A 72089-nucleotide genomic window follows, 5' to 3' on the forward strand; every position below is an offset into this window, starting at 1 on the left:
TTCTTGTCTTTGCTAGAGTTTTCACTTTGACCATCTGGCTCACATTAAGAAAGTATCAGACACATCTGGTGCGTTGACTCCATGTCATTTATTTTTACTCCTTCCTCTGAAGACCGTTCATTTGTTAAAAATATTTGCATGCCACATTTTCTCTGTGACTTTCGAGTGCAGAAACTGTACAACACGGTTGAGAGGACTCGCTTTCATTTTTTTTATTGTTCAGTCTTCTCTAAATAAATAGAAAATGCGTCATATGTAATGAAAAGGTCATACGTATATCTACTTACATCGCATTAGAAGATGGCAGAGAATCCTGACCTAGACAATGCAATATAGTAGCTCAATGGTGCCCACTGGTTCTGCAGCCCTGGGGTCCTGGTTTAAAGGGCTTTTTTTTTTACACAGCGCAGTCAAATCACAGTTAATTGCCGTGATTACCACAAAATCGCACCAAAATTCAGCTGTTTTGTCATGATTTTGGCAAAAAAAACAAACCGCGGTTTGCCTTGATTTTGCGGTAATCACGGCAATAGAGAGCTCCGTGTGAATAGACACTAAACTTGACGGGGCCAAAATCTACATGTATCTGTATGTTCTCATTGAACTCACATGGGCTTCCCTCCACAAGCCAAAGACCTACTAATAGGTTAACCACTTCATAACTGTGGTATTATACTCCTTAAAGACCAGATTTTCCAATGTTTAATAAAACACATTTATTTTATGGTTATTTTATTTTTTATTTTTTTTAAGAAACATACAAAACCTATATAAATGTAAACCAATTAATGAGCCCCTAAATTTAGGGAAATACAAACCTAAACTCAATATATCTTATGCAAAAACAGGGTTTCCAATCATTGGAAGTGATGGAATATGACTGGGACGAACCGGGCATGCATGTATACAGGTGAGTCGGGAGGAATAGCGGTCAGCAGAAAGCGGTCTACAGAATATGGGCATCTTAAGGCCTTGTTCACACTGCGCTATAAAACCCCCAGAGTAAACGTTTCAAAAACGCTAGCGTTTTTGTAAAGCACTTTTTAAAATACAGGCGTTGTGGACATGTTTGTCATCTTTTTTTACGCATTTTGTGCACACTTTCTGCGCTTTTTTTGGCACGTAATTAGGACTTCCATTGAATATGGAAATAGGCATTTTATGCCCCAAAAAATTGCCCTTATGCTTTTTTTTTTACTTGCGTAAAAAAACGCATTGTAAGCACTAACAACGCGTTTTCCTATTGAAGTCATTCGGAAGCGTAAATCGTGGGTTTCTCTGCGCATAAAATGTGCCAAAAAAAAAAATCACGTCAAATACACCCCGTGTGAACAGGGCCGAAGAAAGAATGGACAGAACTACCCAACAGCTGCGGCTCCTACAGGGTGTCTCCCTGCATAGCGACACTGTCGGCCACACGTTGGTCAGAAAACAGCAGTGCAGACACATTTACCCAAAAGTTGGACCCACAATGTAATGGCATATCTTCAATATATGCCATAACATTACAAGATGAGAATACCCCTTTAAAAGTAATATAGACTGGTAATGGTTCTGCAGGATAGGAGCTGGGAATTTGAGATTAACTGAATATTAATAAAACATAACACCTCACTTAGGGGGCAATTTATTAAGACTGGCGTTTTATACGCCAGTCTTAATAGCAAGAAAAGTTGGAGTAAACGGACACCTTAAGAGGCGAAAGCCCCTTAATGTGTCACTTGCCATCAATTCCCCATACAAAACTTTCCTCAGCACTCCTTCTCTCCTCCGGCTCACTCATCATTCCAGCACTGTTCATACAAGGTTCTGACACTGAGCAGCGTCGGGGCCTTATAGGAGATGCAGCCCTGTGCTGCGTCGCATACGTCTTGACGCTGCAGTGTCAGTAAGTTGCATGAGGCGCGTTGGAGTGATAGGAACAATGAGGGAGTATCTTTTGTTTTTTATTATTTCAATGGTAATACTTCCGTTGCAAATGGTTTCCGTTCTGTAAGGTTTCAGGGTTTGTTTTTTTTTGACGGAATCAATAGCGTAGTCAATGGCGCTATTGTTTCCAACATAAAAACCGAAACCCTACGGAACGGAGACAAACAAACCATTAGCAACGGAAGCATTACCATTGAAATCAATGGTAATGCAAATGGAAGCTATTGTTTACCTTTGGCTTTACGTTCATGGATTCCCCTGACGGAAAGGTCTAACGGAACCCATGAACGGAAGCCCAACGCAGATGTGAACGAAGCCTAAGCGATAATGTATTTGTACATTACACGTCTCATACAGCTACATCACGCAAATAATTCCTAAGACCATGTGCCTCACATCAGAAAATAGGACTTTTTATTGTTGGCAAAGTATTGTTTTGTTATCAAAAACTGCAAGTATCGGTATCGAAGTCCAAATTCTGGTTTTGTGACAACCCTAGTAGAAAGGTTAATAAATTAGTCCCTACATGTTTTCGCATTTTACCAGGTCCATATATAAGGAACCAATGAAAAAGAAGGATGAGGGGAGTAGCTGCAACATTTATGTATTTCATTGCAACCAACCACATGTGATTTTGAAGTCTTCAATCACTACACAGTAAAGTGGTTACTTAAGAAAAAAAATGAACGCAGCAACCTAAAGCTTTTTGTTTATATTTTTATATACAATGAAGCCGGTATTTCTGAACAAACGTTTCAAATGAAAAATACTTGAAAAGATCAGATTTAACGTTTTAGGAAAAAGTTTAAAGAAAACATGTAATCTTTAGAAGAGCAATATTAAATTTCCCCTATTGTTAGAAACTTTACAAAACATATATACTAATATAAAGCTTGACTTTTACCATGATAATCCTATAAAACCAAAAGTTACAATCACGTAAAGACAAAGCTGCTCAGGATATCTGAAGTGCAATTGGTGCTTCTGGAGGTCACGGTTCCTGTTTAGCTGTTCTTGAAGAGATCGATGCAGCTTTGTAATAAGGAGATGTTATTCTGTTAAAAGGAAAGGATAAATACATTAACATTTCTAACCGTATGTTTTTGGACTGAAAAGCAACCTTAATGCCTATGCTCTGGGGCACATCGATATATGCTGTGGAATAGGATAGTATTTTATAAGCATAAAGTACAGAAAAAGCCTCCTTTTAAAATCGTGATAAAACCTTGCTACAATTATATAAATGCCCAATAGATGCGGGTCCCACCTCCTGACACTCCCCCCCCCCCCCCCCCGTCCTATACTCTGCCGCTGGGCTCTGGCCACTGACCGACGAAGTGGCTGGATTTTCCAGAAAAAGAAAAGCGCGTTTTGCTATGCTGTTCCCGGAACTCCCATTCTATGGGAGTTTTGGAAAACCCGGCCATGATGCAGAAACTTAAAGAGGCTCTGTCACCAGATTATAAGTGCCCTATCTCCTACATAATGTGATCGGCGCTGTAATGTAGATAAATGTTTTTTATTTTGAAAAACTATCAATTTTGAGCAAGTTATGCACAATGTTAGATTTATGCTAATTAGTTTCTTAGTAGACAACTGGGCGTTTTTACTTTTTTACCAACTGGGCGTTGTAAAGAGGAGTGTAGGACGCTGACCAATCAGCATCATACACTTCTCTCCATTCATTTTTAGCAGTACTCACAACACAGCGTGATCTCGCGAGATCACGTGTGCGGTCATTCACAGAATCTTTACCGAAGTGACGGGAGTGATGAATAGACATCACGTCCCGGCCGGAGGCAATGTCTATTCACTCCCAAGACACTTCGGTAAAGTTAATATGGGAGTATGTGACTGCAAAGCGTGATCTCGCGAGATCACGCTGTGTTGCGAGTACTGCTAAAAATGAATGGAGAGAAGTGCATGACGCCGATTGGTCAGCGTCATAAACTTCTCTTTACAACGCCCAGTTGGTCAAAAATTTAAAAAAACTCGCCCAGTTATCTATTAAGAAACTAATTAGCATAAATCGAAAATTGTGCATAACTTGCTTAAAATTGATTGTTTTTCAAAATAAAAAGCACTTGTTATCTACATTACAGCGCCGATCACATTATCTAGGACATAGGGCACTTATGTGGTTACAGAGCCTCTTTAAAGAGGCTCTGTCACCAGATTTTGCAACCCCTATCTGCTATTGCAGCAGATAGGCGCTGCAATGTAGATTACAGTAACGTTTTTATTTTTAAAAAACGAGCATTTTTGGCCAAGTTATGACCATTTTTGTAATTATGCAAATGAGGCTTGCAAAAGTCCAAGTGGGTGTGTTTAAAAGTACAAGTCCAAGTGGGTGTGTATTATGTGCGTACATCGGGGCGTTTTTAATACTTTTACTAGCTGGGCGCTGTGAAGAGAAGTAACATCCTCTTCTCTTCAGAACGCCCAGCTTGTGACAGTGCAGATCTGTGACGTCACTCACAGGTCCTGCATCGTGACGGCCACATCGGCACCAGAGGCTACAGTTGATTCTGCAGCAGCATCAGCGTTTGCAGGTAAGTCGATCTTACCTGCAAACGCTGATGCTGCTGCAGAATCAACTGTAGCCTCTGGTGCCGATGTGGCCGTCACGATGCAGGACCTGTGAGTGACGTCACAGATCTGCACTGTCACAAGCTGGGCGTTTTGAAGAGAAGAGGATGTTACTTCTCTTCACAGCGCCCAGCTAGTAAAAGTATTAAAAACGCCCCGATGTACGCACATAATACACGCCCACTTGGACTTGTACTTTTAAACACACCCACTTGGACTTTTGCAAGCCTCATTTGCATAATTACAAAAATGGTCATAACTTGGCCAAAAATGCTCGTTTTTTAAAAATAAAAACGTTACTGTAATCTACATTGCAGCGCCTATCTGCTGCAATAGCAGATAGGGGTTGCAAAATCTGGTGACAGAGCCTCTTTAAATATCACAATCCGTGTGGCTGTGTCTGGTATTGCAGCTCAAGCCTATTTAAAGAGGCTCTGTCACCACATTATGTGCCCCATCTCCTACATAAGGAGATGGGCGCTGTAATGTAGGTGACAGCAGTGCTTTTTATTAAAAAAAAACGATCTATTTTTACGTTAGGAGCGATTTTAGCTTTATGCTAATTAGTTTCTTAATGCCCAAGTGGGCGTGTTTTTACTTTAGACCATGTGGGCGTTGTACAGAGGAGTGTATGACGCTGACCAATCAGTGTCATGCACTTCTCTCCATTCATTTAGTCAGCGCATAGTGACACTGCGTTGTTCGCTATGTGCTGCCTTATATTGACATATTTACGTTACTGAAGTGTTTAGACCGTGACTAGACATTCCTTCCAGCCAGGACGGGATGTCTATTCACAATCTCAGCACTTCGTTAAAGTTTCTGTTAAGTACCACAGAAACGTTAAAGAAGTGCTGAGATTGTGAATAGACATCCCGTCCTGGCTGGAAGGAATGTCTAGTCACGGTCTAAACACTTCAGTAACGTAAAATATGTCAGTATAAGGCAGCACATAGCGAACAACGCATTGTCGCTATGCGCTGACTAAATGAATGGAGAGAAGCGTATGACGCTGATTGGTCAGCGTCATACACTCCTCTGTAAAACGCCCACATGGTCTAAAGTAAAAAACACGCCCACTTGGACATTAAGAAACTAATTAGCATAAAGCTAAAATCGCTCCTAACATGGTAAATATAGATCGTTTTTCTAAATAAAAAGCACTGCTGTCACCTACATTACAGCGCCCATCTCCTTATGTAGGAGATAGGGCCCTTATAATGTGGTGACAGAGTCTCTTTAAAGAACCACTCTGGTGATTATTTTATCAATAGACCGCTATTGTGATAAAATGTGTAATGCAGCGTATTACATTTTAAAAGTTCCCATGGTCTGCATCAACGCCGCATGCCCTCTCTGCCGGATAACACCTCCCCCTGATGTTACTGTGCTCCATTTTACAGCACAAGTAGAGCCTTGCAATATACAGAAGTGCTATGAGACCACCCCCTTGGTTTCCCAGCATAAAGCATGGATATTATGGGGCATGCAGTAGCAGTCTCACAGCATGAGGCTGCATTGCCACGCCGGCTAGACTGCATCCCCTGTGCAGAAGCATGATCCAAGACGACAGACTGACCCCGAAGGAGGCTGTTGAAAAATAACTTTGGTACAGAGTTTAGAAACTTGTATTAGTGCTTTGCAAGAACGCTCAGGTGGTCAGTAGAATAGGACAAAAAACATATAGGACAAAGTGCTCCTTTAAATGAGTGGGGCTGAGCTGCAATTCCAGACACATCCGCATAGCACTGAGTAGGGTACTGTAGTGAAGTTGACAAGGATCCTTCTTTTTGATAACCATGAGGCTCAGGACCCCACAAAACATTGATGTCCTATCAAGGTTGATCGTGGCAAACCCATTAAAAATCTATAGTGGTGTGAAGGCCTAAAATTAATTTGCACATAACTTTGAACATAAAAAAATAAAGTATGTTCATAGTTGGTTGTACATTAGATTTGTTTCTAGAAGCAAATCAGGATAACCGTATTTTGAGAAATACATAAAAATATTACGTGACATGAACAGTACAATACTACAGTACAGTTACAAATATATATCATGATAAGTGTGTGATTTACATGTATAGATACAAAATTAAAACTAAATATGACAGTACGAATTAAGGACTCCTAGAACGAGAACTACATGTCGCGCATATCAAGAGCACCTTATTGTTAAAGTCAATGGGCAGAATAAATTTGAGCGATAACACCACAAACCTTGGCATGCTTAATTTCTAACTCGGTCATCTCCACCAGGTTTTTTCGAAAAGCGGATACTCGTCTTCGTTTAAAGCTAGTCAATTCTAAAAAATAAGTCATAGTATTGGTAAGACTTCCAATAAAGCAAATAATAAAATAAAAAAAAGTAATTAATTAAAAGGTGTTAGCTAGCTTTCTTTTTAGTTAGTGTCACGGAGCATTCTTTGACTCCTGAATGGCTACTTATTTATGTTGTGGATTTTTTTAGCCTTAGGATATATTGCTGCATAACTGTGTAGACTTGGGAAGACTACAACATCAGAATGCCATCATAAAAAGAGACGGCATATTGCTAGTATATGCCACCGCTTTGTGATCGTGGGGGTGCGACTGCCGGGACCCCCTCCCATCGATGTGTAGTACAGCCCCATTCTGTAGTGATATGCCATCACTTTCTTTGATGGTAAACCCCTTTAAGCATTCTGGTGAAACTTGGTGACATCCATTATGGGATTTGTACTGGCAGCCTAAAAGTGACAACAGTAAGCGAAGAAAAAGGCTAAACAGAATTGAGAAGGACTCAAGGACTAACTGGTGATTTACTTTTACGTGGGAATGCTGATACAAATTAAAAGGGTGAAAGAGCGCACATGAAGAATAATTCGCTTTGCGAAAGTATTTGGAGTTTGTCCTATTTTCTTGCATAACAACCTTGAATTAAAACTGATTTTTAGGGGTTTTGTACCACTTTATTTACACAACATGCCTACCACTTTGAAGGTGCTAAATATTTTTTAAACTGAACCTTAGTGTGCATAAGTATTCGCCCCCCTGAAAGTCAATACTTTGTGGAGCCACCTTCAGCTGAAATTACGGATGCAATTCTCCGGATATATGTCTGTATTAGCTTAGCACATCTAGACACTGGGATTTTCGCCCATTCTTCCAGGCAAAACTGCTCCAACTCCTTTAAGTTAGATGGGTTGTGTTGGTGTACAGCAGTCTTCACGTCATGCCACAGATTCGCAGTTGAATTAAGTAAATGTTTCCCCTTAAACCCCTCCAGTGTAGCTTTAGCAGTTTGTTTAGGGTCATTTTCCTGCTGGAAAGTGAACCTCTGTCCCAGTCTCAAATCCACTATGCTTCACTGTGGGAATCCTGTTCTTGGGGAGATGTAGGTAGTGTTGGGTTTCTGCCATGATGGCCAAAAAGTTCAATGATATAGTCTCATCTGACCAGAGAACGTTCTTCCATGTGTTTTGGGAGTCTGCCACCTGCTGTTTGGCGAACTCAAAATGTGTTCTCTCTTTATGTAATGGCTTTTTTTTGGTCACTCCATAAAGCTCTGCGGAAAGGTCAAAAGTATGGGATATTATTTTTATAACTAATTATGTGACTTCTGTTAGACCTTATTTAGGGGTTTCATAGCAAAGGGGGTGAGAATACATATGCACTCACAACTTGTGAGGTTTTTTTTCATTCCCCTGTAACAATTACATAAAATGAAATTTAAAATCCATTTAAATTCCAGGTTGTAATGCAACCAAACAGGAAAAACCACCAAGGGGAGGGGATGAATACTTTTGCAAGGCACTCTATATCTCAAGTGACCTCAATGCTCAAGGTTTCTGTACAGCGACCATGCCGTCAGTTGAGTATAGCTGACCAGTCACATTCTGTGCATAACATTTGACTCGGCTGCTAACATTTAGAGACTCTTCCGAGACTTCAAATATTCCAGAATGTAGAAGTTTTTGGCTACTCTCTTGATCATCTACCCTTCATTTAGGTTTTAGGCCTATACTATATACCAGTGTGCTGCAGTGCAGCTTGATAGCCCATGGTTGTTACACAAAGGATCAAGAAATAAAGCAGATTTTTATTGTTGTGGCTTCCCCTTACAACTATTCATAAATCTTTTTTTCCATTGTACTTGTTGGAAAGAAAAAAAAAGCGCAATAAGCCGTAATAACAGAATGGTTAGCTAGTGAAGTATGCAGTCTGAAGAAGGAAGTGGTGACGGAAAAGTGAAGTACCACTCTTCCCTACCTTGTTTCCCAGACTCTGAGAGCTTCTCAAATTTCTGGCAGCACTCTTGTTGATGCAACTCGGCCTGTTTCACCTCTTTGCTTTTCAACCTGGCCTTATCAAGAGCTTTGTTTGAATTCTCATATTCGACCAGGCTCTTTGTCCTTCTTAACAAAAGGTCCTGAATAAGAGTGATTATAATGTATATATTTTTTTTTAAACCAAAAAGAAATAGCCAATATCTACCGGTCGGTTACCTTCCGGAACAACGAAAAAATACCTTGGCTGCTTCAATATTAAGCATGTAGTATCTTAAAAGTTCTGATAGCTTTAAATCTTCATCTGATGCAACTCTGGCTTCTACTTTCTGAAACAAAAATATGGAAAAATATATTTCTGCTAGATCGTACCTCTTTAAAAAGCATCATAAATGTGAAACAATAAATGTACAAAAACTTAGCTTACCCTGAGTTTTTCGAACAATTCTGCTAACTTTAGTAAATATCTGGGGGACAAAAAAAATTATTAAATTAAACGTGTGTGTAGAAATACTAGAATTCAGTTAAATATGCACCTTTGCAGCTTTTTATAGTTTATTTTGCTGCTCTGCATAGCTTTTCACCTCATGTGTCTAGTTGATTTGATTAATAGCTGAACGAGCTTAATTAGGCCTAGATCTGAGCATCTACTCCCCTATAAATTTAAATGTAGCATATGGGGAAGGCACTCGTGCAGGGGGGCACGACGGCAGAAGTCATCGCTGTCTAAGTGTCCTGGCAGTTATACATGGCAGTTGCACAGGGTCAGTGACAGGTAAGCTGCATTACCAAACCAGACAAACTAGCCCACGCTCTCAATATTAGATTTCTAACTTTCTGTAAACAAACATGTTTGCCACCGCTCTCATCATTATAGCTGCTCTTGGTTTGCAATCCTATCGCCCATTTAAGAATTGCCCAAAAACAGTCCGCATCAGTCCTTCTCTCCTGGCCTCACCCATGTACAGCTCCCATTCACTATTCACTTTCCTCAGTCAACTTAACCCATCTCATCCCACTGCCCAACATAAAAAACGCTCTCATAAATCACAGAACCATCTGCTGTCTCTCTCCATTCTCCTGCTATTAGCTGCAGGGGACATCTCTCCCAACCCTGGGCCTCCCTTTTCTTCTGCCAAGCTCAAACACTTACCTGCCACACATAGAAACCCTGCAAATCTTCTTGCCATTCCTTGTGTGTCTTCTCCTGTCTCTTAACTGTGCTCTCTGGAACCCTCGGTCCGTGTGCAACAAACTCACCTTTATTCATGACTTATTCCTTTCTAACTCTCTCAACCTTCTGGCTCTTACAGAAACATGGCTAGACCTGTCTGACACTGCTTCCCCTGCTGCTCTATCTTATGGTGGTCTCCAGTTCTCTCATGCCCCCAGACCTGAGAACAGGCAGGGTGGAGGAGTAGATATACTTCTTTCCCCACACTGCACTTTTCAGGTCATTCCCCCGGTCCCCTCACTCACATTTCCCTCTTTTGAAGTCCACACCCTCAGACTCTTTCACCCTTTTGCCCTCCGAGTGGCAGTTGTCTACCGCCCACCGGGCTCACCCCGCCAATTCCTGGATTATTTTGCTGCCTGGCTTCCACAATTTCTATCCTCTGAAACACACACTCTCATCATGGGTGACTTCAACATCCCCATTGATAACCCAATCTCCTCATCTGCCTCCCAGTTTTTATCTTTAACCTCGTCCCTCGGTCTGTCACAACTTACTAACTCTCCTACACATGAAGACGGGCATTCACTTGACCTGGTCTTCTTCCGGCTCTGCTCAGTTTCTGACTTTATTAACTCTCCTCTCCCGCTTTCTGACCACAATCTTCTCTGCTTTACTATCAAATATTCTCTGCCTCCTCAGGTCATCCCTACATATCAGACATACAGAAATCTACATGCCATTAACACTGTGAAACTCATAGACAGTCTACAGTCCTCATTGTCCCCTATCTCTTCCCTCTCCTGTCCCAATCTGGCTGCCAAACTTTATAATAACACTGTCAAAAATGCATTGGATGAAGCAGCCCCCACTACACTCCGAACCACCCGACAAAGACGACAACAACCCTGGCTCACGCCTCAATCCCGCTTTCTTCAGCGGTGCTTGAGATGTGCCGAACGACTGTGGAGAAAATCGCATTTGGATGCAGATTTCCTCCATTACAAATTTATGCTCAAAACTTACAACTCTGCCCTTCACCGCGCCAAACAAGTCTACTTCACTTCTCTCATCTCCACACTATCTAATAATCCAAAACGCCTCTTTGATACTTTTCACTCCCTCCTTAGTCCTAAAGTGCAGACACCAATCACAGATCTCAGTGCTGAAGACCTGGCCAATTATTTTAAAGTTAAAATTGACAACATCCGACATGATATTATCTCCCAGTCCCCTAGTAACATCGATCCCCTTCCCCCCCGCACTCCCTCTTCTTCACTCTCAGCATTTGACCCAATAACTGAAGAAGAAGTCTCAAGGCTCCTCTCTTCTTCTCGTCCTACTACCTGCCCTAGTGATCCTGTCCCCTCACACCTCCTCCAGTCCCTCTCCCCAGCTGTCACTAGTCACCTCACTAAAATATTTAACCTCTCTCTTTCCTCTGGTATCTTTCCCTCCGCTTTTAAACATGCCATTATAAACCCATTATTGAAAAAACCAACTCTTGACCCATCCAGCACTGCCAACTACCGACCAGTCTCTAATCTGCCCTTCATCTCCAAACTCCTGGAACGCTTGGTCTACTCTCGCCTTATCTGCTATCTCTCTGCTAACTCCATTCTTGACCCCTTACAATCTGGTTTCCGCACTCTACACTCCACAGAAACTGCCCTTACTAAAGTCTCAAATGATCTCTTGGCGGCTAAATCGGACGGTAAATCCTCTCTCCTGATTCTTTTGGATCTCTCTGCAGCCTTTGACACTGTAGACCACAAACTCCTACTTAACATGCTCCACTCTATTGGCCTCAAGGACGCGGCTCTCTCTTGGTTTTCCTCCTATCTCTCTGACCGCTCATTCAGTGTGTCATTTGCTGGTTCCACCTCTTCTCCTCTTCCCCTTGATATCGGGGTTCCTCAGGGATCAGTCCTAGGTCCGCTCCTCTTTTCTCTCTACACAGCTCCTATTGGACAAACCATCAGCAGATTTGGCTTCCAGTACCATCTCTACGCTGATGACACCCAATTATATACCTCTTCCCGTGATATCACCCCTGCTCTAATACAGAACACCAGTGATTGTCTGTCCGCTGTCTCTAACATCATGTCCTCTCTCTATCTGAAACTGAATCTTTCTAAAACTGAGCTCCTTGTGTTCCCACCATCTACTAACCTCCCTAAACCTGATGTCTCCATCTCTGTGTGTGGCACTATCATAACTCCTAAGCAGCACGCCCGCTGTCTCGGGGTTATTTTTGACTCAGATCTTTCCTTTACTCCTCACATACAATCACTTTCACGCTCCTGTCATTTTCACCTCAAAAACATCTCCAGAATCCGCTCTTTTCTTACGGAGGAAACTGCCAAAACTCTCATTGTTGCTCTGATTCACTCTCGTCTTGACTACTGTAACTCATTACTAGTCGGTCTTCCCCTCACTAAACTCTCCCCTCTCCAATCTATCCTCAATGCAGCAGCCAGGCTCATCTTTATGACCAACCGCTACACCAACGCCTCTAATCTGTGCCATTCACTGCACTGGTTGCCCATCCCCTTCCGAATAAAATTCAAACTTATTATTCTCACCCACAAAGCTCTCCACAGTGCTGCACCTCCTTACATCTCCTCCCTCATCTCTGTCTACCACCCTACTCGGGCTCTACGTTCTGCCAACGACCTTAGATTAAAATCCTCCATAATCCGAACCTCCCACTACCGTCTCCAGGATTTCTCTCGTGCTGCACCAGTCCTCTGGAATGTGCTACCCCAGACAATCAGATTAATTACCAATATCCACAGTTTTAAACGTGCCCTGAAAACACATCTATTTAGACAGGCCTATAACATTCCCTAATCTGACTCCTTTCCATGGCCCTCCATTTAGATTAGTCATCAGAATAAGATTCCCTCACACTCCTTCACTTCATGTCCGTCATACACGGATACTGGCTGGTGACTGGCTCATGCAGCTTTATGTTACCACCGCATGTGTATAAAAATGGCCGGACCATTGTACAGAACAAACACTGTTACACTTTGTGTCTCCCTTATGTCCTCATAGATTGTAAGCTCTTGCGAGCAGGGTCCTCACTCCCCAGGTTTGAATTGTAAATGAACTTTGTCACTATGTAATGTCTGATATTGTTTGTTTCATGTTCCCTCTAAATTGTAAAGTGCTGCATAATATGTTGGCGCTATATAAATAAAGATTATTATTATTATTATTATTATTATAGGTACCACTTTACCACCTGTATGAGTTGTGTGGCATGGTTTACAAGGGCATCGCTACAACCGTTATTTGCTGCTTTTACAGAATGATTTGTTGCCTCTCATATGAATACAAGGGGAATACCATAGAATATGCACAAATACAAGTATCATGCAAGGCATTCAGCTTTCAATCCACAAATTTTAGTTAATGACTAGTGATAAAAGCATTTATCCAGACGTAGAAATAGTTCAATCAGTATATCAAATAAACTGAAGGTATAATGGACCTAATTTTCCAAATTCATTATTCTAAGATTGAATTATAGTATACAAGAAGTTCCATATATCCCCCATTCACGAACATGCTAAGTAAGCAATAACAGTGCATGGACATGTCATGACCATGTGATCAAGTGAAATAAATAAGAGCACCGTAATATTTCATCCATTACCACATTGCCCATTGACCAGGGCCAATAGAACATTGTGGTCACGGACATGATGGTGTGAGGAGTACAAGTCATGGCAAAAATATGGTTTACATTGGACGAGGCCTTCACAAAAGCAGTGAGCAAGCACAAAATCGCAATGTGCAAGACACAACTGTAACAGAGTATTTGGATTCCTGTAAAAATACAGCCACTGCCCAGTAACAAAGGATTATTGCAGGTGAAGTGGCCGAATCTTCTGCGCGGTCACTAACCTTGAAATGAAATGTTGGGGGCAAACGTTCTGCACTGCAATGGAGAGGAAGATGAAAGTGGAGACGCAGTAATGCATCATGGATTACTTCATACGTTTTTGTTTTTTTAAACGAAGAGGTCAAAAATGCGAACCAGTAGGGGATATTGGATTCCAGGATGTCTATGTAATGCCCAGATGTTTAGGGACCTTCATGGCAGCCAATCTCTGCTCTGGCTGGAGATCCTGGGTATTTGAAAATGGGCTTTTTAATTCAGATAGCCCCATTATAGTGTAATTCCGGGGAGGAAATGCTTTTTAATAACTTTAGCCAGGCATTTGGTTATACAAAGTCTTCCTATCATTACCCTAAAAGCCATATACCAACATTAGGTCCAGAATTATTTGGACAGTGACAAGTTTTGGCATTTTAGCTGTTTACCAAAACATATTGAATATACAGTTATATAATCAATATGGGCTTAAAGTGCAGACTCTCAGCTTTAATTTGAGGGTATTCACATCCTTATTTGAGGAAGGGTTCAGGAATTCCAGGTGTAGCATTTGCATTTGGAAGCTGTTGCCGTGAACCCACAACATGAGGTCAAAGGAGCTCTCAATGCAAGTGAAACAGACAATCGTTAGGCTGAAAGAAAATTAAGAAATCCATCTGAGAGATAGCACAAATGTTAGTAGCGGCCAAATCAACAGTTTGGTACATTCTTGAAAAAAAAAAGGAGCACACTGGTGATCTCGTGAACTCCAAAAGGCCTGGACGTCCACAGAAGAAGACCGTGGTGGATGATTGCAGAATCCTTTCCATGGTGAAGAAAAACCCCTTCACAACATCTACCCAAGTGAAGAACACTCTCCTGGAAGTAGGTGTATCAGTATCTAAGTCTACCATAAAGAGAAGACTTCATGAGAGCAAATACAGAGGGTTCACCACAAGGTGCAAACCATTAATCAGCCTCAAGAATAGAAAGGCCAGATTAGACTTTGCCAAACAACATGTAAAGAAGCCAGTCCAGTTCTGGAACAGTATTCTTTGGGCAGATGAAACGAAGATCAACCTGTACCAGAATGATGGGAGGAAGAAAGTATTGAGAAGGCTTGGAACGGCTCATGATGCACAGCACACCACATCCTCTGTAAAACATGGTGGGGGCAGTGTGATGGCATGGGCATGCATGGCTGCCAAAGGCACTGGGTCACTAGTGTTTACTGCTGATGTGACTAAAGACAGAAGCAGCCGGATGAATTCTGAAGTGTTCAGGGATATACTTTCTGCTCAGATTCAACCAAATGCAGCAGGGTTGATTGAATATCGCTTCACTGTACAGATGGACAATGACCCAAAACATACTGCGAAAGCAACCCAGGAGTTTTTTTTAAGGCAAAGAATGGAATATCCTGAAATGGCCAAGTAAATCCCCAGATCTCAACCCGATCGAGCTGCATTTCATTGCTTAAAGAGGCTCTGTCACCACATTATAAGTGTCCTATCTCCTACATAAGGAGATCGGCGCTATAATGTAGGTGACAGCAGTGCTTTTTATTTTTTTTAAAAAACAGATTTATTTTCACCACATTATTAGCGATTTTAGCTTTATGCTAACGAGTTTCTCAATGGACAACTGGGCATGTTTTACTATTGACCAAGTGGGCGTTGTACAGAGGAGTGTATGACGCTGACCAATCAGCGTCATGCACTTCTCTCCACTCATTTAGTCAGCGCATAGGGATCCTTTTAGATCAGTATGTGCGGTTTTATACGAACACATTAACGATACTGAAGTGTTTAGACAGTGAATATACATTCCACGGGATGTCTATTCACAATCTCTGCACTTCGTTAATGTTTCAGTGGTAGTTGCAGCAGAGCAAGCGTAATCCCTCGAGATTACGCTATAAATGACAGGTTACAACGAGATTACGCTTGCTCTGCTGCAAAAGGATTCTCTACAAAGTATTTTTAAAAAAACAACAACATTTTAATTATGGTATTGTTAATTTGTCCCATTACTTTTGAGCCCCTGAAAATGAGGAGGCCGTGTAGAAAAATGGTTGCAATTCCTAAACATTTCACAAAATATTTTTGTTCAACCCCTTGAATTAAACCTGAAAGTCTACACTTCAATTGCATCAGTTGTTTCATTTCAAATCCAATGTGGTGGCAGCAGAGCCCAAACCATGAAGATTGGGTCACTGTCCAAATTATTCTGGACCTAACTGCATATTAAAAAAATAAAATAAAAAATGCAGATCTTTGGTGAATATGCAATATATATTGTATATGAATAACTATACAGATACACACGTTGGGTTTTAAACATAGTATAAAAATAGTTTTAGGTTCACTAAAATGTTTGTTACACTGGGTAAAACCTTTGAGCTGCCCGGAAAATTAAAGTGGTTCTCCGATACCCCTTCGTTGTAGTCACAGTAAGAAGCTTAAACAAATATTAAAACTAGATTTTCTTCAGTGACCATGCCCCCATTCTCCACCGTGGGAACTTCCATGTTTTGCTGCCGGTCCAATGTTTACGTCACAAGAGTGACATCACATGGCATTTCGTCTTGAGCATCTATTAGATGCCTTTATTTAAAGGGATCTGTCTGGTGACATTCTCTTTACGTATCCAGGTAAAATAAAGAGAATCTGAAACAGTGGAAACCAAACGATTACATGAATATGCTAATGATGTTGTGTCTCCAGCACAGATGCACTTCTATAATAACTGTATAGTTAGAGAAATTAAATTTAGAAGATTAGAAAATTCTGTGCAATGTTCTATAAAATTTATACTGTGCAGTATTCAGCGCTAGAATACACATGAAGTGATATTTCATTTTATAATACACTTCGTTAATTTTTGACAGGAACTGTGTGGACATGGACAAAGTTTCTACACTATTGTGTTTGCTTTACACTGGACTTTGTATGGTCATGTTTATGATCAAACAGTAAGTCGTAACTTTATTTTAGAGATATAAAAATGTATTCTATCAGTTTCTAATATACTCGTCTTTAAAAATTTGGCCTTAGACTTCTACCTCCAAAGTCTACATCTCGGACATGGTCATGTTACATCCAAAGTGACACGTCCAAAGGGCGCACCCTAAGTTTACTGTTACGTAAACAGGGACGGCCACAGACCCACAATAACAGCGACAGCCATAGGACACCCAGTAAAACGACCTGCCAGGAACGGAACAATGCGAGCTGGACGTCACTGAATTGTGCCTGTTTAACAGATCTTCACCGACCTCTTAAACAACCCAGGATGCAGTGCATTATTTCAATGCTGGGTAGTGAATTGTTTGAAGCATTTAACTAAAAAGCAGTCCAGCCCTAGATCTACCTGTCTTCAATCTGCTGATAGATCCTGATCAACATTTGCTGACTCAGTATTTTTCCTTTTGATGTTCAGGTTTAGAGCCTGACATTTCTACTCTGCTCAGTGCTTGAAAGAATGTAAGCTTTTTTGGATAGGGTCCTCTCCTCCGGTCTGTCTCTATAGCCATTTTTATTCCCCATTATTATATAATGTACAGCACTGCATAATATTTTTGTGCTTTAAATATTTTCATGTTACAATCATTATTATCACACATTTATAATCTTGTGTGGAAGGTAAATAACTATAATGCACAACTAAACCAACAAAAGGCATTGCCGTAAAATAGGATGCAAGACGTAGCATGCATGGATGTTCTATTCACTGCTTACTTCCAGTCTTATTTATAAAACCACGGCCGGGAACACACATGGCTGGCTACCACTTAACGCTGGGGAAAGTTGCGGCCAGATATACATTTCCCCTGCAATGGCTGCAGCACGAGAAATTAAGTATTACATGAGGCCATTAAAATAAATGGGCATCCATGTAATACATGGATGGGTCGAGTCTGCCAAAGAGGTAGTGGCTGTTACCGAGCGGCTCTTAAAGGGGGATGCCAAGCAGAGAACCTATATGACGTCCAAACACCCTAATAGGGCATATACGTAGAAAGGGATTGTCTCACTAACTCTAATGTTACTGGAAGCACCCTACAGATATACCCAAAATTATCTAGTCATTCAACACGTCCATGTGATACTTTTGTCAGCAATAGGAGAAAAAAAATGTAATAGTAATGGCAGGTATTTACACCCCATCAGTTAACTACATTTTTACTTATAAAAAAAATTTGGTTTCATATGCTCAAATACATTGACTATGCCCTGGCTACACATTTACATCCAGGAGGAAATCTAGAATGTGGTCAGTGAACATTGAATATAGTGCAGAATATGTAGGAGTTACTGCACCGCAACACAAGGTTTGTATCAATCGTAGGGTCCTATGAGAACTTCATCTTTGTGTTTCTGATCATTTTGCTTGAGCCATAGGTGTACGGTACAAGAGAACAGAGAAAACTATAAATGGTTAGGAAGAGAGTGTCCTATAGCTAAACTAGCGTAACCTCCCCAGTTACATGGGGCAAATGACACGTAGGACATGAAGTGTACAGATTACTAAAATCAACAGATACAAATGAATCAGCACAGGGAATATCTGCGCTCTGTATCATGTGTGAGCTGGACAATGAATCATGAAATAATATCAAATATTTTCTTTAAAATATAGCTGACATATGGGTAGGTATGAATATAAAGAAATTAAAAAAGTGTTTGCCCTACAGATTAGCTCAGCTCCTATAATACACTGGGGACTGTTTTACAATTTACCGAGATGAGCCCAGGAGCGACACTGCGCACATGAAGCCGAGGATAGTACACTGTCCATGCCTAACCTAGTAAATCGAGGTGTAAGGTCATCGGCTTCATGTGCACAGTGTGAATCCGGTGCCGCCGGACTCCTCTCGGTTGGTTTGAACTATTCCCAAAAAGTTTTTTTTTGACGACCTTAAAAGATTTTTTTAGCTCAGAAGCGTCCATAAATCTATGTGGCAACACTCGCAGGTGCAGGACTCTACCAGCACATGAAAACTGGAGTGTTCAGGGTCAGTCCTGCTAGGTGTACATATATATCGCAGCAGTGGTTGGTATGAGAGGACAAGTAAAGAAAGAACTGAGCAAGTTTTACTTTGAAAGTTTTGCAAGACCTATGGTTAGTCTCCTCGAGATCCGATCTGCTTATCCATACAGCTTAGGACCTATTCACATCTAGTTTTTTGCCTACGTTTAACGTATACGCCAGGAAATGTTCCCACCCTGTGTGTTAAACATGGGCTGTGATGGATTCCTGACAGTGGAATCCGTCACTCACAGGATATAATGTTATTTGTGTAACGGATAAGTCATGAAAAGATACTAAAAAGCCTTCGACAGATGCCTGTGACTTATGCTATACAGTGGCACCCATCACTCATAGGCTCCAAGGTTTAAAAAAAAAATTAAAAATAACAAAAAAATCATATACTGCATGGTTTACTTCTTTGCGGGAAAGAGGAAGTACATCAGACTTACAGAGGCCAATATTACACATCTGTTGAGCGATTAGAGCCATAGAGACACATTTAGCACGTATGCTGGCAGCTTTCCCGGCGTGCATGTTAAACGTACATGACAAACATGTGAACAGGGCCTTATTCTGTAGACAGTGTGCACATTTATCTGTAGGTACTGTGCTCAGTTCATTGATAAGCAGCATCTGCCCTGCATGCAGTGAGATCAATGTACGCAGCTGGTTTACACAGAGATGAGGAAATGTGTGTATATAGGAAAATCATTCTTGGCCTAAGGACTGAATTTTAAAATAGTGTACATATGGTCATGGGTCGAAAAGGGATGGTTTGCATGTCTCCACCCAGTACCCTAAAAAGTTTGTGTGATTTGTGATGTGAATAAGGCCACGCTAGGCAATTCTTCAGAAACTCATACCTGAAGCAACGTCGCCCTCTAGTGGTGTGCATCGGCTTAAAGAAAATGTCTCTCCGCTAACGCTACACACGTTTCAGAATTTATAGGCCTCTGCTAAATGGAATGTGTTTACTCAACAAAAGGGAAGTCATCAAAATGACTTCCTACTCCAAATTCTTTTTCCACCCACAATTGACCGCGACACTTACTTTCTAACAGGAGTGTTCTCCTCATCAGCTACAGAGACCAGTGCGGCGGAAATATGAATGTAATCATCAGCCACATCTGCAAAGGAAAATCGAATTGTATATTATGTAGCAACACAAAGGTCTTCAAGTTCAGAAGTTCTCCTAGTCCATGTCAAGGACAAGTCATTGTAACATTTGGATAAAGTTTTATTTTGCTTTAATGATATTATATAAAAAACACAAGCACTGTTGCCTGCAAAGTACATGGCAACAATTATAAACAGACGAGGAATCAGCATCTAAGGCCTCATGCACACGAACGTTTTTTTCCCTCCCGTAAATACGGGTCCTTGGTCACACGTATTCGACCCGTATTGCACCAGTATTTACGGACCCGTGCCCGTAAATACAGGTCCGGTGTCACCAGTATTCCACCCATATTTACGGGCACGTTTTCGCTGCAAAATTGCACTGCACTAATCGGCAGCCCCTTCTCTCTATTAGTGCAGGATAGAGAAGGGGCAGCCCTTTCCGAGGTTAAAAGAAATTCATACTTACCCGGCCGTTGTCTTGGTGACGCGTCCCTCTCTTGACATCCAGCCCGACCTCCCTGGATGACGCGGCAGTCCTTGTGACCACTGTAGCCTGTGATTGGCTGCAGCGGTCACATGGGCTGAAACGTCATTCCGGGAGGCCGGACTGGAGGAAGAGTTCTGGGTAAGTATGAACGTCTTTTTTTTTTTACACGTTGATCTATATTGTGATAGGTAGTTTCTGTCCAGGGTGCTGAAACAGTTACTGCCGATAGTTTAACTCTTTCAGCACCCTGGACAGTGACTATTTACTGACGTCGCCTAGCAACGCTCCCGTAATTACGGGTGCACACACGTAGTCTCCCGTAATTACGGAAGCCAATAGACTTCTATGGGCCCTTCCTGTAAGCATACGGGGAGGTACCCGTGGCCAATAGAAGTCCATGGGTCCATAAAAATGTGCCGTAATTACGGCCGTTTTTGCGTTCGTGTGCATGGGGCCTAATACCTCTTGCACACGACAGAGTTCAGGCCATTACAACGTTCTGTGTGTTGGACGGGTTTTCCCAACACGACCGCGGTACAGGTGAACGGGACTCCTGCCATCAGACATTTATGATGCTAGGAGACTCTGCCTCCTCACGGAACTGCTGTTTCGTATTGAACAAAATGAACCAGTACGGAACAGCAGTTCCGTGGGAAGTCAGACTCCTAGCATCATAAATGTCTGATGGCAGGAGTCCCATTCACCTGTACCGAAGGTGGCGCAGGGAAATCCGGCAGACACACGGACCGTTTTTCACAGCCCGAACTCGGTCATGTGCAAGAGGTGTAAACTCAACAGAACTTTAAAAAAATAAAAAGTCTCTCTTGCACAAAACTTCAAGCGTCCAGTCTGCATCTCTGTTAAATATGAAGGTAGCGACAATACTAGACGGACCATTGATTTGATAGAGGTTCTTAACAAAACAGACTCCCCTGGCCTCCTCCTCAGCCTAGACGCTGAAAAAGCCTTTGACCGATTGGACTGGTCCTTCCTTTTTACTACACTAAAAACGATAGGCATTTCAGGTCCCTTCCTTACTGCTGTATATTCATTGTATACCTCGCCAAATGCTGTAGTTAAACTACCACATGCGATTTCTAAATGATTTGATATTTTTAATGGGACTCGACAGGGTTGCCCCCTCTCCCCCCTGCTTTATGTGCTATGCATAGAACCTCTAGCTGCCCGTATTAGGAGTAATCCAGATATCCAAGGCTTTTTGGTGAGGGAACGGGAATTTAAGATCTCTCTATTTGCAGATGATGTTCTACTGACCTTACGCAACCCACAAGTTACCCTGCCAAACTTACATACAGTACTGAAAGAATATAGTTTATACTCAGGTTATAAGCTCAATAAATCTAAGACGGAAGCCCTGCCACTTAATATTTCCCCGCAGCTCATTTCAACACTACAAGCAGCATTTAAATATACATGGAAGGAGGAAGGGATTAAATATTTAGGTGTCCAAGTCACCCGCACCTATGCCTCCCTCTATAAAAATAACTTCTCCTCATTCTTCCAAGAAATGAATACGTTACTGTCTAAATGGTCTTCCCTCCCGCTATCCTTCTTTGGTAGAATTTCTGCAGTGAAAATGACTATCCTGCCAAAGTATTTATATCTTTTGGAGACCCTCCCGGTGCCTATACCGCGTAGCGAAATTCGTAGGTTCCAAACAGCTTTATTGAAATACATCTGGGCAGGGAAGTGCCATAGAATACCAAAAACAGCCCTACTTTCTACCATGACAGTAGGAGGCCTAGCTGTCCCTGATGTGTATCGATACTATTTAGCGGTGCATCTCCGTAGAATTCCTGGCTGGACTTCAAGGTGGGCATATACTAAATGGGCAGAGATTGAGAAGTTGTGGGTTGCTCCCATTCACCCGAATTCGCTACTGTGGTCTGGAGCGGGGGGGGAGGCTTGGCCAAAATCCCTATTAGGTCCCATGTTGTTCACTAAAAACATATGGAGGTTAGCCAACACCTTATATCCCTTGTCTTCTCCCAAATCCCCAATGACCTCTTTCTTATTTAACCCGGCTCTACCGGACGGGCTCACTGCGAGGATGACTAAACCATGGGCAGATGCTGGATTGTTCTACTTTGCGGACATAATAGATCCCTGTTTGAGAACGGTTTTGCCATTCTCGACGCTGCAGTCTAAATATAAGTTACCGCTCAACGCACATTTTAGCTACCTACAAATCACCCACTTTGCAAATTCTCTTTCTGGGGATGGCAGTTTTACTAAACCTACGTCCTTTGAAATTCTTTGCAAGACTGCTACCTCCACTAGGGGACTAATCTCGGATATATACAGTATCCTCTCATCTCCAGGAGGAGATGGGACTCCAAAGCATAGCTATATGGCCAAATGGGAGACTTACCTGGAGAGTGAGATACCCCTGTCGCTGTGGCAAATTATATGGTCGCAAGCTGCGAAATCCTCTCTCTGTGCTGCATATAGAGAGAACCAGTATAAAATTTTGATGTATTGGTATCACACCCCGGACTTTCTCCACCACATATATCCTCTTGTTTCGGATAGATGCTGGGAGGTGCCGCAGCGAGAGGGGGACACTTCCTCATATTTTCTGGGACTGCCAGCTGATTCGTCCCTTTTGGCGGGAAGTAGCGAGTCTACTTCAGACATTGCTGGGGGTCAGGGTTCCATTGTCGGTGCTAACTTTTCTACTTAATGTGCCGCCGAAAGGGCTTCGTAAGGTTTCCTCTAGATTATTATTACATGTGCTCACGGCAGCTAAGTGTCTCATGGCGGCGAGATGGAAGAGAACTGATCCCCCTGTAGTTGCTGACTTATATTTAAGAATAAGGGAGGTCAGAAGAATGGAGTCTTTGACAGCCTCCATGAATAATAGCTTAACACGATTCAAAGAAGTCTGGTCACCATGGGATGTATTTGATTCATCTAGACCGCCCTGAACACATAACACTAGTTCCAAACTGTGCAGAAGAATTCAGATCAAGCCAGGATAATTTTTTACCTTTTTTCCCTTCCCCCCCTCCAGTGTCTTGTCATATGTATTGTAGATGTTTGTTGATTTTTTTCTTGTTATTTCTATGAAAGGAGAGTCAAATTGACTGATAGAAAAAGAAGGGGAGTATATCATACCAAAGTACTTGTTATTTGCAGGACTGCTCGTCCTGAAGATCAATGTAAAATGTACGATATTTTTGACATTTTTAACTTCACAGTACCCTTGTCTTGACTCATACTCTGTATTATGTTGAACTGATAGCATGTATGTCTTTGTTCATATGGAAAAAATAAAAATATATAATTAAAAAAAAAATATATGAAGGTAGCATGAAGAAACCAACACTTGGGCCTCTCCTTCAAACACTATTTTTTCAAAATATTTTAAACCCTTGAGAAAAAGGCCATGCATTTCAAGCTTTTTTCATAGCGTTTGATCCATGTATTTTTCCATGGCGTCCTATAGAGAAGCATTTGGGAAAAACAATCGAAATAGCGCCATACCCAGAGCAAAAACGCAGATCAACCCAAAAACACCACTGATAAAAAAGTTGTGAATGTAGACTTCTCAGTATTTCAGCAATGCAATTTATAAAATAATACCAAAGAATACAAAAAAAGGAAAATTCAGAAAAATACGCACTTTTGTGAGATCGTGTCATTTTGTCAGATTTGGCACAGGAGTCCTTGATCCTAATGTGATAATTGACAAGAAATATTTTTTCTTGCTCAAAGAATTCATCTACTTCCTGCATGTAGAAGGAGATAGTAAACATACCATTCAGATGTCATACATTTACGAACACAGTAACTGAATGCATGTTTCCTCCAATTTTTATATATGTACAATACCAGTCAAAATTTTGGACAACCCTTTTCATTCCATGGTTTTTCTTTTTGTCGACATTGTAGAATCATACTGAAGACATGAAAACCTTGAAGGAACACATCTGTAATTAAAGGGATTTTCCCAAGTTATTTAAAAAAATTGGCCACTAGAGGAGATCCAGAAAAAAAAAAAAAAATTTGAAAAAGGGCCATTGCTCAACTCATGGATACCCATCATTCCAGCATCGTCGCTTCCATTCCTCCCCGCCGCTGTATATTGATATAGATGCAGCGATGATGTGCTTGTATACCCACATGATTGCTGCAGCCAATCACTGGTCTCAGTGGGTCTACAGCAATGTCAAACAGCGGAGGAGAGGAACAGAGCGGCGCCACAGGAACTATAGGAATCGGTGAGGTGAGTAATGGCTTTTCTTTTTTTATCCCTCCTACATTGGCAAACTTTTTAAATAACTTGGAAAACCCCTTTAAGTGGTAAACAAGAAAGTGTTAAACAAACCAGAATTTGTTTGATATTACATATTCTTCAAAGTAGCCCCCTTTTGCTTTGATGACAGCTTAGCACACTCTTGGCATTCTCTCTGCTTCATGAGGTAGTCACCTGGAATGGTTTTCAATTAACAGGTATGCCTTATCAAGTGTGAATTGGTGGAATTTCTTGCATAATGTCTTTGGGACGGTCGTGTTGTGCAGAGGTAGGATTGGTGGTGTAGTATAGTACTGTTGGTATCTTGTTGTTAATACTGTGCCACGTGTAGTGTCAGTATACTCAATACATATTAACTTGTTGTGTGTATTGGGGTATACGGATACTATACAGTGATTATTTACGGTGTTCTGTGTTTGGTGTTTAATATCGAAGTGTGATTTGTATTAATAAATATTGCTTTTATTTACTATACACTTGTGTCGTGAATTACCGCATACACACTCACTTAGTAGCAAAGCAGATAGATTAGCGTTAATACAAGAAAAAGGTAGGGGAGCTAGGCATAATCCTAGTGACCCTAATAAAAGGATGTAGTAATAGTAGGTGACACTAGCCAGTGAAAGCCACTATTATACCAGCCCTTTAACAGTACCCACTTCCATACAGTGTTCAGCCTTATTCAACTACTGTTCTAATCGACTGTGTCAGATGACATGGCCTCCACAATCACCCGACCTAACCCCAATTGTAATGGTTTGAGATGAGTTGGACCGCAGAGTGAAGGAAAGCAGCCAACAAGTGCACAGCAGCTCTAGAAACTACTTCAAACCATTCCAGGTGACTACCTCATGAAGAGGATGAGAGAATGACAAGAGTGTGCAAATCTGTCAAAGCAAAAAGGGGGCTACTTTGAAGAATCTAAAATATAAAACATTCTGGTTTAACACTTTTTTGTTTACTACTTCATTCCATATGTGTTCCTTCATAGTTATCTCTTCAATAGCATTCTGCAATGTAGAAAAGAAAAAAAAAAACATGGAATAAAAAGGTGCGTCCAAACTTTTGACTGGTACTGTATGTAAAATACCTTCACTAGCTTAGACAATCAAGGGAGCTGGCATTAACCTCTCCATTACTCTAGATACCAATTCTTATAGCTCTTACATGCTTGCTATAATTAAATACAGTCCAGGCTTTCCGCATGAGCTAAAAAGCTTGGACTCGAGGCAGATTTTTTTTACCTACTGATACACTGTAGCAAACTAACAGGACAGGAGATGCTGATGCTGCTCACAGAGAAATGCCTAGACTAGATACAAAAACTCACTGCTATACGAAATATTCAGCTACATGTTTTTAACTACTGGATGTAAACAAGAATATTCTCATTCACGGAGAGCAAGCACTTGAAAAAAATTTAAAAAAGTGAGGAATCGAAACACAAAATATATTACAAAGCTGCAATGCTCTTTATTATAAAACAATAGTTTTTGTGACTGTATACTGCAGCTTCTCTCACCTTAACTCCAGAAAGAAGAACTTCATCTGCACTTTTCACCATGCTCCGGAAAAACCCACCAAACATTTCTTTTGTATTTTTTCTTCTTACACTTAACTAAATGAGCACAAACACAATAAATTGAAGTATAGCATTACATTTGTAAATATTGAACTCTCACACGGTGCTACATTATGCTTAGTTACGCGGTTATAGCAGCAAAGAGGGACCAACACCATATTAATGCCTATGGATTTAGAATGGGATGTCATAAAAGCACCTGTAGATATAATGTGTTGGTGTCCCAATACTTCTGTCCATATAGATATAATTTTATATACACACAAAAACGTATATGCAAATACCTTGTTGTTGTATAGAGTGGCTAAAATATGTCACTCCAAATACGTGTGTGTGTGTGTGTGTGTGTGTGTGTGTGTGTGTGTGTGTAATTGGTAACACATTGGGAACTATGCAGTCAAAAGTTCATATAACATGACACTCATCCTCTGCAAGTTGTGTTTTGTAAATTGATATTATAAAATGTGCAACTACAACGAAAGTGTCAGCAACAAAAGCGCTGTCTCAGCATCCAAGGTTTACTTTCTACACAGGAAGGAAGGGTGCTTACATCTTGGTCGTATTCCAGGAATATATGGAAGTTGTGGTCTTTGCTCAAGACGGGGTGAGAAGCGATTCTCTGGAGGAAGACTTCATGCACCGATACAGTCTTCTTAAATACTGCCAGATATTCACTGTCAAGAAAAGGAGCGCAGAGTTAAGGAATGCAGAGGAACTCCAGGGAAAGGAGACATCTTTTACACATTCACAACTTCCAGTTTGTGCGGGTTGTTTATTTAGCAATTATGTTTTCCTACCAACTTCCAAACTGGCAGTGCTGCGATGTGATGTGATGCCGTACATGTTTGGCACAACAAAATCTCCACAATGTCTGCCTTATAAATGCCAGAAGACTAAGTTTATGGAACGTAACTCCTTATTGGCACAGAGAAAGCATTCTCTCTCTGTGCCAATAACTACAGCTGCTGGTTATTACTAGACACATGAGTTATAACAAAAGCTATAATAGGGTCTAAAAAAGACAAAAATTTAATGGGTACAATTTGTAAAAATAAAAAAATAAAAAAAGTAATAGGCTACATAACCCAATTTGGACTTTAGACTTGGTTTAGAACGGACAAAGCTGGCCTGTTTGAAGGTTAATGCTTTACACAACATAATATATTGTCCGCACAGAAAGCTGCCAAGGTTCACGTAAATAAAAAAATAAAATAAAAATATGCAAGAGGCAATGTCTGCCCACTGATTAACTGCTAATTTTAGGTCACTTGCGAAACTCAATAGACGGGGGATGTCTCACTAGGAAAGCTTTAAAGTGTGGAGATCTTGAGAAATCTGCCAGTCCAGCTGTTAAACGAGTCATACAGAAGAACAAAAACCGGCAGATCCTTATATGAACCCATTTCACTGTGTGTGGACAGGAATAGGACAGACACTATATCTAGCAGTAACATTAACGGCAAACAGCTGGCTGAAGAAAGGTCCCTTGTGCTCATTGACCAAAACCATCATCAAAAAAATAAACAGAGAACTGTAGAGAACTGAAAAAGCAGGCCTTAAAGGGGTTGTCCCTACGACAATAATTTATCACCTATACACAGGGTACCATGCTCAGCAATCTCAAATCGATCCCATAGAGAATGAATAGTTCGGTAGTGCGCACACATGTCTATAGGTCCATTAAAATGGGGGGTACGGGACCTTCATTGTCGAGATCGCTGGGGGTTCCATTGAAAGGACCCACAGCGATCACACTGTACCTTATTCTGTGGATAGGTGATAAATTATTTTTGTGGAAAAACCTCTTTAAACTAGAAAAGTATTTAACTTTCACGGGATTATGCTTTATGTGGCTGCCTTCTGCAATGGTTGGTCTTCAAAACTCCGGGTGGTGGCCGTACGGGATATGCCACCTCTCTTAGCCGGACTTGTCTGCTCATGGCCAATCAGGCTACAAGAGACCTCTACATTGAAGATTGCAAGCAGCCGCTAAGAGATATCAGTGGATGCAGAAACAACCACTTGCATGTTCTTCGAAGAGAAAGATGTGGAATCACCTTTAGGCCTCATGCACACGACCGTATTTTTTCCCACCCGTAAATAGTGGCGTAAATACGGGTCCGGTGTCACACGTATTCCACCCGTTTTGCACCAGTATTTACGGACCCGTGCCCGTAAATACGGTTCCGGAATCACCAGTATTCCACCCGTATTTACGGGCACGTTTTCGATGCAAAATTGCACTGCACTAATCGGCAGCCCCTTCTCTCTATCAGTGCAGGATAGAGAGAAGGGGCAGCCCTTTCTGAGGTAAAAGTAAAAAAAATTCATACTTACCCGGCCGTTGCCTTGGTGACGCGTCCCTCTCTTGACATCCAGCCTGACATCCCTGGATTACGCGGCAGTCCATGTGACCGCTGCAGCATGTGATTCGCCTGTGATTGGCTGCAGCGGTCACATGGGCTGAAACGTCATCCAGGGATGTCGGGCCGGATGTCGAGAAGGACGCGTCACCAAGGCAACGGCCGGGAGACCGGACTGGAGGAAGCAGGAAGTTCTCGGTAAGTATGAACGTCTTTTTTTTACAGGTTGCTCTATATTCTGATCGGAATTCACTGTCCAGGGTGCTGAAAGAGTTACTGCCGATCAGTTAACTCTTTCAGCACCCTGGACAGAGACTATTTACTGACGTCGCCTAGCAACGCTGCCGTAACGACGGGTGCACACACGTAGCCAGCCGTCATTACGGGAGCTCCATAGACTTCTATGGGCTGCCCGTGCTGTTATTACGGCCTGAAATAGGACATGTTCTATCTTTTTCAACGGCACGGGCACCTTCGCGTAAGAAAACGTGAAGGTACCCGTGGCCAATAGAAGTCTATGAGCCCGTTATTACGGGTCGTAATTACGACCCGTAATAACGGGAGTTTTTACGGTCGTGTGCATGAGGCCTAAGGCCTCATGCACACGACCGTAAAAACTCCCGTTATTACGGGTCGTAATCACGACCCGTAATAACGGGCTCATAGACTTCTATTGGCGACGGGTGCCTTCCCGTTTTCTCACGGGAAGGTGCCCGTGCCGTTGAAAAAGATAGAACATGTCCTATTTCAGGCCGTAATAGCGGCACGGACAGTCCATAGAAGTCTATGGAGCTCTCGTAATAACGGGTGGCTACATGTGTGCACCCGTCATTACGGCAGCGTTGCTAAGCGACGTCAGTAAATAGTCACTGTCCAGGGAGCTGAAAGAGTTAACTGATCGGCAGTAACCCTTTCAGCACCCTGGACAGTGACTACCGATCAGTATAAACCTGTAAAAAATAAAAAACGTTCATACTTACCGACAACTTCCTGCTTCCTCCAGTCCGGTCTCCCGCCCGTTGCCTTGGTGACGCGTCCCTCTCGACATCCGGCCCGACGTCCTGGATGACGTTTCAGGCCATGTGACCGCTGCAGCCAATCACAGGTCAATCACAGGCTGCAGCGGTCACATGGACTGCCGCGTCATCCAGGGATGTCGGGCTGGATGTGAAGAGAGGGACGCGTCACCAAGACAACGGCCGGGTAAGTATGAATTTCTTTAACTTTTATTACAGAAAAGGCTGTCCCTTCTCTCTATCCTGCACTGATAGAGAGAAGGGGCTGCCGATTAGTGCAGTGCTATTTTGCCGCCAAAACCGTGCTCGTAAATACGGGTGGAATACGTGTGACACCGGAGCCATATTTACGCCAGTATTTACGGGTGGGAAAAAATACGGTCGTGTGCATGAGGCCTTACCCATTTTCAAAATTCTATTCTCGTCTATAAGGCCTCATGCACACGACCGTATTTTTGCCCACCCGTAAATACGGGTCCTTGGTCACATGTATTCCACCCGTATTTACGGGAACGTTTTTGGCTGCAAAATTACACTGCACTAATCGGCAGCCCTTCTCTCTATCAGTGCAGGATAGAGAGAAGGGACAGCCCTTTCCATAATAAAAGTTAAAGAAATTCCTACTTACCCGGCCGTTGCCTTAGTGACGCGTCCCTCTCTTCACATCCAGCCCGACCTCCCTGGATGACGCGGCAGTCCATGTGACCGCTGCAGCGGTCACATGGGCTGTAACGTCATCCCAGGAGGCCGGACTGGAGGAAGAAGCAGGGAGTTCTGGGTAAGTATGAACGTGTTTTTTTTTTTTTTTTTTACAGCTTTATCTATATTGTGACGGCAGCCACTGAAACAGGGTGCTGAAACAGTTACTGCCGATCGTTTAACTCTTTCAGCACCCTGGACAGTGACTATTTACTGACGTCGCCTAGCAACGCTCCCGTAATTATGGGTGTACACACGTAGTCACCCGTAATTACGGGAGCCCCATAGACTTCTATGGGCTGCCCGTGCCGTAATTACGGCCTGAAATAGGACATGTTCTATCTTTTTCAACGGCACGGGCACCTTCCCGTAAGCATACGGGGAGGTACCCGTGGCCAATAGAAGTCTATGGGCCCGTAATTACGGGCCGTAATTACGGGAGTTTTTACGGTCGTGTGCATGGGGCCGAACACAGTAAAAAAAATAAAATAAATGAAAAATACACACACACAAACAAACACAAACGTTCAACTCCGATACGCACGCTTCTAATTCTTGCTTCATTTTGGCAAATTCATCCTTTGTCATGGAGCCCTCGCCTTCTCCGAGCTTCTGCATTTTGTCTCTGGGTCCATCAAAATCAGGTTTTGCAGGAGACGGTGGAATCTACAAATTAAAAAAAAGACAGAAAAAACATGCAAGGGAGGAGTTATATATATATATGCACACTATGCATTTTACTTTTTCCTAGTCACAGGTCATAGTCAATAGACAAAGGCAAAGCAAAGTATTACCTGTTTTCTTTAAACGCCAACTACAAGGCATTTTGTCCATGATGGTATGTAAAGCCTGTAGCAGGAAAAGCTTCCTTCCTAACTTTTACATACATAAAACAAATATAAAAAAAGCTCTATACCCATTTAATTATATCAGTAACTACACTGAATGTGCATTTAATATGTGATCAAACATCATAATAAAAGGTATTCTGCACAATACAAAACCAGATTATAAACTACATGTTAGACTTCATTCTTACAGATTATTTCCCTTCTAAATCAAGAATTATAAACCCTTCATTAGTTTCCTTCTAAGACATTACACTACTTGTGTAGGATCCAACTTTCCAAAACCTCTGAAAGGCAATCTTATCCACGTTATGCAGCTAAAGAGGTTCTCCGGGCATTTTATATCGATGGCCTAACCTTAAGATACATCCAAAACACAAAATTTCCACTATTCTGTCTATCCTTAAGATACGTCATCAATATCAGATCGGTGGTAGTCCGACTCCCACCAATCAGCTGATTGATGGGGCCACGGCGTCCGTGGCCTTTTCACAGTTAACAGACACAGCACCGTACACATCCGTAGTGTCAAGTGAATGGGACTGAGCTGCAATCCCAGGCAGAGCCACTACGTATGCATACGGCGCTGTGCATGGTAAACACTGAAGAGGACGCGGCCTCTCCTGTCTGCTGATCGGTGAGGTGCCGGGAGTCAGACCCCTAGCGATCTGATATTGAGGACCTATTCTAAGGATAAACAAACTACATGGAACATAAAACGAAAATATTTTTATATATGTACTTGAAACAAGTCTTTTGTTAATAGATGTAATGGACAGAAACCTGCTATACTTAGAGGGTAACAGAGTAACTATTGTGCAATTATTAATTCTCAAAGATGCCGACTCCAGCATTTCACCCAACAGTATATGAGAATTCAGACAACACTAAATTACAATTACTACATCCTTTACACCTTCAACAATTTCGTCAATAGGTCTACTTGGGGTAGATTATACCAGTTCTCAATGTTTTTTAGGGTGTGTTCACATCAGCGTTGTGCTTGCGTTCAACCTTTCCACTGGAGGAACCGATGAACGAAAAGCCAAACGGAAACCATAGCTTCCGTTTCCATTACCATTCATTTCAATTGTAATTCTTCCGTTGCAGTTGGTTCCCGCTTCGCAAATTTTCAGACTACGCTTTGGTTACGCGGAAAAAACCCAGAAACTTTACGGAAAGGAAACAACCGTAAACCAACTGAAATGGAAGCATTACCATAGAAATCAATGGCAATGCAAACGGTAGCTATGGTTTCCATCTGGCTTTCTGTTCATCAGTTCCTCTGACGGAAAGGTCTAACGGAACCCATGAACTGAAGCCCCACGCTGATGTGAACAGGCCCCAAGTCAAGTACCCCTTACTTAAATATTTGACATCAAAGAACAGTACTCCTAACACAATGATCATACACTGTGATGCACATTAATGAGGACAGTGTGAGTACCCTCCCCCCACACATGGAGTGTACCCCTTAGGACTCACAATAATGCCGGCATACTCCTCTGTCTCAATAAGAGAGTCATGTAGCCAGATGAAGTCTTCATGTTGACGTGTCACAGAGAACTCTGGGCTCTGAAAGGTGGTCAGTGTGGTCTGAAAAGCAATAGAAACCAAGCCTCATAAAAAGGTGGACAGTCTAGAAAAGAAAACGCTCCAAAGAAACAGGAACACCTAACACTATACACAATTATCTCACCTTCGTATGGACAGTGAACTTGACTTTGTCACGCTCACTTAGCGCATCTGGAATATCAATCTGCAGAGATGGGTCAGTGTTGAGATCCACAGATACGGACCTCACCTGAAAGAAGAGAAGCATATATTGAATTTCAATGTACAAAATATACATCATTTTACGAACATCTAGAAGCAAAGTAAACAACAAAAAAACAGCATTAGATACACTAAAGCCTCGTTCACATCTGCATTGGTGGCTCCGTTAGAGGTCTCCATCTCAGATCCAAAAATGCCAGACAAAATAGCGCAGCATGCGGCGCTATTTTGTCCTGTAAAACTACGGCCGCCATGGTGAAAACCCGATGGAACCAATTAAAGTAAACCGGATCTGAAAGAACCTAAGCTTCTAGTAGTATCGTTGCTCTGCTCCTATGACGGAGCAAAGCAACAAATATACCAAACGCTAAAGTGAACGAGGCCTGAATCTTATGGTTCCACTTAACTCCAAAAAGGATGCAGCCAGGACTGTTTCAGTCAGTCACAGTCCAGAAAGTTCAGACCAATAAGATTGTTAGCATGGTGCTATACCAAATAACGGATTTAAAAAGAGTTATTCCCATCACTCTAAGTGATGGGATTTCGCTAGGACATGCCATTTCTTTCTGATCAGTGGGGGGTCCAACTGACGGGACCCCCACCAATATTGAGAATGAAGGGCCCGCAGCATTAGTTTAGTGCTGCAGCCCCTTCACAGTTTTTCCTTACACAGGGGCATTCCCAGTCACCGGCTGTGCAGGGAACGGTCACTTGACTGGTGCGGTGCTGTAGTTCCTTGCTGTTTCTGTGATGGGAATAAATCCTTAAAAGAGACTGCCACCTCCAAAATCTTCCCATAACAAACGTAATCAGTAAATAATGTAAAAAAAACGCTGAATTTGTACGTTTTATTTTTCTATTCCCTTGCATTCTGCCGCTGTAAGGCTGCAAACTGGGCCGTGCGCTGCATGTTGATCCATAGAGAGGACTCCTAAGCTCAGCAATATAATAGAGAGGACTACAAGGACTAGTCATGAGTGCACGGCCCATTTGCGGGCTTGTAGCAAGGGAGTGCACAGACACCGCAGCCTTTTCAGTGTTTACCAGGCACAGCTCCATACACTTTTGTAGTGGCCGTGCCTGGGATTGCAGCCGTGTCCCATTCACTTGAATGGGACCGGAACTGCAATCCCTGGCACAGTCGCTAGTGATGTGTACAGCACTGCGCCTGGTAAGCTATGAAGAGCTCCCTCCCTCGGTCAAACCACTTAAATGCTGCAGTCGCTATTGAACGTGGCATTTAAGGGTTTACATGTCTGGGATTGGAGGTTTCCGGAATCCTAGCCATTGCAGCGTGTCCAGCTGTCATTTACAGTCCGGCTGCCGCTGTGATTGTGAGGGCACAGCTTCGATCACGATCACAATCACGTACATGGACGGCGGAATGTGTGAATGGTTGCATTTCCATGCCATGCATGTACGTACGTGGTTATGCGCTAAGGTGTTAAAGTTAAATATCACTTTAAGCAAAAAGCACTGTAAAGTTTTCGCCAACCTTACTGGCTTTACCATGAAAACAGTTATATTTTCCTTCACATTTAGTGTGGACAATGCTCCCACTTGTGTGTACAATATTAGCCAGCTGCTAGTGACCTATGTACTGGTAATGGCCCCTGGTGCAATGATCCTTAACTAAACCTCTGTCAGAAAGCTGGGACGTGTTAAAGATTACGAAAGACTATTTCATGTAGGATTTTTTTTTTAACTACATTCAAATTGAGTCTCATCAGTTCAAATTACTACAGACAATTAAAAAAGGTTCCCAAGTAGTTTAGGGAACTGTACATCCGACTCATAACCCTGTACTGGTCGCCGCTCTATTTTCCACATGGTTTACAATGCTGAGCAGCTCAATGTGGGCGGGACAGCAGTGTGAATGATTAATCCCTTAATGACCGCCGATACGCCTTTTCATGGCGGTCATTAGTGGGCTTTATTCCGATGCAATAGACTTTTTACGGCACTGCATCGGAATAAACAGAGCAGGGAGCCGTTAAATATCCATGCTCTCAGCTTTCAGAGGTAGCGGAGGGCTGTAGGCATCCCTGCTCGAACGGGTGAGATCGATATTAGTATCGATCTCACCAGTTTAACCCCTCAGATGCGGCGCTCAATAGCATGCACCGGAGTTGTTTTGGAGAGAGGGAGAGAGCTCCCTCTCTTTCCCACCGACACCCGGCGATAAGATCGCCGAGTGTCTGCGTCTCTGATGGCAGCCGGGGGCTTAATAAAGGCCCCCAGGTCTGCCTGTAGTGAATGCCTGCTAGGTCATGCCAGAGGATTGGCCTAGCAGATGCCTGTCCGTTTTAAATGGACAGGCAGTAATACACTGCAATACAGAAGTATTGCAGTGTAATATGCGATCATCCAATCACTTTTATAATAAAGTCCTCTAGTAGTACTAGTAAAAAAGTAAGAAAAAAAGTTTAATAAAAAAAATACAAAACTTTTTCCCCTTACAAAATGCTTTACTATTTAGAAACAAAAAAGCTATTACATTATTTAGTCTGCAGCGTGAACGGCGGAAAAAATAAAATAAAAACAATGGAAAAATTGCTATTTTCTGTGAATCCTGACTTTAAAAAAAAAAATATGTGATAAAAAGTGATCAAAAAGTCGCATCTACTCCAAAATGGTACCAATAAAAACTACAAGTCATCCCGCAAAAAAAAGCCCTCATACAACTGCATGGGCGAAAAAAAAAAAAAAAAGTTATGGCTCTTCAAATAAGGAAAATTTTGACAAAAAAAAAAAAAAGTAGTAAAACATACAAAATCTATACAAATTTGGTATCGTTGCAATCATAACAATCCGTTGAATAAAGTTGTGTTATTTATACCACACGGTGTAGATTTAGGACGCAAAAAAGACTGGCGTAATTTCAGGTTTTTTTCTATCCCCCCCCCCCCCAAAAAAAGTTAATCAATCAATAATATGTACCACAAAACGGTGCTATTAAAAAATACAACTTGTCCCGCAAAAATAAAAGTTATAGCTCTTCGAATGTGACGATGGAAAAATGTAAAAAATGGCTTGGTCATTAGGGCCCAGAATGCAAGCAGGGGGAAGGGGTTAAACCACCATCCTGTGTTGAGAGATCACTGTACACAGCAAATCCTATTGTAAAACATAGATTTCATCACATGCTGTGATCAGCAGTTTCACGAAGACGACCCCTGTCCATATGGACAGCAGATTTACAGAAATCATTAAAATTGGAATATTTTTCTACAAAATTTGTATGTGTACGCTTAATGAATCTATAGCTTGATTTTCCGTCGATGAATATACAAATCAGACCTAGAGTTTTAGGAGAGAAGGTTGAATCATGGTAGCAGACATTTTCTCAACTTCTCGTCAGTAATCCTATTGATTTAGTTCCCGATTACCAAATTCCATTTATTGCATGCATTAAAAAAATAATAAATAAATAAAAATGGTCCACATTGATATGACATCCATAGGCCCTAATAGGGCCTATGGATTAGGGGCAGGATCTATCCTATAGAGACGATAGTGATGTTATTCATTCTAAGCTACAGCCGTGCATATAGAACAGACATTACTGGGAGAATGTGATCGCCTTCAGCGGGGAAATTCAAGGATAAAATACTTCCTGTTTTATAACACTGGATACAGTGAAAGTTCTGGAACGGATACGGTAAGTTCAGTAGATGTTCATTTCCTTTTCCACTGAAGATTAAAACAACTAGAAATTGCTGAATGGAGGAAAAAAATAGATAAGCTAAAAGAATCAACATCCTAGAAGATAAATGTCGGGAAACCAATCAATTTACTTAAAGGCACAGTCTACTGTGACATAACATCTCTTTGCTGAAGGCATGGTAATGCACAGAAGATGCAGAGACCCTTCATCTGTTCTATTGTATGGCATAGAGTAGATTTTACCATCTGAAAAATGTATATTAAAAAAAAAAAAAAAGAAAGAAGAAAGAGTTGTCTTGCAAGTTAACAGCCAATGGGACCTTGTGCTGTACTGCGCTGCTCGCCACCTGTACTACACGCGCTGCTCGCCACCTGTACTACACGCACTGCGCTGCTCGCCACCTGTACTACACGCACTGCGCTCCTCGCCACCTGTACTACACGCACTGCGCTCCTCGCCACCTGTACTACACGCACTGCGCTGCTCGCCACCTGTACTACACGCACGGTGCTCCTCGCCACCTGTACTACACGCACTGCGCTGCTCGCCACCTGTACTACACGCACTGCGCTGCTCGCCACATGTACTACACGCACTGCGCTGCTCGCCACCTGTACTACACGCACTGCGCTGCTCGCCACCTGTACTACACGCACTGCGCTGCTCGCCACCTGTACTACACGCACTGCGCTGCTCGCCACCTGTACTACACGCACTGCGCTGCTCGCCACCTGTACTACACGCACTGCGCTGCTCGCCACCTGTGCCAGAACAAGCCTATCTTTTGGACACCAGCTGTAGGTGACTCCATTTTATTTTTACTGTGTACTGTACAGGACCCAGAAGAAGTTTCTGTCTCCCAAAGAAAGTTATTAACCAGCATCTTGCAGTTCTTTGGCTTTTATATGGAAGGACTTGCTTTATCTCTATTAGTAATTTTTTTATTAAACTTTTTTTTTTTTTTTTTTTTTATTTGGAGTTGATATTTAGGGTCTTCGGAAACATTTACTAGTTTACCATAGGAGTTACATAGTTAGTACGGCTGAAAAAAGACACATGTCCATCAAGTTCAACCAAGGGACGGGAAAAAGGAAGGAAAATTTTCTACACATAGGAGTTAATATTTTTTTGTTCGAGGAAATTATCTAACCCTTTTTTAAAGCCATCTACAGTCCCTGCTGTGACCAGCTCCTGCGGTAGACTATTCCATAGATTCACAGTTCTCACAGTAAAGAAGGCTTGTCGCCTCTGCAGGTTGAACCTTTTTTTCTCCAGACGGAGGGAGTGCCCCCTTGTTTTTTGAGGGGGTTTTACAAGGAACAGGATTTCACCATATTTTTTGTATGTGCCATTAATATATTTATATAAGTTAATCATGTCCCCCCTTAGTCGTCTTTTTTCAAGGCTAAATAGGTTTAATTCTTTCAATCTTTCCTCATAACTTAAATTCTCCATGCCCCTAATTAGCTTCGTTGCTCTTCTTTGTATTTTTTCCAACTCCAGGGCATCCTTTCTATGAACTGGAGCCCAGAACTGAACTGCATATTCTAGATGAGGCCTCACTAATGCTTTGTAAAGTGGCAATATTACATCCCTGTCCCGTGAGTCCATGCCTCTTTTAATACACGACAATATCCTGCTGGCCTTTGAAGCAGCTGATTGACACTGCATGCGGTTATTGAGTTTATGATTTACAAGTACACCCAGATCCTTCTCAACAAGTGAATCCGCCAGTGTAGCTCACCTAGGACATATGATGCATGCAGGTTGTTGGTACCCAGATGCATAACTTTACATTTAACTACATTAAACTTCATCTGCCAAGTGGACGCCCAAACACTTAGTTTGTTTAAATCTGCCTGTAATTCATGAACATCTTCCATAGTCTGAACTATATTACATAGCTTGGTGTCATCTGCAAAAATAGAAATAGTGCTATTAATCCCATCCTCTATATCATTAATAAATAAGTTGAATAATAGTGGTCCCAGCACTGAACCCTGGGGTACACCACTTATAACCGGTGACCATTCAGAGTAGGAATCATTGACCACAACTCTCTGGATACGGTCCTTGAGCCAATTCTCAATCCAATTACAAACTATATTTATGTTATGGTCATAGGTTGCAATGGTCATTCCAGAAGTAGTTTATATTGTAACTTGATGTAACACTGTACTCTGCATCATTCACAAGAGTTATTTACCAAAATTGGACACTTAAGAGTTAATTTAAAGAGGCTCTGTCACCAGATTGTGCAACCCCTATCTGCTATTGCAGCAGATCGGCGCTGCAATGTAGATTACAGTAACGTTTTTATTTTTAAAAAACGAGCATTTTTGGCCAAGTTATGACCATTTTCGTATTTATGCAAATGAGGCTTGCAAAAGTACAACTGGGCGTGTTGAAAAGTAAAAGTACAACTGGGCGTGTATTATGTGCGTACATCGGGGCGTGTTTACTACTTTTACTAGCTGGGCTTTCTGATGAGAAGTATCATCCACTTCTCTTCAGAACGCCCAGCTTCTGGCAGTGCAGATCTGTGACGTCACTCACAGGTCCTGCATCGTGTCGGCACCAGAGGCTACAGTTGATTCTGCAGCAGCATCAGCATTTGCAGGTAAGTAGCTACATCGACTTACCTGCAAACGCCGATGCTGCTGCAGAATCATCTGTAGCCTCTGGTGCCGACATGATACAGGACCTGTGAGTGACGTCACAGCGTGATCTCTGGAGAACACGGCTGTGTCTGCACTGCCAGAAGCTGGGCGTTCTGAAGAGAAGTGGATGACACTTCTATACACAACGCCCAGCTAGTTAAAGTAGTAAACACGCCCCGATGTACGCACATAATACACGCCCAGTTGTACTTTTACTTTTCAACACGCCCAGTTGTACTTTTGCAAGCCTCATTTGCATAAATACGAAAATGGTCATAACTTGGCCAAAAATGCTCGTTTTTTAAAAATAAAAACGTTACTGTAATCTACATTGCAGCGCCTATCTGCTGCAATAGCAGATAGGGGTTGCAAAATCTGGTGACAGAGCCTCTTTAAGAACATTTCAAGAAATCTCAGAAGTTATGTAACATCTCAATGACAGGAAATGACAAGATAAATCTCTAAAATAACTAAAACAGGATTTCACAGCTACTTCCAAGCGGATAACAGAAATATAGCTTCTTCCCCGCTTCCCTGGAGGAAGAAACATTGAACCTTTCATTTACAAAACTCACTATTAACATTTCTCACATACATCAGCTGAATATAAAACGCTGTAGTAAACAACAAGCCAACTGGAAAAAGATTATGAATAATTCTGACACCGATACATGTAAAGTATCCCTAATTCAAGGTTTGGATACATTTTAAGCAGTGGAGAGTAGATACAAAGAGCTGTTCCGTATTACAGAGATAACCCACCGATGTGAATGAGGATTGTGTAGCGCTTATTTCCTGCGTAGCGATTACGTTGCAGGGAAATTTAAAGCTTAGTGTCAGGTCTCCCCACAGAATACATCTGATCACTGGAGGACCCAGCAGGGGAAACTTTATCATCAGCTTATTGTCAAGGGACCAAGTAAGAATTGTTCAAAGCAGAGAAACCGTTAAAGTTAGATTGATATGGAACAGATTGTACATGTGACATTACAATAGGACAATAACAAAACATTAAAAGTGCTAATCACATGTGTACTACTTGGTATATACCTAGATCGGTCTTATTTCGTGTAACATTGATGTCACTATGTAACTTGAACTCCACGTGAAGTTGTTTTGTCTTTAATTTGAAAACAAATAAAAATAGATTTAAAAAGGGGGGGGGGGAATTATCCAGGTTTCAAACATTTTTTCAATCTTATCCGCAAATGGCCTCATTTAGCAAAGAAAAGCTAATACTTTATAATTCTCTGCCGCTCCAGCACCGCTGGTCGACAGTCCCCTTGCCGGTCTCGGTTTACATTGGCTGGAGCTATGAAATTCCGTACAGTCACCCAACTGCTCCAGCGGTCATGTGCCGCACTTTCTTAGATCACCGCTATGGCTAGTGATTGGCTGGAGCAGTCAATTGCCTATATGGAATATAAGAGCTCTAGCCAACGTATAAAGAAACCGGAGGGGGACCGTGGACCTACAGAGCAGAAGCGGCAGGGGACACGAAGGGGAGTATGAGCTTTTGCTTGCTAAATGATGGAATTTCCAGGTGAAATTACTATTTTAAAAAGCCCGAATATCGCGGCCCAGCTTATATTATATTAGTTGGGGTCCAACTCTCAGCAACCCCAATTAGCAGTTTGAAGGGGCCGCGGCACTCGTACAAATGCTGCAGCCTCTTCATTGCTTACCTCGGGTTTCATTACTTTCGTAAAAAAATCCCAAAACACCTCAAAACAGAAACGTCAACAAAAGAAAATGTAATTGTTACGACTCTCAATATGTAGGCAAGAATGGAAATAAATGCTGCACTAAAATAATAAAATAAAATAAAAAAAGGAATAAAAAAGGCCCCTCCTGGCTCTGCCATAGCAGTATGTCCCTGCTCCCCTGGCCAGAAGAGCTGGAAGAGCAGAGATGCTTTGCTATGGGATCCACCAGGTAAGGTTAGTAAACCTTGAAAATCACTATTAAAAAATAAAAATTTAACCTGTGGAAATTGCTGTAAATTATGCAGTGTAATCGTAGTAAGTTTCGCAATATTTGGAATGAGTTGTTGAATTTGACTTTCCTACTGAACTCAATAGGGAAATTGTGCGACAAATGCGCAGCCATTCCGTAAAATAAATTGACATGCTGCAGATTTAGGTTATCGCACCAGATGTCAATTTATGTACGTATTCCGTGCTGAATAATCCAGCACAGTGGCTCAGTGGTTAGCACTGCTGCCTTGCAGGATTCTACGTTCAAATCCAACCATGGACAACAACCGCTTATGTCTCCAAGGGTTTGCGTGGGTTTCCCACGGGTACTCCGGTTTCCACCCCAAAAACATACCGATACGGAATTTAGATAGTGAGCCCCAAAAGGGACAGTAAGTGTGGACCTCTGTACAGCGCTGTAGAACATAATGGCTCTATATAAGTAACAGAAGTAAATAAATATCCTTAAAATCGGTCATCAATAACAGATCGGCAGGGGTCTGAATTCTGGCACTTGCACAGCTGTGCCTGTGCTTTGCCTGGTAAACATTGAAAATGCTGCGGCGCCAGTGCATTCCCTTGCTATGAGCCCACAAATGGGCCATGCACTGTATGCTGATGACGAGTCCTCTCCAGTACATCGCCGAGCTTAGGAGACCTCGGAGTAGAAAGGTAAAACTTCAAAATCAGCGTTATTTACGGATTACTGTAGTTTGGGGGGGGGTTCGGAGGTGCAATCCCAGGCGCAGCCGCTATGGAAGTGTACGGTGCTGTGCCTGGTAAACATTGAAAAGGCTGAAGCGGCAAATTCTGCGGCCCCTTTAATCAGCTGATCATAATGGGTGCTGGGAATTGGACTCCCACCGATCTGATATTGATGACCTATCTTAAGGATAGGCCATCAATATAAAATGCCCAACTTTAAAGAGCAGCCATAGAAAACTAAACATATTTTTTTATTTTAGAAGAACAGATAATTTGGGAAACGTGACGCTAGATCTTAGAAAAAAAAACCACATCAAAACAGTGAGGTCAACGTAGCCCAAACCATTGCTCATAAAATAAGGCCTCAAAAGAGTTAAAAGCAAAAAGTGATTTAACATGCAAACACTACTTCGATTCCATCCCTCATCCATTTTCCATCCGGGGTCCCGGCTTCACCGTCAGGGAAATCTTCCAAGTCATTTATGCTATTTGATGATCACCAGAATGAGATTGGGTTACCATGAACAGTTTAGCCTGTGGTCTGCTCATCAGCAAATGTACAGTTCCCTCCACAATGAAGACGTCTTTTTTCCCTTCAGAGAATTCCATATACTTCTACCATAACCTTCTAAATCTATTGATACGTCTTACTGCAAGAAGCAAGTTAATATTTCAAGGACAACTCTCTACCTAGCCACAACACGACTCCGTCTGAGACAAATACTCGGAGCTAGAAGAAAACACCTCCAACGGATATAACCTCCGGCCAAATCCCTTTTGTCCTAGACATTTCAAATTGAATGGGAAGGAACACTACTTAAAACCTCTTATGTATACCGAGAACGGTTCTGGGTTACATAACCAGATAACAATTGAACTCAAGATCTCTCAGATCTACTTGATTCACAAGCCATTAGTTTATTTTATATTCCAAGCAAAGTATTCCGGTCATATCTGATAATACAGCATTCAGAAAACCAACCGGATTCAGGATCAGTCGACTGCGCTATCGATTCCGTCAAAAAGACGGAACCCTTGCACAACTGAGACAAACGGAAACCATTGGCACTGGATCCGTCACCATTTAAGTCACTGGCGATGCAAACGGAAACCTATGGCTTCCGTTTGTTTCAGTCAGGCTCCCGTTCTGACGTGAAGCTCCGACGGAACGTCAGAACGGGACCCTGACGCAGGTGTGAACGAAGCCCGAGTCAAAATTATGCACAAAGACAATATTTAAACTAATAACACACAGTTGTACTGTTGATGTTTTTTTTTAATCACATTGAGCAAACATCCACAGTGCAGGGAGCAAAAAGTAAGTGAACCTTTGTGTTACAGGGTAACTAAACATTTGACAAACTTCTAACATGTCATAGTGACATGTCAGAAGTTTATTGGTGGTGGTTCGAGCACTGAGACCCACACCAATCGCTAAAACGAAGCGGCAGAAGCGTTGTGTGAGCGCTCAGCTTCACGTCTGTTCAGCTTTTTCCGGAAATCCATGTATCAATAGAAAGTCTATGAGCCCATACTTTGATAGATCAGCTTTCTGGAAAAAGTCGAACAGAAACTAAGCGTCTGAGCGCTCAAACTAGCGCTTCTGCAGCTTCGTTTTAGCGATTGGTGGGTTATTTCAGTGCTCGGACCCCACCAATCAAAACTTTTGACATGTCACTAGGAAATGTCAGAAGTTAGTCAAACTTTTAGTTACCCTTTAATGACTTCTACAAGAGCTAGTTGGAAAAAGGTGTTTTAATTTAGAAGAGAAGATTGGAAGTGTGGGTTTCACAAGTGCTTTGCCCATTAAAGAGGCTCTGTCACCAGATTATAAATTCCCTATCTCCTACATAATCTGATTGGCGCTGTAATGTAGGTGACAGCAGTGGTTTTTATTTTGAAAAACTATCATTTTTGAACAAGTTATGAGCAATTTTAGATTTATGCTAATGAGTTTCTTAATGACCAACTGGGCGTGTTTTTACTTTTGACCAAGTGGGCGTTGTACAGAGGAGGGTATGACGCTGACCAATCAGTATCATACACTTCTCATTGTTCCAGCCCAGCTTCTTTCACTGCACAATCACGCTGGAACAATGAGAAGTGTATTGCGCCGATTGGTCAGCATCATACACTCCTCTATACAATGCCCAGTTGGTAAAAAGTAAAAACACGTAGGAGATAGGGCACTTCTAATCTGGTGACAGAGCCTCTTTAAATAAAAAGGCACACAAAGCCTGGTTACTGACAAATTTGTTCTTCTCCAGAAAGATTGGTTAGCATGAACCATGGATTGAGGGAAAAAAAACATGATCTGAAGCTGAACAGAAGTTGGGTGATGCAACAGGACAATGAACCAAAGCACAAAAGTAAATCATCTAAAGAAGGGTTGAAAACGAAGATTTGTGTTTTGGAATGGCCAAGTCAGAGTCCTGACCTTAACCCTATCAAGATGCTGTGGCATGATCTGAAGAGGGCTGTGGATGCAAGGCATCCCAGAAATATTAATGAACTGAAACACATTTGCAGGGAAGATTGGTCCAAACTTCCTCCTCAACGTTGTACAAATCTTATTTGCAGCTACAGGAAACATTTGGTGGTGGTGTTTGCTGCTAAAGGGGATCTACTTACTTTTTCTCACTGCATTGTGGATGTTTAATCAATGTGCTCAATACGGCTTCACGTATAATGGACTACGCTTGAGGGATTTCCATGGACTAAATATTTAACACAAATGACTAAAACACATAGTAAATTTTTATGTAATGTAAGTCTTAAATGATTACCTAGAATCCTAGACCAACAAATATCCTACCCAGTACTTCTGTGGCACCTGCAACATGGTGCAATTGTCATTTTTGTACGAGAGGAAACAGAAACAGCAAGGCCTTAAATCACACAAACGTGTGTCAACTCTGTTGTGAAAAAGGACGTTTTACATCCGCACAGAGCACGTTATCACGAATCCCTCAAAGACTTAAGTCTATTGAGGGATCCGTAAAAACGGGCAAAAACCATGTTCTACTTTTTCACAGGCCGTGTGAATAGCCCCATGTAAATACATCGATTTTTATGCAGCAGTGTGACGGACATTATAAAAAAACATCCGTCACACGGCCAATTTCAACTTTCATGTGAATAAGGCCTTACACTTCATAGAAGAAATCAAGATTTGCTACATGACGACTGCTAACTTCTGTGACAGAAAAAAGTTAATACATGCGACGTGAATCATACAAAAATGGCCTTACTCCACGTGAGTCACACTGCACACGGACATGGGTAGTCCTGACATTATCTATTCACCTGAACATGTCGGATAATATTGATGCCCACTATTTACAACATGTGAGGTGACTTTCAGGAACCCCATTCTTCATGCAGCTGGTACTATGTGATAACGTTTATAAGGTTCAGCCCAACTGCCAGCAGTGATAATGTATCTACATCCTCACAGAAAATAGAACATGGCACAACCTACAACTATAAAAAGCCATTATGGATGCAGCACCTTCTAATATAACCAAATCCTCTCTCTTTGACTTTCTATTCCGCAATGAAATTTGCTGCATCTGAAGAATGTTGAGAATGTTGTTTGGGTGATTTCCCTGTAGATTTTCGGAGAGGGGATAAACAGTTCTTAGAAGAGTAAACCCCTTGATGTGAATGCAACCAAATCTACAAAGCATCTGTTCCAGAGCATCAGTTTTATGGAATTATAGGAGAACTCAATGTAGTTTAAAATACCACAGCAAATGAGCAGTAAGTGTGGCTGCCTCTGCTCCATCCTATTCGTATAGTTAAGGGCTGGGCAACCGTTAGCCCGGAGATGAACACAGATGTCCGACTTCTACGGGCCTCAGATACTCGGAGTATATCAGACGCCATGCTCCTGACAGGGTACCGTCTCCGGGTTGTAGAACTGCATGCTGTGATATAGAGTTGGATAAGGAGTACACACACACCAGACATCTGCTTCTCATAGAGTTCAATGACCACCTCACTGGGCGCATTTCCTGGCAGATGGCGGTCCGCTCCTGCTATGAAATCATAAGGACGAAAAGCAACCACCCTCACTGCACAACTAACACAAGTGTGTGTACTTTGTTTCAATTCAGACGTGCAGACACTAGTGAATTACAATGAAGAGTTTGTGCTATTTTCAAGAATACCTGAAGATATAGTCGGATAATAAATGTTAAAACCCATTCCTAGGACGCAAATCATTTATTTTTTTCGGGCCATAATTGTGTGCACATACCCTTATACCGACAGCCCGCCTATTAGGCCCTGTCCTACAGCTATGTTAGGCACCCTGAGATTGTGTCACAGGGGCACCAAGGGCTATTGACCGCGGTATCTAATGGATTAAACACTTTTCATATCCTGGCTGTTGGAAGGATGTCAGCTGTATAGCACAACAGATGCCTACTGATAGCATGGGCACAGCAGAAATGGCTGTATCACGCTCGTGTGAATCTAAGACTTCCAAGCTGTTATTTCACACTCTGTGGCACAGTTATCAACAGCGTCCCCACAAAGGAAATGCGATGTATTTGGCACAAATTTCCCCAAATGTATGAAAGTTGCAGACACTACATAACCCAATTAGCATAAATGACAATGTACTAGACTCCAGCCACCCATTATTACCATACACGTACGCCAGTATTTTATGACAAAAAATCCTCCAAAATTAAACCAATTTGTCACAACCATTATCAGTTTAGTCAGACATTCATTATTTTTTTTAATCTGTCATTTATGTCACAGACAAGATTAAAAAAGTGCACAATATGGCACGCAAAACTTGCACCGTTTTTAGAGCGCACACTAGGACAAATTTCAGGGACTTTTCATTCCATAAATATGTTCCACTCTGCTGAGACTAAACAGGAGAAACAAGCGACACTTAGGGTATGTGCACACACACTAATTACGTCCGTAATTGACGGACGTATTTCGGCCGCAAGTCCCGGACCGAACACAGTGCAGGGAGCCGGGCTCCTAGCATCATACTTATGTACGACGCTAGGAGTCCCTGCCTTGCTGCAGGACAACTGTCCCGTAGTATAATCATGTTTACAGTACGGGACAGTTGTCCTGCAGCGAGGCAGAGACTTCTAGCATCGTACATAAGTATGATGCTAGGAGCCCGGCTCCTTGCACTGTGTTCGGTCCGGGACTTGCGGCCGAAATACGTCCGTCAATTACGGACGTAATTAGTGTGTGTGCACATACCCTATATAGAATGAAGGTGGCAAAAATGGTTATTGCTGAGGTAGCAAGAGGCTTGTTTATAGGGTGAGAGCATTAGTACGCAGGAGTAGAAAATATGTGAAATAATAGAGCAACTACAAACATACAGGCTTTACATCAGGGGGTCGAAAAATTATTAAACATATGGAGCCAGTTAGACCACTCCAAGAGCCCGTTACCAAAAAAATAAATAAAAAAGGGCAGCATTATTCTCACAGATCCCCCGGCATACCAACGATGACGTGCTCGTATACCCACGTCATCGCTGCAGCCAATCACTGGTCTTAGTGGCTATAAGGCACAGGGACGCAGAGGCCAGTGATGGACTGCAGCGATCACGTGGTTATACAAGCACATCATTGCTGCAGCCATGCCAATAAATAGTGGCGGGGAGGACCAGAGTGGCACTGGAACACCGGGGGATCTATGAGACGAGTAATGCTTTTTTTTTTTGCAACCCTTCTTCCTTGTCGACTTTTTTTTTGCAGAAACAATAGCGTAGTCGACTACGCTATTGTTTGCACTAAAAAAATAGAAACCTTACGGAACGGAAACCGTTTGCAACTAAAGCATTACCATTGATCTCAATGGTAATGTAAACGGTAGCTATGGTTTCTGTTTGGCTTTCCGTTCATCTGTTCCTCTGACGGAATGGATGAACGGAAACCCCAAACGGAACCCAATGCACATATATATCCTGAACACAGTAAAACATTAAAATAAGAACAAAAGGAGATAGTAATGTTGCTAAACCAGACGGGTGCAGCTAGAAAAATGCTTATGCAGTATATAGTGGGGAAAATGTACTAATACTGTCGCGTTTTAAACCCCATGCACACGACCGTAAAAAACCTCTGCAATTACGGACCGATTCAGTTCTATTGGCCGCGGACACCTTTCCGTATCACTACGGATAGGTGTCCGTGCCATAGAACTGTGCCGGGAATTATGGAGCATGTCCTATTTTTAGTATTTTACGGGCCGAGCTCCCATACTTTGTATGGGAGAACGATCCAAAAATGCGGGCTGCAGCCGTGCCCGCAATCGCGGGCTGTGATTACGGTCACGGCCGTGTGCATGAGGCCTTAGACAGTGTAAAGCTTAGAGTCAGTTCAGAGTTTTTTGGTGCTGATTTTGACGTGGTAATCAGTGTTTTTTTGCCCGGGATCCTTGCATTAGCTTCAATGGCCTCGGGTGAAAAACGCTGGGAAAACAATGTAATCGGTTACACCAGTTTTTGTGCCAAAACTTTGGTGCATGTAAGGCACGTTCCCTTTTTTGCTACGCCACTTTCCTGGTAAGCAACACCTGCAAATCTACACTTGATCATAGAAGGCATAGATTTTGTTTTCGGTCTTTAGGACTGTCCCAGATAAGCTAAATGTATTACGGCATGTGCCTCTTAATAAATTTGGCGCATTTCACACTGACATAGTTCAGTTCAGCATTGGTGTATAAAATGCCAGTCTTAATAAATTACCACCACAAGCCTTAATTGCACAGTAATTCTTTGTATGATTTAAAGTTATACAATTTTCCAATATACTTTCAGCATAAATTCCTCAGTTATCATGGTCTCTGCTTGCTGTTTTTTAATAGAAACCTTCGTTGTTTACTTCCAGTGAATAGAAACCCATCCCGGCTATGTAATGGACACACACAGGTGAAGGACTGATTACAGTTATAGGAGTGCCCTTACACCTCCTGCACACGATCCAGTTCAGGCCGTGAAAAACGGTCCAAGTGTCGACCAAATTTCCCGGCTTGACCACAGTACAGGTGAACGGGAAATGCAGCCGACACTCGGTCCAAACTCGGTTGTGTGCAAGAGGTGTTACATGTAGCGGGATGTGCTGCCAACCGATTGCTGCGGTCTTCGATTGCACGGCAAGTACATGTGAAGCACATGGTTTTCATACACGGCGAACAATCGCTACGTGTACGGCACCCCGAGACAGTTACCAGAGCTCTGACTTAGGCCTCATGCACACGACCGTGCTCGTAATTACGACTCGTAATTACGAGCACGGCAGGCCACGGGCAGCCGGCCGTTTTTCCGAGCCGTGCTCCCATTATAAAGTATAGGAGCACGGCCCGTAAAATAAAAAAATAGAACATGTTCTATCTTTTTAATGGCACGGGCACCTTCCCGTGAGAAAACGGGAAGGTACCCGTGGCCAACAGAAGTCTATGGGCCCGTTATTTCGGGTCGTAATTACGACCCGTAATAACGGGTGTTTTTACGGTCGTGTGCATGAGGCCTTAGGGTGCATTTAGATGAGAAGTTATTGGACACGCTGTAAAAAAGATGCATTAAAAATCATGCCAGGGACGCACGCTGTAAAAAGCGCAGAAGCAAAAAAACGCAGAAGAAACAGCAGCAATTTGCGATAAAACAGTTTATTTTTGCCAGTATTTTTTATGTGTTTTTTTAAACACGCAGCTAAAAATGTCTCATCTAAATGCACCCTTACGTAAAATGTCCTGCAACTCGGTATCCATTACATGACCGGGACAAATTTTTATCCACTGAAAGTAAACAATGAATGTTCCTGGTGAATGACTGCAAGCAGAGATCTTGAACGTTAAAGGGATTCATATCTGCATGGTGCATGTGTTTATAGGATCTCCGGTTTCCTCCCACAAAACAAAAACATACAAAGAAGGGATTTAGATTGTAAGCCCCAATAGGGACATTGAGTGAGGACAACCTCTGTACAGCGCTGCAGAATATGTTGGCGATATATAAGCAAAAGAAATAAAATAAATAATAATGGATCAATGGCTTTCTACAGTAACCACTGTAGACACTTTAGAAAGTATATTGGAAAATTGTACAACTTTACATTACACGAAGAATAACCTTTATTTTCTGAAACCACAATAAACTATGAAGCAGATCTGTCATTATACTATGCCTCCCATAAGTGCCCTTAGGCCCCCTAGACACGGCAATAGCCACAATCCCAGTCCGTGATTACAGCCACGGCCGGCCACGTATAGTCATTTGCATTTTCGGGCCGTGATACCATTATAAAGTATGGGAGCACGGTCCGTAAAATTAAAAAAATAGGACATGGCCTATTTTTTACAGAAGCTTTCTCAGGCCTGGACACCTTCCTGTAAATAAACAGGAAGGTGTCCGTGGGTCATAGAAATTAAGGGAACCGTATTTTGATCCCCAATTACGATCCGGAATTGCAGACCAAAATTACGGTCGTGTGCATAGGCCCTTTACCCCTTGAGGACCAAGCTCATTTTGGCCTTCAGGACCAGACCCATTTTTTTCAAATCTGACATGTGTCACTTTATGTGGTAATGACTTGGGAATGCTTTTACCTATCAAAGCGATTCTGAGATTGTTTTCTCGTGACTTATTGTACTTTGTTAGTGGAAAAATTTGGTCGATAAATTCAATATTTATTAGTGAAAAACACCAAAATTTGGTGAAAAATTGCAAAAATGTGCATTTTTCTAAATTTAAATGTATCTGCTTGTAAGACAGGCAGTTATACCACACAAAATTGTTGCTAACTAACATCCCCCATATGTCTACTTTAGATTGGCATCGTTTTTTGAATGTCCTTTTACTTTTCTAGGAGGTTACAAGGCTTAGAACTTTAAAAGCAATTTCTCACATTTTCAAGAAAATTTCAAAAGGCTATTTTTTCAGGGACCTGTTCAGTTGTGAAGTGGCTTTTAGGGCCTTATATATTAGAAACCGCAAAAATGTCACCCCATTTTAAAATCTTCACCCTCAAAGTATTCAAAACAGCATTTAGAAAGTTTCTTAAAGAGGCTCTGTCACCAGATTTTGCAACCCCTATCTGCTATTGCAGCAGATCGGCGCTGCAATGTAGATTACAGTAACGTTTTTATTTTTAAAAAACGAGCATTTTTGGCCAAGTTATGACCATTTTCGTATTTATGCAAATGAGGCTTGCAAAAGTACAACTGGGCGTGTTGAAAAGTAAAAGTACAACTGGGCGTGTATTATGTGCGTACATCGGGGCGTGTTTACTACTTTTACTAGCTGGGCGTTCTGATGAGAAGTATCATCCACTTCTCTTCAGAACGCCCAGCTTCTGACAGTGCAGATCTGTGACGTCACTCACAGGTCCTGCATCGTGTCGGCACCAGAGGCTACAGTTGATTCTGCAGCAGCAGCAGCATTTGCAGGTAAGTAGCTACATCGACTTACCTGCAAACGCCGATGCTGCTGCAGAATCCTCTGTAGCCTCTGGTACCGATGTGTCCCCGCTCGTCTGACACGATGCAGGACCTGTGAGTGACGTCACAGCGTGATCTCTGGAGAACACGGCTGTGTCTGCACTGCCAGAAGCTGGGCGTTCTGAAGAGAAGTGGATGATACTTCTATACACAACGCCCAGCTAGTAAAAGTAGTAAACACGCCCCGATGTACGCACATAATACACGCCCACTTGTACTTTTACTTTTCAACACGCCCAGTTGTACTTTTGCAAGCCTCATTTGCATAAATACGAAAATGGTCATAACTTGGCCAAAAATGCTCGTTTTTTAAAAATAAAAACGTTACTGTAATCTACATTGCAGCGCCTATCTGCTGCAATAGCAGATAGGGGCTGCAAAATCTGGTGACAGAGCCTCTTTAACCCTTTAAACGTTTCACAGGAATTAAAGAGACAGAGGTGAAATTTTCAAATTTCAGGTTTTTTTTTTGCAGAAATTAATTTCTCATCTATTTTTTTTTGTAACACAGAAGGTTTTACCAGAGAAATGCAACTCATTATTTATTGCCCAGATTCTGCAGTTTTTAGAAATATCCCACATGTGGCCCTAGTGTGGTAATGGACTGAAGCACCGGCCTCAGAATCAAAGGAGCACATAGTGGATTTTGGGCCCCCTTTTTATTAGAAAATATTTTAGGCACCATGTCAAGTTTGAAGGACTCTTGCGGTGCCAAAACAGTGGAAATCCCCCAAAAGTGACCCCCATTTGGTAAACTACACCCCTTGAGGAAATTATCTAGGGGTATAGTGAGCATTTTGACCCCGAAGGTTTTTTGCAGAAATTATTGGAAATAGGCCGTGAAAATGAAAATCTACATTCTTTCAAAGAAAATGTAGGTTTAGCTAATTTTTTCTAATTTCCACAAGGACTAATGGAGAAAAAGCACCCCAACATTTGTAAAGCAATTTCTCCCGAGTAAAACAATACTCCACGTGTGGTAATAAACAGCTGTTTGGACACACGGCGGAGCTTGAAGGGAAAGAGCGCCATTTGGCTTTTGGAGCTCAAATTTAGCAGGAATGGTTTGCGGAGTCAATGTCACATTTACAAAGCCCCTGAGGGGACAAAACAGTGAAAACGCCAAAAAAGTGACTCCATTGAGAAAACTACACCCCTTGAGGAATCCATCTAGGGGTGTAGTGAGCATTTTGACCCCACAGGTGTTTCATAGATTTTATTAGAATTGGGCAGTGAAAATAAAAAAAAACATTTTTCTTCAATAAGATGTAACTTTAGCTCCAAATTTTTCATTTTCTCAACAAATAAAGGAAAAAAGAACCCCAACATTTGTAAAGCAACTTCTCTGCAGTACGGCAATACCCCACACGTGGTCATAAACTGCTGTTTGGGCACACGGCAGGACTCAGAAGGGAAAGCGCGCCATTTGCTTTTGGAGTACAGATTTTGCTGCTTTTGGTTTCTGGGCGCTATGTCGCATTTGCAAAGTCCCTGTGGGACCAAAACAGTGGATCGCCCCCAGAAGTGACCCCATTTTGGAAACAACACCCTCAAGGTATTCACCTAGGTGTGTAGTGAGCATGTTAACCCCACAGGTGTTTTGCAGAAATTCGTGTACACACGATGTGGCAGAGTGAAAATGGGATTTTTTTCCTTAGCTACGCCAATATGTGGTGCCCAGCTTGTGCCACCATAACAAGACAGCTCTCAATTATTATGCTGGGTTTCCCTGTTTTAGAATCACCCTACATGTGGCCCTAATCTTTTGCCTGGACATTCGACAGGGCTCAGGAGTGAAAGAGTACCATGTAAAATTGAGGACTAATTTGGCGACATAAAGTATTGGTTCAAAATTGCAGAGGCTTTGATGTGAAATAATAAAAGAAATCCCTGACAAGTGACCCCATTTTGGAAACTGCACCCCGCAAGGCATTTATTAAGGGGTGCAGTGAGCATTTTCACCCCACGTGTCTTTTCCATAAATGATTGCGCTGCGGAAGGTGCAAATTAAAAATTTTCTCTAGATATGCCAATTCAATGCCGAATGCCAATGCCCAGCTTGTGCCACTGGGGACACACACCCAAAATTGTTACAAGGTTTGTCCTGGGTAAGGCGATGCCATATATGTGGAAGTAAACAGATGTTTGGGCACACTGTAGGGCTCAGATGCGTGGGAGCGCCATTTGGCTTTTGGAGCGTGGATTTTGCTTGGTAATAGTTTTGTTTGGAGTCTTACTGGTGTTTCCATTTATAATGTGGGGTACATGTAAGCCGGGCAGAGTACATCAGGGGCATAGTCAGGTGGTACAATAATAAGGTAAAAAAAAATAATAAAATAATCAATAGAGGTGTGTTACGCTGTGATCGATCCTTTCTGCACAGGCCAGTGTCGCACTGATATATGGCGTCCTTTCTTATCCCCCTTTTGGTCCACACTCCGCACCTTTGCAGTTTGGGGAATTTTGCTGGGAAGTGTTGTCCTGGTATAATGCGGGCGCCCTCGCTTCTAGCAGAAATGTTTGGGCCCTTCCTTTTCTGGTTCCCTAATTTTAGTGCCTTGATACATCGCCTTTGAAACAGAAGAAATATTCCCCTCGGCTCGGCACAACTGGATATTTTTCTTTCCTGAGTTATTGGAGCCTTAACTCATTTTATTTTTTCATCAACGTAGTGGTATGAGGGCTGTGTTTTTGAGGGACGAGCTGTAGTTTTTATTGGTACCATATTGGGGTACATGCGACTTTTTGATCACTTGTTATCCTTTTATTTGAGGCAAGGTGACAAAAAAACAGCAATTCTGGCATCGTTTTTTAGGGTTTTTTTATACAGCGTTCACCATGCGTTATAAATTACATGTTACCTTTATTCTGCGGGTCAGTACGATTCCGGCGATACCTAATTTATAGAACTTTTTTATAACTTTTTGCACAATAAAATTACTTTTGGAAAAATAATGTATTTTTTCTGTCGCTGGAGCTGTATGTGGTCTTGTTTTTTGCGAGACGAGGTATAGATTTTAAAGGTACCATTTTTGGGTACATGTTACTTTTTGATAAATTTTTATTTGAATTTTTGGAAGACAAAGTGACCAAAAAAGCAGCAATTATGGCAGTGTTTTTTTACGGCTGGATAAATAACATAATATTTTTATAGTTTAGGTTGTTACGGTCGCAGCGATACCAAATATGTATGGTTTATTATTTTTTTCAATAATAAATGACTTGATAAGGGAAAAAGTGGGAGATTGTGTTTTATTTTATTACTTGAAACTTTTATTGTATTTTTTACAACTTTTATTTTTAGGCCTCATTCCCACGACAGGGTTTCCCGGCCGGGTGCCGGCCGTTCATAAATCGGCCGGCGCCCGGCTGCATTAGGAATAATAGACCCCTAATGGGGCTATTCACACGACCGATTTTTTGACGGCCTGGAAAACCGGCCGTCAAAAAGTAGGACATGCTCTATCCCGGCCCCCATAGAAGTCTATGGGGCCGGGTAATACACGGCCATCACCGGGATGTGTCCCGAGTGATGGCTGGGTTTTCCGGCGCTTGCGCTCTATCTCCTCCTCCTCACAGCGCAGGGTGCATGTGAGGAGGAGCAGTTAATGCCATTCTGACGAATGGCTACGCTGTACACGGTGTGGCAGGGCCGGGGTGTACAGCAGGTGGAAGGGAGCGCTGCGCTGGCTCCCTTCCCCTGCTTGTTTTAAAAGCGCCCTGGCCCGGCGACACCTTCGATGGCGCCGCTAGCAGCTGCGGCGACGCCACTATAGCAGAGCAGGGAGGTATCTCCCCGCTCTGCTATGTGCTAGCCGCACTTTAGCTCCTTGAAGGAGCGGAATCCCCGTGTGTTCGGGGATTCCGCTCCTGGACAGAGCGCTTGATGTCTCTGTCCATATCTGGGCAGTGACATCAGGGGAAACTCCTGAAGCGGAATCCCCGGACACATGGGGATTCCCCTTCAGGAGTTGCCGCTGATGTCACTGTCCAGATCTGCCCGGCCCGGATGCAAAATTTTATGCAAACCGGCCGGGCAAAATGGCCGATTGTACCGGCCGGCACTCGCATGGCAGGCTGCCGATTTGCTAGAAACCTCTAGGATGCAGCGATCACAATGGATTGCTGCATCGAAGGGGTTAATGGCAGGAATCGGAGCTAGCTCCGGTTCCTGGCGATAGATCGGGGTGTCCGCTGTAACATACAGCGGACACCCACTGCTGATGACGCCGATGGTACCGGAAGCCTTTTAGGCCCCGCCGCCGAGCGGGGCATAGGAGGCTTCCGATGCTGGCAGACCGGGAGGTAAGTATTAGGCCTCCGATCGCCTTTGCAGCCTCCGGCAACCCAGTGATCACGTTGCTGGGGTGCCGGTGGCTAAAAACTCCTCACATGCTGCGATCTCTATTGAACGCAGCATCTGAGGGGTTAATCGGCCGGATCGGATGCTAGCTCCAGTCCTGGCCGATACCTCAGGGTGCCAGCTGTAACATACAGCTGTCACCCGACGGTGATGTCGCTGGCTCAGCTCCTGAGCCAGCTTCATCTCCATCAGGTACAGTAACGTGAAAAGGCGTTAAGACACCGGTTTTCATCCCGTTACTGTACGTGATTGGGCGGGAAGGGGTTAAAAGGTGTTTTCAGGGTTCTGAATTATTTTTTTTGCCAATGTCTGCAAATTAGATAAATGAACAAAAATAAAACACAAATCGGATTTGTCATAGTATTTCGGGCATAATGCCAAAACTACAACACATGATCGCTGAGCCGTCTGCAGCAGTCATATGCTGTATGCATGTAGGCAATTACCAGGAGTGCCAGCACTGGATCGCCAGGGGAAATGTATAGGTAAGTACTGCATTTTTGGTGAATTTATATCATTTGCATCCATTGGCAAAAACATTTTCAGAACCCGGATAACCTTTAAAAGAGCAATTAGGAGTCCGCTGTATTCATGGTGGTAACTCCACACATGCCGAATGGAACCGTCTTTTTATGGCTAAATTACCGTTCTGCAATACCGTGCACGTTTTACCACGGATTTGCCATGGTTTGGCGATGCCCACTTTCCGCAGCAGGAACGGACGTGCTGCGGTCCGAAAAATATGCACCGCAGGTCAATTTCTGCTCTCAAATGTTACGCAGCGCGAGGATGAGATTTGTTAAATATCACCCACTTTGCTGCTACTGTATTCCGCTGCGTATTTTCTAGTTACGGTGACTCTCTAGGTTTAATTTGACAACATTGTGTGATACGTGTACAGGCGCAGGAGATGTCGGAGAATAGGAATGCAAGTAAAGTGGATATGATGGCAGATACGAAATACAAAAAATGGGGGGTACACAATAGTAAATTTGGCGCACAACATAATGACAGCAACTAGGACACCAATGACACCGGACTCCACATCACATAAAGAGAAGTAGAATGGAAGCCTGAGGCCAAATCTAAGTTATTCTAATATTTCATCTCTTTCTGAAAGTAAAACCGCAGATGACATAAAACTATAAGTGTCAATTCTGCAGATAATAAACGCAACTACACATCATGCCAGGGACACAGATCAGGAAGTGCTGCTGTGGAATACCCCGCTGCTCCCCGGGCACGCACGTAACAAGACGCCGGAGTTCTGTACCTTGTTGGGGCCGCTCTCCGCCACCGCTAGGGAGGCCATGCCGGTACCGGGCAGCTCGATGTATTCGGGAGAACTCGCTAACTGCTGGGACACCGCTTCCTGATACACAGGCACTACAGTTCACCGGCAACACAGTGTATAGGCCACACCCACTTTCTCCAAGTCATCCCCCCGCCTGTTTAGCCACGCCCACAACACATTATAAAAACTTCCCTCCGATGTAGCCACGCCCCGTATAACTTTTTGTCAGGCCCCTTGTTCCGTGACCGGGCGGTACTTTGTATACTCTGTGAAAACGTTGTAGCGCCTCCCCGCTCTCTGACCACGCCCACTGTGATGGTAACTTTATGGACAACGCCACCTTACTTATAGATGAGGAAGGTGTTGTGTTACTTGGTGTAGACATTTGATATCCTTCATGTGTTACTAGGGCGGCTGCACTAGAGGCTGTTTACTTTACAGGTTTATAGACCAGACTACGTGACGTGTAGGTCGATTATGTCATGTGTTCACCCTGTCCCCTTTCCTAAAACTGACTGTTTTATTGCATGTGTTCTGAGGGGTAAGTAGGGGGATGGGACCTTATGTAACTACATTTCCCAAACTTGCGGCCCCTCCCAGGCTGGAATTTGTTACAATCTGAATACGCACAAGTCCTCGTTCACACTTGCATGTGTTAGTTCTGTATACTGTCGTACTCAACCGCAGTCTTGTCAGAGAAGCAGTGCTAGCCCTATGGAGAAGCTGCATATGTGATTATATTGCCCCCATTGAGGTCAATGTAGACAGTATATGGATGTAGTGGGCTCCCCCTAGTGGCAACTTGTGGCAGCCAGAATCTCTTCTTGCAGTTTGGAAAGAAAGCTCTGCTTGCAGTATTGTTTATAGGGGAACTCTGCTTAGTCTTTTCAACCTCCACTTGTGATCTCCTGCCAAACTGACATCTGCCGTGGAGAGACGATACTGCACGCTGGTTGTTTCAGTGGCAGGCGTACATCGTCGGAGAGTATCGCGTACGGGTCCAATTTTATTTAATAGAACCCATGCACGGGCATTATACAGTTGCAGTGACAAGTGTAGTGCTTAGCAAACAGGAGCGTCTCTTCACGCCCAATGTCCTATTAATCCGTTTTGGCCTGTACAGTCAACATGCCATACATTTCTTAGATGGTAATACCCCTTTAAGTTCAATAGCGGCCCTCGGACCAGAAAAGATTGTGCACCCATACCTTAATATATATATGTATACTGTATTGCTTCATAAAAGCACTAAAAACAGTCCTTATAGGAAAAAATATGGTGCTTAACCCCTTAGTGACCAGCCCATTTTAGGCCCTAATGACCAAGCTATTTTATTCGTTTTTCTATAGTCGCATTCAAAGAGCTATAACTTTTTTATTTTTCCGTCGACATAGCTGTATGAGGACTTGTTTTTTGCGGGATTAGTTGTACTTTTTAATAGCACCATTTTAGGGTACGTATAATTTCTTTTTTTGGGGGATTATAAAAAAAAACTGAAATTCCACCATTGTTATATGCGTTTTAAATTGACGCCGTTCACTGTGCGGCGTAAATAACATGTTACCTTTATTCTATGGGTCGGTACGATTACGGCGATACCACATATGTAGAGGTTTTTTTTATGTTTTACGACTTTTGCACAATAAAAACACTTTTGAACTAAAATTATTTGTTTTTGCATCGTCGCTTTCCAAGAGCCGTAACTTTTTTATTTTTCCATCAATGTAGTGATTTTTTGGGCTTGTTTTTTGCAGGACGAAATGTAGTTTTGATTGGTACTGTTTTGGGGTACATGGGACTTATTAATTCATTTTTATTATTACTTTTTTGGGGGGCAATGGGAAAAAATTGCAATTTCGCCATTGTTTTTTGCGGTTTTTTTTTACGCTGTTCTCCTTGCGGTTTAAATGACATATTAACTTTATTAATGGAGTCATTACGGTCGCGACGATACCACATATGTGTACTTTTATTTCTTTTTTACACTTTTACTAAATAAAACCACTTTTTATGGAAAAAAAATGGTTTTATTTATTTTTTTACTGTCATTTTTATTATTAATCTTTATTTCACATTGATTACTTATTTTATTAGTCCCACTAGGGGACTTTACTGTGCGATCTTCAGATCGCTGCTATAATGCTTTGGTATACTTCGTATACCAGAGAATTATTGCCTGTCAGTGTAAATCTGACAGGCAATCTACTAGGACGTGCCTCCGGCACGTCCTAATAGGCATATGCCGAGGGCAGACCTGGGGGCTTTATCAGGCCCCCGGCTGCCATAACAACCCATCGGAGACCCGCGATTGCAATTGCGGGCCGCCAATGGGTGACGGGGAGCTCACGCCCTCTGTAAACAAGTTAAATGCCGCGGTCGCTATTGACGGCAGCATTTAACAGGTTAAACGGTCACGATCGAAGTAAACTTCGATCGCGGGTGTTGGAGCAGGAGCCCAGCTGTCATCAGAGCTCCGGCTCCAGCCTGCACGGGAGACCCGTGCAGGACTTAGACTAGGCGAACGTGAAAAGGCGTATTGGTGTTCACTAAGAGGTTAAAGTGGCTCAGTCACCAGATTATAAATGCTCTATCTCCTACATAATATGATTGGCGCTGTAATGTAGATAACAGCAGTGGTTTTTATTTTGAAAAACAATCATTTATGAGCAAGTTATGAGCAATTTTAGATTTATGCTAATTAGATTCTGAATAGTCATACACTTCTCTTCATTCATGTCCAGTTGTACTCCGCACAGCGTGATCTCGCGAGACACATACACCCACATTAACTTTACTGAAGTGTCTTCAGAGTGAATAAACATCACCTCCAGCCAGGACGCGATGTCTATTCACACTCAGTGTCGGGAGTACAAATGGACATGAATGAAGAGAAGTGCATGACGCTGATTGGTCAGCGTCATACACTCCTCTGCACAACGCCCACTTGGCCAAAAGTGAAACCACGCCCAGTTGTCTATTAAGAAACTAATTAGCATAAATCTAAAATTGCTCATAACTTGCTTAAAAATGATTGTTTTTCAAAATAAAAACCACTGCTGTTACCTACATTACAGCGCCGATCACATGTAGGAGATCGGGCACTTACAATCTGGTGACAGAGCCTCTTTTAAGGCCTAGTTTTTTTGCAGGCAGAAAAAAATCTGCCAGCGATGTTTTACCGCTTATTTTTCGGTGTTTTATGCAGCGTTTATTGGCCACGGCCGTTTAAAATAGTGCAAGGACCGGGAGCAAAAAATGCTCAAACGTGCGCCGCAGCCTTTTTCTGCCTGCCATTGATTTCAATGGGAGGTTCCGAAGCAGAACCTGCTTCAAGAAAGAGAACACCGCTTTTTGTTATTCCGTGAAAAAAAAAAAAAGAAGCCTCTTCCTTCCATTGAAATCAATGGGGGCGATTTTGGACTTTTTTTGCACTGATTGCAACGTGGTTTCCGCGTCAAAATCAGTGCCACAAAACTCTGTGTGAACTGACCCTTATACAGCATCCATAGAAAACTGTAATGCTCACAGTACAGTATTGTATGGTATTAGGTATTAGACTGATAGTCACACAAGTGTAAATGCTTTTCTTAATTTGGTTATTTTGTACAAGTATTTTTGAACTTCTACTGAGAAGCCTATGAACAAAAACTGCTGGAAAAAGCAATACCTAGAGCACAGTGGTGTAACTACCGCGGTAGCAGCCACAGTAGCTGCTATGGGGCCCGCAGCATGAGGGCCCATGCCGTCCGCTGGCACAGCCCCCCCCCCCCCCCAATGGCCAGAGGCTCCTCTAGCAGGCTCTATGGCTGCTACAGCATGACGCCACTGAACAGTACGGCAGAGCAGGGAGATATCTCCCCGCTCTGCCATTACAGGGGTTGTTCCTACAAAACACATGTATTGCCTATACAAGGGATAGGGGATACATGTGTGATCGCTGGGACCCCCAGCGACAAGGCGAACGGGGGACCGAAAGTCCCCCGAAGTTCTCCATGAGAAACCTCGGACTTCCAGGGTCTGCGTCGGCAGCTCCATAGAAATTAATGGAACGCTGGTCGGACTTGTTTGCGTGCGTGACCGGCGCTCCTTTCATTTTTATTGAGCTGCCGGACTTAGACCCCGGTAGTCCAAGGTTTCTCATGGAGAACTTCAGGGTATTTTTAGTTCCCCGTTCTCCTTACCACACATGTATCCCCTATTTTTTGGACTTTTGTGGGACAAACCATAGGCTACAGGCCGCTTTTTTTTGGGGGGGGGGGGCTGTATGGCGTTACATACAGGGGGGGCTCTATGGCGCTATATACATGGGTGGGCTGTATGGCGCTATATACATGGGGGGGCTGTATGGCGCTATATACATGGGGGGGTCTGTATGGCGCTATATACATGGGGGGGGGCTGTATGGCGCTATATACATGGGGGGGGGCTGTATGGCGCTATATACATGGGGGGCTGTATGGCGCTATGTACATGGGGGGGCTGTATGGCGCTATGTACATGGGGGGGCTGTATGGCGCTATGTACAGGGGGGCTGTATGGTGCTATGTACAGGGGGGCTGTATGGTGCTATGTACAGGGGGACTGTATGGCGCTATCTACAGCGGGTGCTGTATGGCGCTATCTACAGGGAGGGGGCTGCATGGTGCTATCTACAGGGGGGCTGTATGACGCTATATACAGGGAGTGGACTGTTTGGCGCTATCTACGGGGGCGCCGTATGGAGGAATCTACAGGGAGGTGCTATCTACAGGGGGCGCTGTGTGGCGGAATCTACAGGGAGGCACTATCTACAAGGGGGGGTTGTGTGGCACCCAGGGGAGGGGGGGCCCCCAAGTCAAAAGTTTGCTATGGTGCCCAGTCTTTCCTAGTTACGCCCTTGCTAGAGCGTGCTGCGTTTTTATGGGAACTCAGACACCAACTTACATATCAAAACGATATGTTTGAAGACATTCTCATATTTTACTACAGAGTTTTAACAAACATCTGGCAGTGGAATTTTGCACCCCCCCCCCCCCTAAAAAGCCACGGAAAACACTGCAAAACAGTGTTTATGTTCCTCAAAGATTTGTTAGCTTATTTTTTGTCTATAATTTGTCATACTGTATGAGGTGCTGGTTTTCACACTTTTGAAATGTACAATTAAAACCTAAATTACTAAATAATCACCCTGAGGGTATGTTCACACGGCTTATTTTAGTGAAAAATCGGAAGCAAACGTGGCCGTTTGGAAAAACGGCCGCGAAAAAGAAGTGCAGGTTGCTTCTTGGGACGTTTTTGGAGCTGTTTTCATAGACTCTATTGAAAACCGCTCCACAAACGGCCGTAAAAAGCTGCGAAAAATGCAGCGAAAATCGCGAGTGGCTTAAAAAAACGTCTGAAAAAACCCGGCCGCGAGAAAGAAGTGCATGTCAGTTCTTAAGACTTTTTTGGAGCCGTTTTTCATTGACTCTATATAAAAACTGTTCCAAAAACGGCTGTCAAAAAGGCAGCGAAAAACGCAAGTTTGATTAAAAAAACGCCATCGAATCAGGAGCGATTTTCCCTTGAAAACAGCTCCGTATTTTCAGACGTTTTTTGTTTTGTGTGTGCACATACCCTAAAACTATATATCTATATTCTGGATTTTGTATAGATATATATGGATAGATTGAAAGTAGACACCTAGTACATTCTCAAAATATATATAGGTATTTTATATCCTCCTATACAAACTCTAAGGGCTGATTGACAACCGTGGCGTTTTTGCGCACGCAAAACACGCAGCGTTTTGCCTGCGCACAAGCCACTTACCTGCTCTGTGAGGCAGCATCATAAGATGCGCGGCTGCGTGATTTTCGCTCAGCCGCCATCATTATGACACGCCATTCGGATGTTTGTAAACAGAAAAGCACGTGGTGCTTTTCTGTTTACATTCATCCTTTTGTCAGCTGTTGCGCGAAACAGGCAGTTCGCACGGAAGTGCGACCTGCGTGGTTTTCACGCACCCATTGACTTCAATGGGTGCGTGATGCGCGGAATACGCGGAGATATTGCGGACAAACGCTGCGTAAAAAGCACGGACTGTCTGTACTGGCCCATAGACTTCTATTGGTCCATGCGTGCCGCGTGAAAACCACGCGACCTGAACGGACGCAATTCACGGTCATCTGAATCAGCCCTAAGACTGCGTTCACATATCGCGATTAAATCACGTTTTTTGCCGCAATTTAAAAAAAAATCTACAAAATTTTGCCTCAATTCTGCAGAAAAAAACTGCAAAAAGCAACATTTATTTGACGCAGCTGGTAATGGAGTCAATGATTGGCCTAATTAAGCGAGGAGGGGTGATTAGATGAGCCACTGTCCTCCCACTTCTTTTGTGAAAAAAAAAAAGATTCCCCATATGTGACACTCAGATGCTCTCTGATTGATAAGGGTTGGTGATAACATGAAGAATAGTTTGGGTATGTTCATACGCTAGACTAAAAACGTCTGAAAATATGGAGCTGTTTTCAAGGGAAAACAGCTCCTGATTTTCAGACGTTTTTTAAGCCACTCGTGATTTTCGCTGCATTTTTCGCAGAGTTTTTTTACGGGCGTTTTTGGAGCTGTTTTCAATAGTCTATGAAAACCACTTCAAAAACGTCCCAAGAAGTAACCTGCACTTCTTTTTCGCGGCCGTTTTTCCAAACGGCCGCGTAAAAAAACGGCCCATCGGAACAAAACGCCGTTTTTCCCATTGAAATCAATGGGCAGATGTTTGGAGGCATTCTGCTTCCGATTTTTCGGCTGTGTGAATATACCCTTTATGTTCCCTTTCCACCTGGGGTCATCTGCTGCCAAAGAGAGATAGGAGGATCTCAGTTACTACTCCCTGCATGCTGCCAGCACGTCCCCATGCTGGCCACCCCTCTCCTCCTCTACACAGACTGGAATGGAAGCTGCAAATATATGCCATTTCAACCTTCTGGGTGGAAGCTAGAGCTGCAAGTATATTCAACTCTCACTTCAAACTGCATGCATGCGCCGTTCCCACACAGACGGCGTGCGCTATAGTGAATGGAACGGCTCCCGTTCCCATTCTCTATGGGGTTGTATGTGCCGTATTCCATCTCTGTATGTGTCATTAATCGACACATACAGAGATGAAAAAAAATGACAGCCCCCATAGAGAAGTAATAGAAAAAAAGTACAACACAAAAACAAATAAATAAAATGTATTTTAATGACATACTAAAAGCAATAATATATAAAAAAATATATATTTCGTGACACCTTCCCTTTAATGAGTTTGTGCACACGCTCGTTTTTTAAGCAAACTCGCGTTTTTTGCTGCATTTTTTACGGTTGTTTTTGGAGCTGTTTTTCTATAGAGTCAATGAAAAACGGCTTTAAGAAGTGACATGCACTTCTTTTTTTGCGGGTGTTTCTTTATGCAGCTGTTTTTTAAAACGGCCCGTCGGAACAGAACGCTGTTTTTCCCATTGAAATCAATGGGCAGATGTTTGGAGGCATTCTGCTTCCGATTTTTTTTTTTGCGGCCGTTTATAGCCCGAAAAACGGCTGAAAATAAGCAGTGTGACCATACCCTAAGGTTTCTTGCACAAGAGTGTGTGCATTTTGAACCATAATACTGAAGCAAACATAGTTCATTAATGGGGTTGTCCCACCATTAAATGTCATATTCATTGTATAGATTATAAAAAAAAATAACAATGTTTGCCATTTATATGCTGTTAAAAAGATGATCCAGTGAAGTTATGACATTTACTTACTTTAGTATGGCGCCACCTGGTGTTCAAAGTGTATAGCAATGTGCACGTTCACCTAATGAGCTGAGTGCTGGTGTACACACGTGCTCAGACACTCTCCCCACAGCCTAGTCTCTGCATAGTGATCCTCTGTTTACTGCAAAGCAGCCAATAGAAATAGTTTTCTGCTCTGCTTGTCAGGTAAGGAGCAGAACCTCTGCAGTAGCATGGCAGTAGAGATGAGGAGACTCCTTCTTTTCACCTAGTTAGGATTGTAAAGCACTGTATCCTGACAGCTAATATGAACGCTACACATGCCCACTCATATTTTTATTGGCTTCTAAGAGCGTTCATACTGTGGCTGCCGCACAGCTAATGTGGAATCCAGAACAGTGAAGATAAATACTATCTGCAGGGAAAGTATATTCGGAATACATTGTCAGTGCCAGAGGATGGAGACTGATTCTACTCCGAGCCCGCCTCCAGCAGCACAGATTAGTAGCAGCATTAGTTTTAAAGTAATTTACCACCAAAAGTATTTTCATATGCTAGAACAGACATGGGCAAACTACGGCCCGCGGGCCACATACGGCCCGTTAGGCTTTTTAATCCGGCCCGCCGAACTTGTCCAAGATATATCCGTCCTCAGCAGCTGCTAGTTCGCGCAGGAGGACGGATATATCCGTCCTGTGATCGCGCGGGTACTGACAGTTTACCCACGCGATCAGCGGCAGGAGCACGGCTGTTATACACAGCCTGGCTCCTGCTGCAACTGCCGGAATCGAAGCACGCGCCGATTCCAGCAGTTTAACCCATTAAATGCCGCTGTCAACAGTGACAGCGGCATTTAATGTGTTTGACAGAAGGGGGAACTCCCTCTGTCACCCGATCGGCGCCCCCGCAAACAAATCGCGGGTCGCCGTCGGGTTTCCATGACAGCCGGGGGTCTAACAAAGACCCCCAGGTCTGTCTTCAGCATCTGCCTGTTAGGCGATGCCAGAGGCATGACCTAACAGGTTGCCTGTCAGTTTTACACTGACAGGCAATAATGCTTTGGTATACGAAGTATACCAAAGCATTATATATGCGATCGGCACATCGCATAGTGAAGTCCCCTGGTGGGACTAAAAAAAAAAAAAGTAAAACCGTTAAATAAAGTTTGTGAAAAAAAAAATAAAAAAAATTACAGTCAAAGTCAAATAAAACTACTTTTTTGCCCCAAAAAGTGGTTTTATTTAATAAAACGGTCAAAACAAATCACACATACACATATATGGTATCCCCGCGATCGTAACAACTTGACCAATAAAATGAACACATTAATTAAACCGCCGGATGAACGGCGTCCAAAGAAAACGCAAAAAACAACGGCAAAATTCTCTCTTTTCTCCCATTCCCCCCATAAAAAATAAAATAAAAGTTCATCTATAAGTCCTATGTACCCCAAAATAGTACTAATGAAAACTACACATTGTCCCGCAAAAATCAATCCCACGTACGGCCACATCGACGGAAAAATAAAAAAATGACGGCTCTTGGAACGCGGCGATGCAAAAACAAGTAATTTTTTTCTAAAAGGGTTTTTATTGTGCAAACGTAGAAAAAACATATAAAACCTTTACACATTTGGTATCCCTGTAATCGTGCCGACCCATAGAATAAAGTTAACATGTTATTTACGCTGCATAGTAAACGGCGTAAATTTATAACGTGAAAATTAATGCTGGAATAGCTGCTTATTTTCAATTCTCTCCTAAAATAAAGTTAATAAAAGTTAATCAATATGTTATAAGCATCTAAAAATGGTACAATTACAAAATACAACTCGTCCCGCAAAAAACAAGCCCTTATACGGCTATGTCGACGGAATAAAAAAAGAGTTACGACTCTTGGAATGCGACCGTGGAAAAACAAAAAATAATCCTTGGTCATTAACGTGCAAAATGGCCCGGTCATTAAGGGGTTAATGTGGCGCGTATTTCTCTTTAATTTTCACTTCGTTTCACGTCACCATTAAGCCCTTCGGTTTTCAAAGAGTACAATATCAGCCGTCACTTTGCCACGAAGCATGCAAACTATGCTAGCAAGCAGTCAACACAAGAACGGGCGGCTACTGCTCAGAGGTTGGCAGCTAATTTACAGAGTCAACAGAACTTTTTTCTTGATAAATCACAGTGCGTATGTTATTTTAATCTATTTACATTTCCTTCTCCCAGTATCTGCGAAATAGTATGTAAATGCCATATCTTGCATATTCCTTGAGACAAATTTATTAACTGATAAGGGCTATTTTTCACATTTGAAAGACAGTTAATAAATTGGGTTGTAGTGTTCTTACTGTGCTATGAGGTTTGCACACACTACATTTAATGCTTTAGTATATCCGGCCCAAACACTCCCTCCAAATGCTCCTGGCCCGGCCCCTCTGTCAAATTTTAGAACCCATTGTGGCCCGCGAGTCAAAAAGTTTGCCCACCCCTGTGCTAGAAACACTGCAAATTACTTTAAAACCGCTATTTACAGCATTTCTGTATTTTTGAGAAGAAAATTATTTGTGGGATAACCCCTTTTACTCCGTATTCAATATCATGTGATCAGATCCCAAATTCGTTCATGTGCATGAGGTGTAAGCGGTAAGGATGGAGCTTCAGTAATGCTTTAACCAATCTGTTGCACAGACATGAATGTGATGTCATATGGCAGGCCAATCGGCTATCAGCTTGTAGAGGAAGCTGTAAAGTTATGGGTTCTAAAACAGTACAACCCCTAATTAACCCTTTTCATTATCCTGAGCTATGCTTGGGCAGGAGGAAAAGTACAATACTGTTTTGCCCAAGCTCAGGCAGAGTGCAGGGAGAGCTACTTGTAATCGACAGCTCCTCCCTGCACAGTAAAACATCAGACTCAGTGGCGTAGCTATAGGGGTCGCAGCGGTCGCAACTGCGACCGGGCCCCCAGCTAGGGGGGGCCCGCAGGCCCCCCTCACCACAGTAGCACAGTAGTGCTACAATGATTACTCTGCATTGCTGGGTCCCTGCTGGGGTACAAAAGAGACCCAGCAATGCATTTTAAAGCATTGGTGGCAGCTCGGCAGTGAAATAGTCATTGCACGGAGGGGGAAGACTCTTACCCGCCCACTGTGCTGTCCAGCCAATCAGCTCGCTTCTAGCTGTTTCCCTCTTCCTGTGCAGAGGAATGGCTACAGCAAGAAGATCGTGTGTATGCCGGCTCCTCCCAGGAATCCTGACTCCTGCTGCTCCCTGACCCCACACCCGATGTATGTAAGTAACTGCTAGTAATGCAGCTATTAACCCCTTTATTGTGTATGTCTGTCATGCTGAGCAGTCACACTTCAGGGCTGACTGTTTAGCATAACAGAAAAAGTATATCCATCCATCCATCCATCCATCCATCTTCTATCTATCTAATCTATCTCTATCTATCTATCTATCTATCTATCTATCTATCTATCTATCTATCTATCTATCTATCTAATATCTATCTATCTATCTATCTATCTATCTATCTATCTCATATCTATCTATCTATCTATCTATCTATCTATCTATCTATCTATCTATCTATCTATCTATCTATCTATCTCATATCTATCTATCTATCTATCTATCTATCTATCTATCTATCTATCTATCTATCCATCCACTGGCGTAGCTATAGGGGTCGCAGCGGTGGCAATTGCGACCGAGCCCCGAAGCCAGGGGGGCCCACAGCCCCACACACCACGTCAATAAAAAGTTACTATAGTAACTCGGGCCGCAGGCCCCTGTTACTATAGTAACAGACTGTACTTACCTTCCTGGTTCCGGATCGCAGCGGAGGTCCTGACGTCAATCACTGTGCGCAGCGCATGACGTCACAGCGCTATGCGCCGCGCACAGCATCGAGAGGACAGACCTACCGCCACGGCTGAAGAGGAAGGTAAGATTAGCCCTGACTGGCGGGGTCCGACTCCCGGGACCCGCCAATCAGCTGTTTTGAAGGGGCCGCAGCGCTCGCACGAGAGCTGCTTCCCCTTCATTCTGGTCACACTGTGAATCCGTGTCGGCGATTCACAGTGTGAGCGAGTAGTGAAATGAAGGGGAAGCAGCTCTCGTACGAGTGCTGCGGCCCCTTCAAAACAGCTGATTGGCGGGTCCCGGGAGACGGACCCCGACACATCAGCTATTGATGGCCTACCCTAAGGATAGGCAATCAATGTTTAGGGACTGGACAACCTCTTTAAGCCTACGATGTAGCAGGCGTAGAGGACCCATGAGACAGGATCACAGATTGTGTGATGCTGTCTGCTGGGCCCTATATCTAAGCCAATCACATGGTAGGCTTAGATAAATTGGCCCATGTGTGATCCTGTCTGATGGGCCCTGTATATAAGCCTACCACACTGTACGTTTAGATACAGGGCCCCAGCACACAGTAATCTTATACTATATAAGATTACTGTCCGCTGGACCCTGTATCTAAGCCTACCTTGTGATAGGCTCAGATACAGGGTCCCACACACAGTATCACACATGGGCCCTGAATATAAGCCTAACACATGTGTTACTAATCGTTTTTTTTGTGTGTTTTCTTACAGGTTCGGCGGATTCCAGGACTACTTCGATGACGGCTTTCTTTTATTATCAATAAAATGGTTAATGAGGGTTGTGTGTTTTTTTTTTATTTCAATAAAATATTTTTTCTATGTCTGTGTTTTTTTAAACTAGATTACTACCGCCTTAGTAATGGCCGCCGGCTGATTGACAGCGTCCATTGCTAAGGCGGGGCTTAGTGTTAGCCGGTGCAGCGGCTAACACTAACCCCCTTTATTACCCCGGTACCCACCGCCACCAGGGGTGCTGGGAAGAGCCGGGTACCATCCAGTACTTGACCATCTGTAGTGATGGTCGGCCACTGGGGTGGCCGCAGGCTGGTATTATCAGGAGGGGAAAGGCCAAAAACAGTGGCCCTTCCCACCCTGGTAATGCTAGGCTGCTGCTGCTTTATTGTATCTGGCTGGTTATGAAAAATGGGGGGGACCCCACGTCATTTAAAAAAAAATAATTGGAAAGAACGATGTGGGGTCCCACCCAATTTTCATAACCAGCCAGATACAACACAGCAGCAGCAGGCAGCATTACCAGGGTGGTAGGTGCCACTGTTTTTGGCCTTCCCCAGCCTAAAACTACCAGCCTGCGGCCACCCCGGTGCCTGCCCGTCACTACAGATGGTCGGGTACTGGTTTGTACCCGGCTCTTCCCAGTACCCCTGGTGGCGGTGGGTACCGGGGTAATAATGGGGGTTAGTGTAGCCTCTGCACCTGCTAACATTAAGCCCCGCCTTAGTAATGGAGGTTGTCAATCAGCCAGCGGCCATTACTAAGGCGGTGATAATAAAGTTTAAAAAGATACAAGCACATAGAAAAAATATTTTATTGAAATAAAAAAACACAACCCCCGTTAACCATTTTATTGAGAATAAAAAAACGCCGTCATTGAAGTCCTCGAATCCGAAGTCCAACAACCGAACCTGTAAAAAAAACACAAACACACAAAAATAATCTGTAACACATAAAGAAGCAAAATTATTATTCTTACCTATCCTGGGTCCAGCGCTGGACCCGCAATGTCAGCGAGCTGGGCCCTGTATCTAATCCTATCATGTGTGATACTGCCTTCTGAGCCACTGTATCTAATCCAATCATGTGTGATACTGTCTGCTGAGCCACTGTATCTAATCCTATCATGTGTGATACTGCCTTCTGAGCCACTGTATCTAATCCTAGAATGTGTGATACTGTCTGCTGAGCCACTGTATCTAATCCTATCATGTGTGATATTGTCTGCTGGGCCACTGCATCTACTCCTATCATGTGTGATACTGTCTGCTGAGCCACTGTATCTAATCATATCATGTGTGATACTGTTTGTTGAGCCACTGTATCTAATCCTATCATGTGTGATACTGTCTGCTCAGCCACTGTATCTAATCCTATCATGTGTGATACTGTCTGCTGAGCCACTGTATCTAATCCTATCATGTGTGATACTCTCTGCTGAGCCACTGTATCTAATCCTATCATGTGTGATACTGTCTGCTGAGCCACTGTATCTAATCCTATCATGTGTGATACTGTCTGCTGAGCCACTGTATCTAATCCTATCATGTGTGATACTGTCTGCTGAGCCACTGTATCTAATCCTATCATGTGTGATACTATCTACTGAGTCATTGTATCTAATCCTATCATGTGTGATCCTATCATGTGTGATACTGTCTGCTCAGCCACTGTATCTAATCCTAGACCCAGCAATGCAGCTGAAAGCTGCGGACCGTCGGCCATGAGAAGTTTGCGAGGGGGGGGGGGCCCAATAAGAACTTTTGCATCGGGGCCCATGAGCCTTTAGCTACGCCCCTGATCAGACTAAAGTATCTTGACTACTTTTTTTGTGAAAGTAACAAGAAAATGGACATTTAAAAAAAACCAGAATGGGGTAGGAGAGTTCAAGGCGATGTAGACCTGTGCAAGGCAATTTTTTTTAATAAAAAGGTTTATCAGCGTGTTTGGTGCAACTTTACAAATGCTTTTTATTAAAAAAGATTTTTACTTTTTTAGATACAGCTGCTCTGTATTCTCTATAAAGAGCGGCTTTATCTAGCGCTATTCACTGAATCAGTCAGTCCCGTGGACCTGACTGGTTCAGTGACAGCCAGTCCTGATCCACCTTCATAACTTAGATCTGATGGATTACAGGTGGATCCTGCGTGTCCGATACATGCAGGACCGTCTGTCGCCGAACCCGTCAGATCAGGGGGTGTGTGGAAACGCATACAAATTGCATTGTGGCATTATCTACAGGGGGTGTGAGTGGCACTATCTACAGAGGGCACTGTGGCACTATCTACACAGGGCACTGTGGCATTATTTACAGAGGACACTATATATGGGGGTACAAACTGGGGGACTAACTTCTATATGGGGCATAAACAAGGCCTAACTTCTATATAGGGCACAAACTGCAGTTCTCTGCCGTTTTACTGCCGCCGTGAGTTCCCTCGCAAAGAGGCTCACTAAGTCTGTGTCGCCCAAGGGCACACATAAACCTGGAGTCGGACCTACATATGGACAGAGTTTGTGTTCTTAAGACAACCC

The 72089-nt window shown here is 42.8% G+C and overlaps 2 protein-coding genes across 4 annotated transcripts in view; one reads left to right on the forward strand and one right to left on the reverse strand.

The window, feature by feature from the left end:
- Window positions 1-2637: 2637 nt before the first annotated feature.
- On the reverse strand, window positions 2638-57346 carry SNX5 (sorting nexin 5). Its single transcript, XM_075862943.1, has 13 exons — window positions 57186-57346; window positions 32976-33080; window positions 32762-32872; window positions 30973-31094; window positions 26901-27024; window positions 26291-26386; window positions 24136-24241; window positions 19932-20007; window positions 9214-9253; window positions 9029-9115; window positions 8770-8929; window positions 6739-6824; window positions 2638-2984 (listed from the first exon to the last, which is right to left on the reverse strand). Exons 1-13 carry the CDS (start codon window positions 57222-57224, stop codon window positions 2934-2936), a joined length of 1203 nt encoding a protein of 400 aa, XP_075719058.1. The 5' UTR covers window positions 57225-57346; the 3' UTR covers window positions 2638-2933.
- Window positions 57347-68032: 10686 nt separating this feature from the next.
- Window positions 68033-72089, forward strand: part of MGME1 (mitochondrial genome maintenance exonuclease 1) — a 19208-nt gene continuing 15151 nt past the window's right edge. For 2 of the 3 annotated variants that reach the window (XM_075862945.1, XM_075862947.1), the window contains exon 1: window positions 68033-68217. The gene's annotated coding sequence lies outside the window, so the exon portion shown is untranslated. The remainder of the gene's footprint in view (window positions 68218-72089) is intronic. The other variant, XM_075862946.1, reaches the window with a different exon arrangement.

This window comes from Rhinoderma darwinii, chromosome 4 (assembly GCF_050947455.1).
Source record: "Rhinoderma darwinii isolate aRhiDar2 chromosome 4, aRhiDar2.hap1, whole genome shotgun sequence".
Classification (NCBI taxonomy): Eukaryota; Metazoa; Chordata; class Amphibia; order Anura; family Rhinodermatidae; genus Rhinoderma; species Rhinoderma darwinii.

Bases quoted from the DNA above. Each gene is read 5' to 3' on its own strand.
- SNX5 (XM_075862943.1), bottom strand. From the start codon at position 57,224: ATGGCCTCCCTAGCGGTGGCGGAGAGCGGCCCCAACAAG. The intron at 26,387-26,900 runs GTAAGCACCCTT...GTGCTCATTTAG, and splicing joins TCCTGGAATACGACCAAGAT to TTAAGTGTAAGAAGAAAAAA. The intron at 20,008-24,135 runs GTGCGTATTTTT...TTTCCTTTGCAG, and splicing joins AATGACACGATCTCACAAAA to ATGTGGCTGATGATTACATT.